Genomic DNA, 70,394 nt, shown 5'->3' with positions numbered 1-70,394 from the left:
ACAATTCTCTGTGTCAAGTGCCAATTATCAGGAGTGTAGATAAAAATTGAGTGAACTGTTGGAATTTTTTAATGAATACGAATTTTTTTTGACACGCATCCATCTGTTCAGTTCTTTTGTGGTGGTTGTTGTTTTGTTTTTTTCAGAGCAAAAATGGCAGAAAACAGTTTAACTTTTTATTTCTCAAGGCATACTGATCAAATGGATTAAAAGTTTCATCCAAAGTTGTACAACTCTTGGTTTATTTCAGTATCAAGTGTGCTTTAGTAACGATCTCCCACCAGAACACACTCCCAAAATTTGTCTTCAGTGATCTTATTAATCTGTCACTAAATACTAAGCTGAGCAAGTCCAAACGCTTCCTTTTGCTGTTCATCGTATCTGTGATATGGCTGAGCGAGACTGATTCTTATGGTGTCTAATTTACGTTCAGCCTGGACTAACGTTATTACAGTCGTAGTCTATGTGTGAATTTATGTGCAAAAGTTGTTCTCCATTTACAAAATAAAATATATTGACTCTTTCAGTATGTTGCAGCAATTTCTTTATTTGTCACCTGCTTACTCATATTCTCTGGCCCTTTAATTTGCCTCAGATTCATGAAGCGGCCCCAAGTCCAAATGAATTGAATAGGCCTGCCCAAGAGTGTATTTGAGACCCTCATTCGATTTCGTTTGGTTTCTCAAATAGTTTGGTTACTCTGTAGTGCCGCTCCTTTAAGAGTTCCATTAGGTTGACGGCACCGCTCTTTTGGCCAAGTGGACTTACCGTAGTTTTCCTGTAGCAAAGGAAGAAAAGCGCGAAGAAAGATCTGTGGCAAGCTGTGTTTTCTCTTCATCGTTCACCTTTGTTCTGTTGGATCCCTAAAAAAAACACATGTCTGTAAGTATTGCTTGCTTTTTAAAAAATTGATAACTCAACTATGGTGGATTTTTGGAACTGCGTTTAGTGTGCCAACTGAAGAACGCAAGCCGTGCTAACTGGTTAGCAGGTTAATGGGATTCTCAATGTTATGTTAGCATTACGCTAATCAATCAATCAATTTTTATTTATATAGCGTCTGTTACAATCAAAATTGTTTCTAGGCGCTTTACACAATCCCAGGGCCTAACCCCAAACAAGCAACAGTAGCAAGGGAAAACGGACCAGGCTCATGTAGGGCTGGCTAGAGGAGAGGACTTGACTTGACTTGGGTTGGGTTTCTGGAGGCCTATAGCAGCATAACTAAGATGTTAACCTAATTTGTCTGTCTATGATAGTAAGTGCAACTCCAGAATTAGTGATAATAAGCTTTTTTAAAGAGGTAGGTTTTAAGCCTAATCTTGAAAGTAGAGATGGAGTCAGCCTCCTGTACCTGGACAGGAAGCTGGTTCCACAGCAGGGGGCCCTGGTAGCTAAATGCTCGCCCCCCCATTCTACCTCTAGAGACTCTGAGGACCGCAAGTCGAGCAGCATTCTGAGAGCGGAGCGGTCTATTGGGCTGGTAAGGTGTCACTAGCTCCTCCAGGTAGGATGGAGCTAGGCCTCAGCTTCATCCTACCAGTGCCCCCTGGAGTGAAGCCATCCAAGGAGATCCCAGGTAGAGAGGGTTAGATTAAGGTTAGGTTAGGACTAGGGCTAAAATTGGGTTAGGATAAAAGTTAAATCATGGATAAAAGTTAAAATGAAAACAGAGAGAGTGGGGGAGAGAAAAAAGTAGGAATGAGGGTTGTTGTTTTTTTTAAAAGGTAAGTAAGGCCATTGGATGTGTAGTACCTCATTTATAAATGCAGCCTCTCTCCACTCTCCTTCTCTAAGCCGTGGACCAGTGTGGACTGTACTCTAAAACCAAGGCTTGCAATGCATCCCAGCCAGGGGAGATGACGTGCTGGACAACATGCCGGTCAGTGTTTTCTCATTTCATGATATTATGGCAAGTAAACCGTACATGTATTGTCAGTCTTGTTTCTCCCACATCTTTTTTATCAAAGTGTATGCAACACATTAACTATACACAGGTTTTTTTGGGGGGGGGGGGAAGTTTCCTTGTGTTGCAGTTCTGAATACTTTTTGCTTTTGGGAATCAAATACCTATTCTTGTTGTTTAAAATAATGGTTCTGTGGGCCGTGTTTCCAATCAATCTGTGAAATGACCTTTGATCTGACCAGGTAATCTTTGAGACTTTTATTATTTCTGAATGCAGAGATTATTCTCTCTGAGGATGAGTTGTGTTTGTAGTGAGTATTGATATGGAATAAGTACATTTCCCAGCAGGTTTATGACATGTTTGTGTGTTAAGTTCAGTTTGCAGAGGAACATATTAAAAGACACAGACAGTTTTGTTTGACACAGAAGCATTGTGGTAAATTTCATCAGCGCCACCTTTCGGTCTGGTTATGGTACTGCACCAACACCAGCCGCCAGTTCTTCGCACGGAGCCTAAAAAGGTGTCCATTTTCTCCCCGTGGCGCCGCCAACGCTGACTACAGGACTACACGGGTACGTCGGAGTGGATTACTTTGGACCAATAGAAGTGAGAAGAGGGCGTGGCATGGCAAAGCGGTATGGTGTGCTATTTACTTGCTTGACTACTAGAGCAGTCCATTTGGAAGTAGCACAATCGATGGATACTGACTCCTGTGTGAATGCGTTCAGGCGCTTCATATCCAGAAGAGGCCAAGTCAGTGAGTTGAGGTCAGACAATGGAACTAATTTGATCTCCACTGAAAACGAGCTACGTGAGGCGCTGAAACGTTGGAACATGGACCAAATTTAGAGCAGTCTCATTCAGAAAGGTGTGAAGTGGACGTTCAATCCTCCAGCTGGTGCCCACCATGCAGGCATCTGGGAGCGCATAAGAATGGTAAAAAGGGTCTTGTCCTCAATCACAAACCAGCAGTCTTTGGATGATGAAGGTTTAGTCACAGTGATGTGCGAGGTGGAATCCATCCTAAACAGCCGTCCCTTGACAACCGTTTCTAGTGACCCCAATGACTTGGAACCACTGACACCTAATCACCTACTGCAGCTGAAGGTCCAACCCTTGCTTCCACCAGGAATATTCAAACAGGAAGATGTGTACGCCAGAAGGCGATGGCGACAAATACAGTATATCACAAATCTTTTCTGGACACGATGGATACAGGAATATGTTCCACTCATGCAAGAACGATCCAAATAGTCCCACATCCGGCCGAACCAGCCAATAAGCAATATCTACTTGTTGGTAAAAGCCAACAGTGAATGCTGAACAAAGACTCGTGACATGTGCACGTGCTTCCATTTGTACTTGATCCATACACTGATACTTGCACACATTTATAGTAAAACTGGAATTTAACTTAGAACAGGGGTGGGGAACCCCGGCCTCCGGGCCGTATACGGCCTACGAGACCGTTTCTACTGGCCCGCAACGCAATAAGATTTTTATATTTTATATGTGCACTTATACAGTGGGACCGTTCGCTAAACTCCGCGAGCTGCGAGTAGCAGCGGGGTAGCGTATTTTAGCCTTTCGTATCCTGAAATTTCTTTCGTAACAAGAGGAAATATTTTCCCGTTTTCTGAGATAAAACGGATGGTTATGTTACGTCCGAGTCAATGTCAGGGTCAGTGAACAGCATGTGATGTACGTAGTGGGCTGGACTGATTGACACGGACGAAAAATGCATAGCGAAACACGCTAAACTCGACGAGTTGAAAGGACAGATGAGTTTGGATAAAAATGAGCTCTTCGTCGGAGTTTGGAGGCTCAACAAGCAGCTTACACACACCATGTACCGACAGAGAGAATATTACGCGTGCAAGTTTTGTGGTGAGTGAATTAATAGCCACGAAGCTGAAACTTCACGCCGAAGGAGAGTTCGTGAATGTGCCTCGTAGCCGCTCGCGCCGGACAAAGTAAAATTGTTTCAAAGCGTGAATTTTTTTTCTATTGAACTAAGACATATATTGTTATGATTCCAGTGGCTAACGGTATGTTTTTATGGTCAAGGAATCTACATATGTAGTCAAAGTATATGTGGGACTAATATTTATGGTGGAAATCACAATATGCCAGGAATTGTTGCGCTTGGCGGAGGTCTGCGCTCTCCGAGTGCTTTCTAGTTGTTATTATTATTGTCTTTATCTTTCTTTCTTTTCATTTATTTTCTTGATTATCTTGTTGTATTGCAGTTTTTGTGAGTAGAGGCCTCGAACAGGCCCTTACGGGTCTCTTGCCTCAACTCTGCACCTCTTTTTTATTGTTTTGTATGATCATGAAAACATATTTTACTTGTTTGTCATTTTATTCTATTTTTTTTGGTGATTTTATATGCATGTGTGTTAAATAAATAATTCAAATTCAAATGCAGCAATCATGAGACTTAGTAACACAGTGGTTATAGACTTTTTTTTGTCTTTTTTTTTTGCATCCCTAGGTATGTGTTCATAATAGTATGGCCCTCGGAGGACTTTATAAAAATTGAAATGGCCCTCGATATGAAAAAGGTTCCCCACCCCTGACTTAGAATTTAGAGATTGAACATTTATTGTTTTTTAGTTTTTGAAAATTGGCCCCATTGTAAATGTGTTTTGTTATAGCCACACGTGGTAGCTATAAGGGGCCGGATATGTTAGAGCCAATTTAGTTTCTTGGTTTAGATGTTTACTTGGGATAAGATTTGTGGGCCTCAGGCCACGTGCTTTTATTTTGACACAGGCTTTGGTCACGTGACCAATTAAAGATGGCTGCCCCTCCCTTGGCAGTCAGTTCTCAGTTTAACAAAGGAATGGTTAGTGGTGATATAGTTTTTTACCACTTAGAGTTGGTATCTCTGGAAAGTAAAGGCTTTTGAACTTAGAAACGAACACTTTAGTTTACTTATTAAAACCCTTTATGTTGAGCCATTTTATTTGGATTATTTAGCCTTAATTTGGAATACAAACATTTGGATTTATGCCACTGTGTGCCACCTGCTTGCCTGCCTGCCATTTCCCCCCTCTGCTTGCTTGCCTGCCTGCCATTGCCTTTCCCTCTGCCCACCTGCTACTTACGGCCTACTCACCAGCTTCCTCCATGTTGAACTCCTTCAACCATCAAAACCAAGGTATGAACAACAGCTGTGCACAGTGTTTAAGATAGGCGCGTAACAATAACTATACAGCATCTTTCCTTTGAAGTTGAACAGAATTGAAACTGACACTCACACAATCAATCAATCAATCTTTATTTATATAGCGTCTTTTACAATCAAAATTGTTTCAAGGCGCTTTCCAGAATCCCAGGGCCTAACCCCAGACAAGCAACAGTGGAAAGGAAAGACTCCCCTTCAACAGGAAGAAACCTTGAGCAGGACCATGCTCATGTAGGGGGGATCCCTACATGAGCATTACAAAATACTTTAATTCACAAATTTACACAGGGCCACAAACCGCCCTGTTTAGAAAACCCACAGAACAACAATAATAGTAATAATAATCATAACAATAATAATAGTAATCATAGTAACAATAACAATAGTTATAATAGTAATGATACCACCAACCACAAAATAGATAAATAAATAAATAAATATTAAGAAATCAACAATACAATACATTTAACCCACCAGGGGGTGTGCAAAGTGCAAAAGATCCTCTGTCACAGTGCATAAAACATTTTTGTGACACCATATGTCCTGGAATTTGCCGAGGTCGTTCATCATTTTATAAAACCCAAACTCCAACGTCAGCCTGCACCGGACATTACAGCGCCATACAGAGGCAGCCTCACTGTCCCCAGTTTTTGAAATTTTGTTCTTCCTGGAGATGTAAATTGCCATTTTTGCCTCACCACAGATAAAATTCAGGAGTTGCCACTTGTTGCGAGCGGCTTTTGAGTTGTAACCTGCGCCAAAAATAAAAGTTCTAATAGAAAAGGTTTCCTTAAAACCATTAAAAATACCCTTCATGACATTAAAAAGGACAGTGAGCCTCTCACACTCACTGTACGCGTGGAACACAGTCTCTCGCCCGGAACAAAACGGGCACTGGTCCGACACAGCAGCGTTCATTCTGGAGAGGAGAGCGTTCAAGGCGACAGCCCCATGTAGGATCCTCCACTGGAGGTCCCCGGTCCTTTTCTTCAGGGGTGGCTTGTAAAGGACCCTCCAGCAGGGGCGGGCGCCATCCCCTCCCAGTCGATCAGGCCCACACGCTGGTGCTCTTGTTCGACAGTCCTCTCCTGTTTAATACCCTCACACAGTCGTTGTATAGGGTCTTCTTATCGACTGCTACCAGGGAGAAGGTCTTTGCTGGTCTGAGGAGAGGACCGTCTAGATTCCCGAGGTGGGCAACCAGCCTGATCTCCGGGAAGGGGTCCTCGCTGTCGGGTTCGGTCCCCTGGCCGTAGTCCTCAAGAATACGCCTCTCTCTCGTGCTGAGTCTGTTCCTCCATAACCGAAGCACCCCCTCAGCTGCCTGGGTAGAGCGGATGCCTAACAGGGAACCCACTGCCTCCGCACCCGTTAGGTCTGGCCACTACGTGCTGGAGGAGTAGGGTCCGGGACCGCCACAGTGCAGCCGTCAGCCTCGGCGGGGCTTCGGCCGAGACATCCAGCCTGGCTCCGTGCACCGTGGGTTCCCTTAGCAGCCAATACAGAGATTCAGAGCTGGTTCTTCTCTCAACTTTAAAAAGGGCCCATGCCTTAACAACACTCTGATAAAATGGAGGTAGCCCATTTAACTTTGCAAATTTAAAGTCAGTTTAAAACAGAGCATCATCCAGCCCCAAGTTACTCACCCGTCTGAAGACACATCTGGCCACATCTCTCCACATTAGGTCCGCCGGCCCTGTTAAAAACCTCTGTACAAACTGTATTCTAAAAGCGGCGGTCCTGCTGGCCAGGTGGATGAGGCCCTGTCCTCCCTCCTCTGGGGGCAAGTACAACACCCCCTGCTGGACCCAATGCATGCCGTCCCAAAAGAAGGCCAGAACTCTTGTCTGCAGTTGTGCTAGTAGCCCCGAGGGTGGCTCCATGCAGCTGAGCCGGTGCCAGAGCACAGAGGCCACCAGGTTATTGAGGACAAGAGTTCTGCCTCTGTACGACATGCGGGGGAGGAGCCATTTCCATTTTTGAATTTTTCCGTCTACCTTTTCCAACGTGTCGATCCAATTTTTCTTTTCAGTTTCTTCTTCTCCAATAAAAACACCGAGGTACTTTAGGCCGTCCCTCCGCCAGGCAAGGTCCTGGGGAAGGACCGGCAGACCATTTGTCCACCTGCCAACGGCCAGGGCCTCACTCTTCTGCCAGTTGACCCTGGCCGCGGACAGGCGGTTGAATAAAACTGTTAAATTAGATAAAATATCTACGTCCCTCTGGCTGCGCACCATTACTATTAGATCATCTGCGTAGGCAGATAAAACAATTTTTCTGTAAAAGGACGGTAAAAACAGGCCATCCACATTTGCACGGACCCTAGAGAGAAGGGGTTCGAGGGAGAGAGCGTAGAGCATTCCAGAGAGGGCACAGCCCTGCCGGACGCCTCTACGCACTCTGAAGGGAGCACACAGACTGCCATTAAACTTCAGCATACTCTCAATGTCACAGTACAGGACACGGATCATCGCTATAAAGCCAGGGCTGAACCCAAACCTCTCCATCACCTTCCAGAGGAACTGGTGTTCAACCTGGTCAAAAGCCCTTTCCTGGTCTTGGACAGAATCCTATAATCCACACACAGTAGAGACACAGGGCGCCAGTTCTTGATCTCCTGCAGGTTGCCCTTTTTTGGCAGGAGGGTGACCACCGCTCTCCTGCAGGACAATGGCAGGGAACCCGAGGCCAGGCTTTCATTAAAGACCTCCAGCATGTCGTGGGCCACAATGTCCCAGTAGGCTTTAAAGAACTCTACTGTGAGCCCATCGACACCTGGAGACTTCCTTCCCTTCATGCCGAGCAGGGCGGCGTGGAGCTCATCGAGTTGCAATGGCCTGTCCAGCTGCGAGTTTGCCTCCTCAGAGACCCGAGGAAGGTCCCCGCAGAACTCATGGAACAGGCCGTCATCCCTGCGATACTCACTCTCATACAGGGAGGAAAAGAACTCCACCGCCCGCTGCCTTATCTGGCCCGGCTCCACGAGTTCCTGCCCTGTGCTCGAAAGCAGTGAATGGATTATTAGGTTCTGTCCACGCTTTTTCTCCAGCCCAAAGAAGAAACTAGAGGGAGCATCCATCTCAGTGAGGTCTTGAATCCGGGACCTGACCAGTGCACCCTGTACCTGACTGTCCAGCAGGCTGGCCAAGGCCATTTTTTTAGATTGGAGGGTTTCAATACACCCTCGATCTCCTGTGGAGCTGCCAATCGCCTCTAGCTCCACTATCTCCATCTCCAGGTCTTTGATCGACCTGCGTGTGTCCTGCGTGGCATTGAGAGTATACTGCTGGCACAGGAGCTGCATCTCTACTTTTCCACGGTCCCACCACTGTCTTAGGCACGTAAAATCGGACTTTCTCTCTCGAAACCCCAACCAGAAGTGCCGTAAAACATCCCTAAAACTGTTGTCTTGCGCTAAGCTGGAATTAAAATGCCAATATGCACTCTTGGGTAAAATGTTCTTCCGGCGACTTCGCCTAAAACCAACGAGTGATCTGTAAAGCCGACAGGCATGATTCTACAGCTCCTAAAAACACTAAAATGATGTTTAAAACAATAAAATCGGTCAAGTCTGGCCGAGGAGATCCTACCCTCACTCATGCGGGACCAAGTGTATTGCCTGTTGTCTGCGTGCATCCTCCTCCACGCATCCACCAGGCCATGAGAATAGGCCAGCTGTCTCAGACAATGTTGCGAAGCTGGATGAGGCTCTGCATGGTTGCGGTCTAAAAAAGACTCGGTGCAATTAAAATCTCCACCCAGGAATAAAAAATCATCCCCACAACCATTTAAAACAGTGCCAACTTTTTCTAAAAAGCTCTTCCTCTCTGTACCGTTGGTGGGAGCATAAATATTAATAAAAACCAAGGAGTGGTTTTGGAGGCGCGCTTTCACCATCAAACACCGTCCCCTCACCACATGCTCCACCTCCAGGGACGATGGAGTGAAGCCCCTTGAAAAAAGGAGGCCCACTCCACCACTGAGGGTGGTGTTGTGGCTCAGCAGCACCTGTCCTTCCCACTCCTTCTCCCAGTCCGCTTCTATGCCGCAGTCGCTGTGGGTCTCCTGGAGGAACAGGACATCAATGCGTTTTCTTTTTGCTGTGTCGAACACTAGTGCCCGTTTTTTGCGTCCCTGGCTCCGTTGACATTCAACGTTCCCATTTTGAATATGTTCATGCCAAGGGGAAAGATAAAAATCACAGACAGTGAAAAATAGGTACAAGAAACCATGGCAAAATATTTTTCAATTTAGCTGTTTTCTTGCTTTGCCCATGTGCTTCCTGAGCCTATATATTTCGGGGTCGGTGAGGCCTGACGTTGCCTTATTCCTAATTAAAAAAACTCGCTGACCGGATAAAGCAGAGCCGGTCAGGAAAATATGTTCCCAGATCAAGGCCTTTCATGCCCTTGGTCTGGGTGAGGAACTTTTTAAACAAGCCTGGGGGGTACAGGTCAAAATCCTGCCCGTCTGGCGTTGTGCCGGACAGTTCGCTGCCGTCCGACATCGACTCGCAGTCGCTGGTGTCTGTGTCTGCTACTGTCTCCTCCAGCCTTCCTGTCTTGCCCCCCTTGTCCTTCATGGCGCTTTTCCGCTTGTTCCGCCTCCTTGCGGGAACAAGCCACCACTCGGATGCGCCACTCGTGCCCTCACCTGCACTCACTCCTTCCTCACCACGCTCACCTGTGCTCACACCTCCCTCACCCCGCTCACCTGTGCTCACTCCTCCCTCACCCCGCTCACCTGTGCTCACTGCTCCCTCACCTTGCTCCCCTGTGCTCACTGCTCCCTCACCCCGCTCACCTGTGCTAACTTCTCCTTCACCCCGTTCACCTGTGCTAACTTCTCCTTCGCCCCGTTCACCAGCCACTATCCCTGGCCCATCGAGTCCACCCATCACCTGACCCACTGTACCCTGCTCACCCGTCTGGATCCTGTCTCCAGTCTCTCCTGTCTCCAGTCTCTCCTGTCTCACCCAGTTCGACTGTTTCACCCATCACCTCACCTTTTCTCCCCAGTTCATTTGAATCACACACCACCTCACTCATCACACCACTCAGATCACACACCTCCCCAGTTAAATCCACCTTCCCCCCTGATTCACCACTCTCACCATTCATTTCTACCACCATCTCCACAATCTCGCTCTCTCCACTCACCTCACTCTCACGCACACACTCGTCCCGCTTCTCCTCCATCTGCGACTCTGCTGTCGCTCCGTCCGGGGCAGCGGAGCTTCCCTCCGCACTGAGCCGCCGGAACGGGCCGCGGGGCCGGAGGCGCCACGGGCGCGGTAGCGGCGGGCTCCGCCGCCTGCGCGTCCGAGGCCACGCGGCTCGGACAAGCCCTGGCGAGATGACCATCCTCATTACAGTTAAAGGACTTGAGGGCGGAGGAAGTTGCAAAAAGGGTATAATCAAAATCGTCTACCCGAACGATGAAACGATAATTAAATTCCTCCGCCCTATTGTTGAGGATCATGTGCACCTGCCTGCGGTGAGACAATTTTTTGGCCCACAGCCAGCGCCACCTCCTCCACACTAAGCACGGAGCCCGCACCCACCTTGACTCCGTGCTTCCGACTCAAGCCGGTTAAACCGGCGTTGGCCGCCATGACGGCCGCACGCGGTCGGCCGCCTCACACACCCACACAAACACTCGATAAACTAATATAAACTTGCAAACACCACAATAAATTAAACTATATTATCTTCACTCGCACACAAGAAAAGAATAGGAAAAATAGCGCTTTCGCACGGTTTTCCACTCGCTCGCTCGCTCCTCCGCTCTCACACGTCTCACTCAGAGAAGAGAAGAGAAGAGGAGAGGAGAGGAGAGGAGAGGAGAGGAGAGGCAGAGGAGAGGGAGAGGGAGAGGAAAGGAGATGGAGAGGAAAGGACGGGCACAGAGCACAGAAACACATACAAAAATACACTATTTATACAGCGGGTCAGCAAGGCCGGAGGTCGTCATGCAGCTCTGAAGGCGGTGATACCTGTAAATGAATACAGAAGGAATGGGGGGGGGGGGGGGGGGGCAGAAAAACTACACAAGAATCAACATAACTAGTTTGCTTGATGAGAAGGAGGAGAGAGGAAGGAGAGAAGAGGAGAGGAAACCATGACCCAGTGGGGTGACAGAGGCCTGTCAGGTGATCATGTTTCCGGACCCCGGCAGCCTTGGCCTATAACAGCATAACTAAGATGTTAACCTAATGATTAGACGACCCCCTAAGTATGATAATTTGTCTGTCTATAATAGTAACTGGAACTACAGAATTAGTAACAATAAGCTTTTTCAAAGAGGTAGGTTTTAACCCTAATCTTAAAAGTAGCGATGGAGTCAGCCTCCTGTACCTGGACAGGGAGCTGGTTCCATAGCAGGGGGGCCTGGTAGCTAAATGCTCAGCCCCCCATCCCACTCCTAGAAACTCTGGGAACCACAAGTAGACCAGCATTCTGAGAGCGGAGCGGTCTATTGGGCTGGTAAGGTGTCACTAGCTCCTCCAGGTAGGATGGAGCGAGGCCTCTGAGGACCTTGTAGGTCAAAAGAAGGGTTTTAAAAATTATTCTAGATTTAACAGCCAATGAAGAGACACCATTACAGGAGTTATGTGATCTCTTTTGTCAATACCTGTCAGAACTCTGGCTGCAGCATTTTGGATCACCTGGAGGCTTCTTAAAGAGTTGTTTGGACACCCTGATAATAAAGAATTACAATAGTCCAGCCGAGAGGTAACAAATGCATGGACTAACTTTTTAGCATCATGTTTCTCAAGTGAAAAAAGGCACTTCTGGAGACTGTTTTAATGTGTGAGTTGAAGGAGAGATTCTGGCCAAAAGTTACTCCTAGATTCCTCACAGAGAGATGATTTGAATTTAGATATGTCCTCACACTAGCACACATCAAGTTTGTGAAATATATAAGTAGCTGTAGTGGTGCACTCAGCAATACAGCTTTCACACTGAAATTAGTGCGCCAATGAGGGATTCTCTAATGCTGCTTTTATAGTGAAAGTGATGTCAAGCTCTGAATGGGAGAACAGCGGAAGTAAACCAACAGAACTCGGGAACCAATCAGGCAAACATGAGTCTTCAAGGAAAAAAATGAGTGAGCTGAGAGGTTACCACGATAAAGTTCTCAATGAAGTAGGAAAGACTGTCTTAAGAAACCAGTCTAAATAGTAGGCATATGTTGGCATTGATTGCTGGTGATGTGCTGGAGGTTTGGATGCAGATGATGGCATTGATTGCCAGTGAAGAGCTGTGAATAAACCTGCAGCAATGAACCCCCCCACCCCCCCCACAAAGTAGAACTGTTCACTGAATTTGAGACAAAAACTTTAAAAATATGTATAAGGCAGGGTGCTGAATTTTTTTTTTTTTTTAAATGCTGCTTTTACTACCCAAATATAAATTCTACTTAATGCTATCAGCAGCGGAACTTTAAAAAGATGTCATCCTTCTGTGCCGCAATCTAACCAGACCGGATTTTTCATGGCTTAAACCCCAGCAAGACAAACAGAACTCCTCCTGCAGATTCTATCCAGTGGTGGCCGGCCCATAGAGGGCGCTGGGACGCTAATAAGGAAAAACATTGTAAAATATATATTTTTTACAAATTAATTGCTAAATGTCATTTTACCCACTAGTATGGGTATGTGCCTACATGTATTGTGAAAAAAAAAAATCAGACTCATGTCATTACTGTCCTGGGGCGCGGTCCAGTGAATAGCCCATCGTTCAGGGTTACCAGGGAAAATTAAGAAATATATGGCCAAACCCTGTTGCAAAACTGGTCTGAGGTTCTGAAAATATCATTCTCGCTATAGAAACTTTAATTATTTTATTTACACTGTTATGATTACAAAACCCACACGTCCACACAGACCAGAAGTCACAGGCAGATTTGTAAATGTTGAAAAACACCTGTGTTTTTTTTAAAGTCTTCTATCAAGAGCTAGGTAAAGGAAGCATTGGCACATTCCACTGTTCCATTTTGATGGATCTTTCAACTACCGTATTTTCATGACCATAAGGCGCACTGTATTAAAAGGCGCAGTCTCAGTTATGGGTGCTATTTCTGTATTTAAAACATACATAAGGCGCACCATATTATTAGGCGCATGCTGAAACATACAGTAAAAAATGACAACGGAAGTAAAACAGTGCGTTTTCATCTTCTGAATCTGAATTAAACAGCTGCTCTATTTCAATGTCCAACATCCCGAATTCCTCTTCTTAATCATCTGAATTGAGAGCGTTGATTTTGTGAAAGATTTTACAATACATGAAGACGGTATCATAGGCCGTGCATCTACAATCCACCCGTATATGGTGGCATAACTTGCCCGCCGCTGCCTCATAGTCTTTGTGAAGGAGTGTTCGCCTTCCGTCATCCAGCGCTCGGTCTGTTTCCGTGGCAGCCGAGAACCACAGTGAACGACGACTTCTCGTGCTCCGTTGTGCATATCGCCACCGCGCTGGTCCTCTTTTCTCCACTTTGTGGGTCAAAGGGATGTTAAAAGTCAGAGGGATCTTATCCATGTTGGTAATGTGGCTGGGCGCGGTTATCTTGTCACGGCAGTAGGTGCGGAAGATGGCCAACCTCTCCTGGTAATCCGCGGGCAGCCGCTGCGCAATAGTTGTCCTCGTGCGTATGGAGAGATGCCGCCTCCTCATAAAGCGAAAACGATTGCTTGATTGCCATTTTCAGCCGCGTATTCGATGGCCTGCAGTTTAAAGTAAGCCTCATTCGTACGCGTCTCGCTTGACCGGCGCCATTTCAGGGGATCCTTACACGTAGGTGTGCCGCTAATCGATTGGCGGAGCGTTTACCGTAGTGCACCCACCAAAGGCGCACAGCAGATTTTGGAACTCAGTCCACACACAAGGTGCACCATATTATAAGGCGCACCGTCGATTTTTGAGAAAATCTCAGTGTTTTAGGTGCGCGTTATAGTCGTAAAAATATGGTAGTTTCTGTCACAGTGAAAATGTAATTGAAATACCAACTCAGCCTCAGGACAAACTAACTCAACTGTACTTTTGTTATATCATATTTTAAAAATGACCAATAAACTTACTGTATATATTGATCAAAACCGACCTCCTTGTAGGTATTTTGCAGCAAAAATGTTTGTATCAGTATTTTAATACCAATTAAACGAACAAGAAAATTGCTTTTAAGGACTGACAAGCTTGGAGTTCAAATATACATCTTAGTGAAATATGACGCAGTAATGTTCCTGAAAAAACATAGTCGTAGCTTTAATTTTTGTAAAAATAAAAGTAGACCTGTGTTTTGACAGAAATTAACACAAAATCCACGTATACATATATGTATATACATGAATCATCAATGCACTGTTGTATAACCATAAAACATGTTGAGTAGAAAAAAAAAAAATCAACATTTATATCTTAAACACTGAAAAGACAAAAAATAAAAAAAATAAAAAGGGTGGTGACATCTAAAATGTGCAGTCTGTCACTGATAACATGTTTCACTACCACTTTGAGAACACGTGTGAGCCCGCCATGTTAACTGCATGTACAACTGACGAGATGAAGAAAATATTTTCTGCCTCATATTGTAGTTGATATCTTGACAAAAGACGTCAAGGAAATGACATACTCCATTACTACAAGATCACGATTGTGGGCGTATCAGCAGGTGACCGAAAAGACTTCATGTCTATGACATTGGTCAGATGAGTAGTGATGGGGTGGGTTTTTTGCCTGGCCAAGCTTCTTTGGCATACTTCTTTTTACGTGGCTCATTGTGGGTCTCTGGTAAGTATGGCGCTGTGACAGGAGTGGGATTGAGAATGACTGGAGGATGAGGGGCCTCTGGTGCCAGATCGACCTCTGGAGCTGGATTTGGGAAAGGCAAAGGAAGCCCCCCCTGAGTAGCAGCACTTCCCGAAGCTCCGGGTGGTTGGTTCTCGTGACTGGCAGGGGGCAAGTCCCCGTAGAGCCCACCAGTCATGCTGTAACTGTGGATGCGCTTCGAAGTCACATCATCAAGACCCAGGGTATTTTGGCCATCCATACGACGTTTCTTAAGAGATGACAAATTTTATTTACCGATATGTTAAGTTTTACTTATAGAAATGTTAAACAAGCGATTATACTTTTGCAGGACATGTGACAATTAAAAAAAAAAAAAAACTCTTATGTTCAGGGAATAAACTCTGATGCTTTACATCCAAAAAAAGTTAAAAAAAGTAAAAAAAAAAAAAAAAAAAAAAAAAAAGCCAAAAAAGTACCATGACCCAGTTGCTCTGTGCTCATTAATATTGCAAAAAATCTGTAAACTTGCCACCCCATGTACCCAAGAACCTGCTGGAAACAGCATTGTTTTAACCCTTTTTTGTTTCCAAAAAGGAATATGTTGCGAAAGACAAATATTGGAAACAAGTGCCATTTTCATGCGGAAGCACAAAATGTTAAAATCACTCTAGCTTCCCTGTCAGGCCACCAACTGGTGGTGCAGTTTGTATAGTGCAACAACAGGACCATTGAACAGATACTTTGAACTTATGGCGAGCAAGAACAGGGTAAACAGATATAAAATGCATCTCGAGTTATACAGGTAACGGTGTATAAATGTCTACTTTGTAGAAAAAAATTGTCTCAAGCCAACTATAACTAGACTGAAGGGCATGTACACGCATTAGTCAGACTAACGTCAGTGTTCTCTGTATCTGACTAAGACTTGTAGCTAATGAGATCCAAAATCATTTTGCCCTGGCATGTATACGTTTTAATCGGAATTAAAGTAGACAGAACGTGTGTGCACGCTCCACTATCTCTGTTCCGGTCTGCCACCTGATTCCAGTTTCCTTCCAAGTTTGAGCTTAGCTCTTTTAAGGTGTGCATGTAAACATATAGACTGTTCATTCAAAACAGTCTGCATTAGTGTAGAACCTGCCACTGTTTATTATTGTTGTTGATCCAATGTATTTGAGAATGAAGCATGCATGAGTAGGTACCTCCCGCTTCAGATAACTATCATTTTTCCCTTTTCTCACAAAATAGAGTTTGGAATGTACAACCCAATAGGTATTGGAAATGTTGTTTCCATGTAAACAGATAACTAATACAAGATAGAAATGTACTGTTTTCAGCTAAAATCTTAAAAATAAGCTTACCTTGATAGGGATGACAGCAGTCTGCACCATATTTCTAAATCGTCCAACGGATGGATCTACATCCTCTGTAAGTTATAGAAAAATGCAGGTCTTTTCACAGAGAACCGTGACAGACTTCAATAAGCAAGGTTAAATTAACAGAAGCTCATTACATAAAATGCAAACAAGATTCTGGAATGAAAGGTTCAGATTTGCTTTATTTGTCCCAAAACGGGGAAATTTACAAATAAAGGAAATCTGAATCAGAATCTTTCATTCCAGAATCTGAAAGATTCAGATTCCTTTTATTTGTAAATTTGCCCTGAAAGACAAGACTTACCTGGGTTAATAATGGAGTCCTCCGCACTAAAGGTGACCCTGGAACACCTTCGTTTCCTTTTAGGCCTCTGGATTTCTAGATTGCCCTCCTCAATTGTCAGAAGGGAGATGCGCTTGTTGTGAGCCGTGTTAAATTCTGTCAAGTTCTGGAAGTATGTAAGAAATGACAGAGATGTGGCTGTATCAATTAAGATTTTATATTAGAAAAAACCTTACATCAGAATGAAGTAGTATTAAAAAATTAAAGGATGAACTAAGAAAACATTAATTAGCAGGTAGGTACAGCCATCTCTATTTCAAAATGTATTTTTGTTTATCTGTAATGTAATAATCTATACGGGCCGTCCGCTTCCTGAACGATCGGTGTCAGAGTTTGGTCCGCATTGCTGGCAATAAGTCGAACTCGTTTCCAGTGAGGGTTGGTCTCCACCAGGGCTGCCCTTTCTCACCGATTCTGTTCATAACTTTTATGGTGCAGTCATCGTGTTGAGGGGGTCAGGTTTGGTGACCTCAGGATCGGGTCTCTGCTCTTTGCAGATGATGTGGTCCTGTTGGCGTCATCAGCCCGTGACCTCCAACGATCTGCCGCGTGTGAAGCAGCTGGGATGAGAATCAGCACCTCCAAATCTGAGGCCATGGTTCTCAACCAGAAAAAAGTGGAGTGCCTTCTCCGGGTCAAGGAGGAGATCCTGCCCCAAGTGGAGGAGTTCAAGTACCTCGGGGTCTTGTTCACGAGTGAGGGAAGAATGGAGCAGGAGGTCGACAGGCGGATCGGTGCGGCATCAGCAGTAATGCGGACTCTGCACTGGTCCGTTGTGATGAAGAGAAAACTGAGCCAAAAGGCGAAGCTCTCAATTTACCAGTCGATCTTCGTTCCTACCCTCACCTATGGTCATGAGCTTTGGGTAATGACCAAAAGAACAAGATCACGGGTACAAGCGGTCGAAATGAGCTTCCTCCGTAGGGTGGCTGGGCTCTCCCTTAGAGATAGGGTGAGAATCTCTGCCATCCGGGAGGAGCTCGGAGTAGAGCCGCTGCTCCTCCGCGTTAAGAGGAACCAGATGAGGTGGCTTGGGCATCTAGTCAGGATGCTCCCTGGACGCCTCCCCGTGAGGTGTTCAGGGCATATCCCTCCGGTAGGAGGCCCCCAGGAAGACCCAGGACACGCTGGAGAGACTATGTCTCTCATCTGGGAACACCAGGGGATTCCCCCGGACGACCTGGAAGAAGTAGCTGGGGAGAGGAAAGTCTGGGCCTCTCTGCTTAGGCTGCTGCCCCCGCGAACCGACCCCGGATAAGCAGTAGAGGATGGATGGATGGTAATAATCTTAAGAAATTACTGCATAAAAGATGATACATTCAAAAATATTTTTTTTCTCCCTTGTATGTATAAGTGAATGAGGGAATTGCATTAAAAATTACCTCCAACTCTGTTTCTTCTTCTGGAAGTCCAAGCAGTCCTTTTAACTCCTCATCATCTCCAGCCTTACTGTCTCCTGAACCTACAGTTCCTTGGGATTGAGGCTTCTCTCTGATAGTATAAGTCCGTGTTGAGGCTCCAAAAGATATTGTCGAGTCTATGGGTATTTGCTGGGGCTTGTGTGCCTCCAAGCGGATGTGTCCAAGAAAAGTACCATGTGCTAAAACAATGACAAACATTTTTTACACTCGAGAAAAGCTTATTCATACCTTTTCAAGGTATAAGATGTACCGTAAATTCCGTACTATAAGCCACTACTTTTTTCTCACGCTGTGACCCCCGCTGCTTATAGAGCGATACAGCTTACTTACAGATTTTTATAATTTCCTCAATCACCTCACCGGGATAGTTTTCTGAATTTGAATGGATATTTCATGGCTGAGCAGCCACCAGATGGCACTAGATCAGTGCAAGAGTAAGACAGGTTGAACATACTAATGCACTGAGAAATATGCTCGATTAATTGTCTTTTGAACAGTCTTTTAGCCCTTTATGTGCACACCCTCATCATGGATAACACACAAAGAAATGCTGGTGATGCAGCTTTCAAGTTAAATGATGACGCTTAACAGCTGGTGGGACTGTTATTTTTTTAACTGGCATTTTACTGTAATGTTATTTTACAGCTGTGTTTGGGCCATGTTTAGTAATTAAACATTTAAAATAATCATTCGGTGTATCATAAAGATCTCACGTTTCAAAGTGGTCACCTGCAGCTTATAGTCAGGTGTGGCTTATATGTGTATTTTTCCTTAAATTTTATGATATTTGGGTGGTACGGCTTAGAGTCAGGTCTCTCTATAGTGCGGAATCTACGGTAACTGAAAGAAATCCTAGTAGCAGTGGATAAAGGCAAAGAACCAGGAACCAGTTAAGGAAGTCAATCAAAGCATATAGGAAAATAATAAAATAGGTAAATAGGGAAAGGGTAGTGGTAGATTATGGGATACATTTAGGTATAAGTTTGTCATACCACTCAGGCAATGTATCATATAAAATGAATACACATGTGACATTGAATAATTTCTTACTGCTGTTGAGGTCTATGAGAAAGACCCTTTTCAGGTGTTTGTGGTAGACAAGTGCAGCATGGACACGTGAGCATGACTGATGGTCGATGGTGAAATCACACCAATCTGGATTTCGCCCAAACAGGTAGAACTTCTTCTCATCTATGATCAGTTTCTACAGAAAAGGTTTCAGTGAATAATACTTGCTATAACAGTTGAAATGTTTAGTAAACAGTGTGCAGTGACTCTATGCCCCAGAATCATAACTCAAAAGTGTTGCTTTCTACTGAAAAGCTTAAATCTCTGGGATGATGCTAATCTTGCACCTTTAGAAGCCATGCAGCCATAGAGAAGCCCAGTGTGTAACACATCTGGGCAGTTGGCTACAGACTCGTATCTGGTGCTTTCATGTAACCATTTACTATCAATGTGACCCATGCCTTAATATCAATAGCATTTTTTGTCAGTGTATTACCTCTATCAGTTTGTCTCCCTTCATCACGTCTAGATGGAGCCCTGGTGGTGGTTTCCCTGCCCTGAAACAGAATAATTTGGCAAACGTACGTATAAGTATGGCAAGTATTTAAAATTCAGATCTTTTAGAATGACCCAGAAATATCACATGTCAAATGAATGACCTGAACATATGTTTGCTATTTGATGAAAATCTTAATGCAAAACTCAAGCAATTTTTCCCATCTTTGAATTATGGTAAAACTGACATGACAACATTAAAAAAAACACGTATAAGCAAAACAATATCTATACTTTACAGCTACGTGATAACACCGACTGTTTAAAAAAAGGCACATTCCCTAAAGGAGACAAAAGCAACTATAAAACTTCCCATGCTACCCTAAGGCAAGACCATTAGCAAGTTAGCTGGACAATATTAGCTGCTAACATTAGCCACAATAATTATAAGTCTACTTAGTAAATTTTAGTTTATGAAGATACACCGTTGCCGTTTTCTCTTTTGCCCATGATAATACAACCCATGCAATTTCATCATACGGATATGCTCACCATGACGGACAATCAAAAGGCGGCAGACCTTCTTTGCTTATTTTAGTCGCCATTGTCAGAGCATACTGTGAGGCAGACTCCGCCTTTTCCTCGAAACGTCACTTCCTAGCGTCTACGGAGGCTTCAGAATAAGTTATCTTTAAATATATATTTTTAACGTTTTTATCCTTTATATATTATTTTTTTTGGATTCCATCAGCAGTTACGTTGATTGATTTTTAAATTATGTAGTTTTATATTGGACCCACGCATAGATTTATGCAACTGATACTCACGTTAGATGACCGAAAGAAGGCAGTGTTGTACCATACCCAAAAAGGTCCGGGCAATCATGGGGATGTAATTTAATTAGAGAGTATGTTTTTGCTTATGTTCTGACATTATCGAAAAAAGCTTAGCTGAAAATGGAAATGAAAACAACCTCTTGTGGGGTTTATATTTTTTTTACTCAGCGTTTTTATTCAACAAGTCAAAGATTATAATAAAATACTGAAAAGATGTTTATCCTAATAACAAGCAATATAAACAACACATTTTAGTAGTATTTATACTTGACAAGCGTTACATCACATTAATTAATTAATGTCGCACTGATTCATTTTCTCATAAAATGAAATAAGAGAAACAAATAATAAACAAGATATGTGGAAAGGACTCAACAAATTTACAAAGGAAGAAAAAATGTATATAACTATTGGTGTTTATTTGATCGATACTCAAGATTTATGTCATCCAGGCCAGTTTACACAAAACAAGCAGACTACATTCAGTACTGATACTAGTTTGAACACCAGCCTGTTTAGTACATGAGCAGTATTACTCTCTTTGTGTTGCGCATATGCATTTTACCCGAGATGCATGCAAATAATGTTTCTCTAGCCATTCCATGTCCACAAACATCACAGCAGTGGATAGAATCTGAGCTAAAAAACCTGAAAGTAGACTTGATGATTTGCACATGAGTACCGTATTTTCACGACCATAGGGCGCACTGTATTAAAAGGCGCAGTCTCAGTTATGGGTGCTATTTCTCTGTATTTAAAACATACATAAGGCGCACCGTATTATCAGGCGCATGTTGAAACATACAGTAAAAAATGACAACAGAAGTAAAACGGTGAGTTTTGACACATTTATTGAACAAAATATTCATTCTTCCACCTCAAAACCATCCAAATTTTCATCTTCTGTATCTGAATTAAACAGCTGCACTATTTCAATGTCCAACATCCCGAATTCCTCTTCTTAATCATCTGAATCGGACTCACTGACCGGTTCCGGTTCAGCGTTAATTTTCTGAAAGATCTTACAATACATGAAGACACTTGTGGCTGGGCGTGGTTATCTTGTCGTGGCAGTAGGTGCTGGCCACCCTCTCCTGGTAATCCGCGGGCAGCCGCTGCGCAACAGTTGTCCTCGCGCGTATGGAGAGATGCCGCCTCCTCATAAAGCGAAAACACTAAGATTGCTCGATTGCCATTTTCAGCCGCATATTCGATGGCCTGCAATTTAAAGTAAGCCTCATTCGTACGCGTCTCGCTTGACCGGCGCCATTTTAGGGGATCCTTACACGTAGGTGTGCTGCTAATCGTTTGGCGGAGCGTTTACTGTAGTGCACCCACCAAAGGCGCACAGCAGATTTTGGAACTCAGTCCACACACAAGGCGCACAATATTATAAGGCGCACCGTCGATTTTTGAGAAAATCTCAGTGTTTTAGGTGCACCTTATAGTCGTGAAAATACAGTAACTGCCATCCACGCCATTGGAAGCTCTTGTTCCCATCTCATGATGGCAACCATTCTGGATGGGTCATTTATTGGACATCTTCACTTGCTAGCTGCTAACAGGCTAGTTCTTGAACTGGTTGATGGCCGGCTGGTTCCAGTGGCTCCTTGTTTTTTCGAATTATGGGATGCTCAATCTGTTCTTCAAAGTCAGTCATACTAAATTAAGAAATGTGAGTATCATGTTCTGAAACTTCTACGTCATCAAAAGAATTTTTATCTAACAAAATCAATTGTAAGTTCCTCTCAAAACCTAATCTATTTTACATTACGGTCAACAGTGATGATGAACTACAGGAGCAATGCTATATTTTAATTATCCCTATATTTGTGTGGTTATTAAAAATGTTTAATATGAAATGGATGTTTGTGGAAAATAACCTATTTCATCTTTTCCTTTGCTACAAACATGCTGACCTTCCCATGTTTAAGCTCAATGTATACAGAACTGTTTATTATATATTTGCTGACAGTACAGCTGTAAAGGTTCTTGAGAAGAAAGACCCACAAGCTGGCAACACAGCAAAGCTCAAATATTTAATGGCTTTAGCAAGCCTTCAACAACATCCATCAACAAGCAAAAAATGAGGTGTAACAGTAAAACACGAGTGCAGACAAATCGTTATGATTATAATTTACAAAAATAGAACTCAAAAAGATTTAAAAAAAAGATAAAAACAAAGGTTGTATGCTTACAAAAACTTTGGTGAAACATGTGAAACTTACTTGCAACTTACTGGCAAGATTTGGCACAGGCAGAAAGGCAGATTGACTTAAATACCAAAGTAATTAATACCAAAGATCAGGTGTGTCAACAAAATGGAGGTTAAATAAAGGAAAGACACAAAGTAGACAGGTGGAGTTCCTATACATGAATAACAAACAAACAAAATCACTTCCTATTTATCATGAAATTACAGATCAGAATCAGTAAGGGAGGGAGGTGCTTAGAGGGAGGGAAGAGGTGATTACTAATAAAGGGTTTAATATTGGAGACATGGAAAGTGGGGTGGACACGATGGAAGGTGGGGGGAAGCTTCAGTGGAACTGCGCTCAGACCAATAATTTTCACAATGGGGTAGTGTCCGATGAATCGGGCACGGGCAGCCAGTGTCCAAGAGTCCACCTTGAGTGGAACGTCTCACGTGGAAAGCTAGACCAGCTGTTCCTCAGGGCAGAGATGCGATGCTGGTCACTTCAACTTGGCTGAGGCCTGCAGTAACGCAGTCTGTGACCTCTTCCAAGTCTGGTGACACCGGCGGACAAAAGCATGGACTGAAGGCATTCCAACCTCCACCTCTTGGACAGGTAGCAGGGGGGCTGGTAGCCGAGACAGCAGTCAAAAGGAGAGACCCGAGGAAGCAAACGGGAGGGAGTTAGTGGAGTACTCCACCCAGGGTAAATGGCAGCTCCAGGATGATGGTTTCTCCGATGCCATGCACTGCAAGGTGGTCTCCAGTTGCAGGTTAGCTCCCTCAGCTTGACCATTCCTTTGAGGGTGGAAGCCTGAGGATAGACTGACAGAACCACCAATCAGATTACAGAACACTTTCTAAAAGTGAGGGATGAACTGTGGGGTTCTGTCAGAAACAGCAACTGGAAGGCAATGATATTTAAAGGCATGTGTGATCATCCTGCATTCTCTTTAGTTGAAGGAAGTTTAACGAAAGGAATCAGGTGCACAGATTTGGAGAAACAATCGATGACTCTGAGAATGGTGGTTTTGCCATCAGAACACGGGAGGCCGGTAACAAACTCCATGACAATATGGGACCAAGGTCTTATGGGTACCAACAGGGGTTGAAGTAGACCATATGTAGGCTGTGTGGAGGCCTTACACTGAGCACAGACTGAGCAGGCACAGACAAAGGCACGGACATCCTCTCCCAGTTGGCCATCAAAATCTATGACAAATGAAGGCTAGGGTGTGTCTCCTTCCAGGATGGCAAGAAAGCTGAGAAGAATGACCCGACTTAAGGACCTGGGAACGAATGTGTACAGGTGGCCAATAGGACACTCAATGGAGGCTGCAGTATCAGGTTCAGCGGAGCGTACCCCATTGAACTGTAGTCTGGCAGAATGTTACTGGGTTTCGAACCCTCCAGGTTGTCAAGGGCAGGGTAGATGCGGGAGAAGCCATCAGGTTTGCCGTTCTTTGACCCAGGACACCAAACCAAATTGAAGTTCAACCTGGAAAAGAAAAGAGACCGGCGGGCTTAGCGAGAATTCTGATGTTTGGCAATGCGAATGTATTGATTGATGATTCTTGTGAATGTATTGATGATTCTTTTGATCTGTCCAAAGCACAAAAGGAAGCTTTGACCCTTCAAGCCAATGCAGCCATTTAATCAAGGAAAGCTTGATGGCGAGCAACTGTCTATTTCCAATATCATAGTCAAAATCTAAATGTAACATTAATTTTCATATGATCCTGATGTGATCACTTGTGTTTTGGGAAAAAAAGGTAAATTCATGCCCAAACTGACGTGTCCTCGACCAGCAATCGTCAAAAAAAGTCCAAATGTGAGTGCAACACTAGTTTTTCGGGACTGGATGCAATCCTCCAGGACTGTAGAGAACTCGGGACCAGAGGCAAACCCACCACACTCTGGCAAAGGAAACCAAACAAAAACACAACAAGGGAAAACCAACCAAGCCAACACTCTCCAAGGGAAAACAAACCAACACTCTACAAGGGAAACCAAACCAACACTCTGGCACTGATAGGCAGACGCACGCACCTTAAGTAGGCAGCAGGATGTAAATTGCCTAGAGGTGCGCCTGCCGGCAGTGCCAGCTGCTGCCAATCGAGCTCAGCAACGCCCCCTTCAGGACAAAGCAGGCACAACCCTGGACCCCAACACTGACCTTGACCAGCAAACATCAATAAGGTCTAAATGTGAGTGCAACATTAGTTTTCATATAAACCTGATGCGATCACTTGTGTTTTGGAAAAAGTGCAATAATGCCCAAACTGACGTTTCCTCGACCAGCAAATGTCAATAAAGTCAAAATGTGATTTCAATATTAGTTTTCATTTTGTAGCGTGTTGGGGAGGGTCAGTGTGGGAATTTCCCAGCATGCTTTGTGGCAGCATGTCTGTGGGTTCAGGTTGGTGTTAACCCTGTGTTTTTGTTCATTATAAATGTTATCTTTTGCAACTTTCAATGTTACTATTCTGTTTATTAACTTCTAATAATTGATGTTTTTAATTACTGTTTTAATTACTGTTTGCACCTGGACACCATAAACGAGGTTACAGTATGTGTGTGATTGGAGACCTTCCTTTGTTCATGTGTATTCTGTTCAGAGTTTAATAAAGTGGCACTTCCTGGAGTCGAGTGGTGAATGGGACACAGGAACCATAGAAAAAGATAACAGAAGTCTGCGTCTGAGTTCTTCCACAACCTAGAACCCTAGCTCACTACAATATGATCCTGAAGCTAGCAAATCTGTTTTGGAAAAAAAGTGAATCCGTTTGGAATATAACATCCCCATTTAAAATGACTGTTGGGATTTGAGATTGTTTAAATATAACATTTAGACATAGATTTAGCATTTAGATTTAAGATGTCCTACTAATTAATATTTAAACTTATCATTTAGATTTGAGATTTAGTTCTTATATCTAACATTTATAGTTGGCGTCTGCATTTGAGATTCATTTAGATTTAGCATCTATGTTTGAGATTTAGATTCAAGATTTATATTTAGCATTTAGATTTGAGCTGTATACTCAACATTTCAACTTATTTAGAGTAGATATTTAGTGTTGTTTAGATTTTGCATCTATATTTGAAATTCAGATTCAACATTTAGATTTTGCATTTAGAACCAGTTTAAAAATTTACATTTAAGATTTAGCATTTACAGTTAGGCTAAACATTTCAACTCATCATTTAGATTTGATATTTTGTGTTTAGATTTAAGATTTATTTTTAGCATCTAAAAATAATCTGAATCTATCCAAGGTAGACTAAATTTGAAATATAACATCACCATTTAAAATGATTGTTGGGATTGTCCCCTCCCTGGGCTACCACCTTATCGTGGTGGAGGGGTTTCCATGTCCCAATAATCCCAGGAGCTCCGTTGTCTGGGGCTTTATGCCCTTGGTAGGGCCACCCATGGCAAACAGGTCCTAGGTGAGGGATCAGGCGAAGCATAGCCCAGACCTCCTTATGATGAAGAACAGCATTGGTCCTACGTTTCCCTTGCCCGGATGCGGGTCACCAGGGCCCCCTCCTGGAGCCAGGCCTGGGGGTGGGGCACGTTGGCGAGCGCCTAGTGGCCGGACCTCTGCCCATGGAGTCCGGCTGGGCACAGCCCGAAGAGGCAACATGGGACCCCCTTCCTGTGGGCTCACCACCTGTAGGAGGGGCCAAGGGGGTCGGATGCATTGTGTTGGGGTTAGGGTAGCAGCCGGAGGCAGGGACCTTGGTGGTCTGATCCCCGGCTGCATAAACTGGCTCTAGGGACATGGAATGTCACCTCTCTGGTGGGAAAGGAGCCTGAGTTGGTGCGCGAGGTTGAGAAGTTCCGACTAGATATAGTTGGCCTCACCTCGACGCGCAGCAAGGGCTCTGGAACCAGTCTTCTCGAGAGGGGTTGGACTCTCTACCACTCTGGAGTTGCCGATGGTGAGAGGCGACAGGGAGGGGTGGCAATTCTCGTTGCTCCCCAGCTCAGTGCCTGTATATTGGAGTTTACCCTGGTGGATGAGAGGGTAGCCTCCCTTCGCCTTCGGGTGGGGGGACGGATCCTGACTATTGTTTGTGCCTATGGTGCAAACAGCAGTTCAGCGTATCCACCCTTTTTGGAGTCCTTAGAGGGAGTGCTGGAGAGTGCTCCTTCTGGGGGCTCCCTCGTCCTCCTAGGTGACTTCAATGCTCACGTTTGCAATGACAGTGTGACCTGGAGAGGTGTGATTGGGAAGAACGGCCCCCCTGATCTGAATCCGAGTGGTGTTTTGTTACTGGACTTCTGTGCTCGTCTCAGATTGTCCATAACGAACACCTTGTTCAGACATAAAGGCCGCAGATCGATGATCGACTTTGTGGTTGTGTCATCGGATTTGCGGCCGCATGTTCTGGACACTCGGGTGAAGAGAGGGGTGGAGCTGTCAACTGATCACCACCTGGTGGTGATTTGGCTCCGATGGTGGGGAAGGATGCCGGACAGACCTGGCAGGCCCAAACATGTTGTGAGGGTCTGCTGGGAACGCCTGGCAGAGTCCCCTGTCAGAAGGAGCTTCAACTCACACCTCCGGGAGAGCTTTGACCATGTCCCGGGGGAGGCGGGGGACATTGAGTCCGAGTGGACCATGTTCCGCGCCTCCATTGTTGAGGCGGCTGACCGGTGCTGTGGCCACAAGGTGGTTGGTGCCTGTCGTGGCAGCAATACCGATGCCGTCAAGCTGAAGAAGGAGTCGTATCGGGCCTTACTGGCCTGTGGGACTCCTGAGGCAGCAGATGGGTACCGGCGTGCCAAGCGGAGTGCAGCTACGGCCGTTGCCGAGGCAAAGACCCGGGCATGGGAAGAGTTCGGTGAGGCCATGGAGAACGACTTTCGGACGGCCTCGAAAAGGTTCTGGACCACCATCCGGCGTCTGAGGAAGGGGAAGCAGTGCACTGTCAACACTGTGTATAGTGGTGATGGTGTGCTGCTGACCTCAACTCGAGATGTTGTGGATCGGTGGAAGGAATACTTCGAGGACCTCCTCAATCCCACCAACACGCCTTCCAGTGAGGAAGTAGGGCCTGGGGACCTCATATCTTCGGGGCTGAAGTTGCCGAGGTAGTCAAAAAAACTCCTCGGTGGCAAGGCCCCGGGGTGGATGAGATCCGCCCGGAGTTCCTTAAAGCTCTGGATGTTGTAGAGCTGTCGTGGTTGACTCGACTCTGCAACATCGCGTGGACATCGGGGGCAGTGCCGCTGGATTTGCAGACAGGGGTGGTAGTCCCTCTTTTTAAGAAGGGGGACCGGAGGGTGTGTTCCAACTATAGGGGGATCACACTCCTCAGCCTCCCTGGTAAGGTCTATTCGGGGGTACTGGAGAGGAGGGTCCGCCGGATAGTCGAACCTCGGATTCAGGAGGAGCAATGTGGTTTTTGTTCTGGGCATGGAACAGTGGACCAGCTCTACACCCTCAGCATGGTCTTCGAGGGTGCATGGGAGTTTGCCCAACCAGTCCACATGTGTTTTGTGGACTTGGAGAAGGCATTCGACCGTGTCCCTCGGGGGGTCCTGTGGGGGGTTCTCCGAGAGTATGGGGTGTTGGGCCCGCTGATACGGGCCGTCCGCTCCCTGTACGATTGGTGCCAGAGTTTGGTCCGAATTGCTGGCAGTAAGTCGAATTCATTTCCGGTGAGGGTTGGTCTCCGCCAGGGCTGGCCTTTGTCACCGATTCTGTTCATAATTTTTATGGACAGAATTTCTAGGTGCAGTCATGGTGTTGAGGGGATCCGGTTTGGTGACCTCAGGATCGGGTCTCTGCTTTTTGCAGATGATGTGGTCCTGTTGGCGTCATCGGCCCGTGACCTCCAACTATCACTGTATCGGTTCACCGCCGCATGTGAAGCAGCTGGGATGAAAATCAGCACCTCCAAATCCGAGGCCATGGTTCTCAACCGGAAAAAGGTGGAGTGCCTTCTCTGGGTCAAGGAGGAGATCCTGCCCCAAGTGGAGGAGTTCAAGGTCTAGGTCGGGGTCTTGTTCACGAGTGAGGGAAGAATGGAGCGGGAGATCGACAGGCGGATCGGTTTCACATTACTGCGGTGTCCGCGTTGAGAGGAGCCAGATGAGGTGGCTTGGGCATCTAGTTAGGATGCCCCCTGGACGCCTCCCTGGTGAGGTGTTCAGGGCATGTCCCTCCGGTAGGAGACCCCCGGGAAGACCCAGGACACGTTGGAGAGACTATGTCTCTCGACTGGTCTGGGAACGCCTGGGGATCCCTCCGGATGAGCTAGAAGAAGTAGCTGGGGAGAGGGAAGTCTGGGCTTCTCTCCTTAGGCTGCTGCCCCCATGACCCGACCCCAGATAAGCGGTAGAGAATGGAGAATGTTGGGATTGTTGGGTCCAGGTACGGGAGGCTGACTCCATCTCTACTTTTAAAATTAGGCTTAAAACCTACCTCTTTGAAAAAGCTTATTGTTACTAATTCTGTAGTTCCAGTTACTATCATAGACAGACAAATTATCATACTTAGGGGGTTGTCTAATCATTAGGTTAGGTCCTCTCCTCTCCTCTCCTCTTCTCTTCTTCCAGTGAGACGGGTGTGAGCGGAGGAGCAAGCGAGCGATTGAGCGAGCGAAAACTGCGTGAAAGCACTTTTTTTCCTATATTTTTTTGTGTGTGTGTGAATGCTGAACAATATAGTTTAATTTATTGTGGTGTTTGTGAGTTTGTATTAGTTTATCGAGTGTTTGTGTGAGTGTGTGGGGCGGCCGACCGTGTGCGGCCGTCATGGCGGCCAACTCCGGTTTAACCGGCTTGAGTCGGAAGCACGGAGTCAAGGTGGGTGCGGGCTCCGTGCTTAGTGTGGAGGAGGTGGCGCTGGCTGTGGGCCAAAAAATTGGCCACAGCTCAATCAAATCCACCGCCTGCATGAATAGGGCGGTGTTGTTGTTCCTGGCCAAGGTGGAACAGGTTAATATGTTGGTGGAGACGGGGATCACTGTGGGCGGACAGTTCGTCCAGGTGACTCCGCTGACACAACCTGATTACCCTGTCCAATGTGCCGCCGTTCATCAGTGACGAGTTCCTGGTACGGGAGCTGTCCTGGCATGGGAAAGTGGTCTCTCCCATCAGGAAAATGCTTTCAGTTTGTAAGTCACCTAGTGTCTCACCGCAGGCAGGTGCACATGATCCTCAACAATAGGGCGGAGGAATTTAATTATCGTTTCATCGTCCGGGTGGACAATTTCGATTACACACTTTTTGCAAGCTCCTCCGCCCTCAAATGTATCAACCGTAATGAGGAGGGGCACCTGGCAAGGGCTTGTCCGAGCCGCGTCCGTGGTGCCCGCGGCCCCGCAGCCCGTTCCAGCGGCGAGGCGTCGGCGGCTCAGTGCAGAGGGAGGCTCCGCTGCCCCAGACGGAGCGACAGCGGAATTGCAGATGGAGGAGAAGCGGGACGAGTGTGTGCGTGAGAGTGAGGTGAGTGGAGGGAGCGAGATTGTGGAGATGGTGGTAGAAATGAATGGTGAGAGTGGTGAATCAGGGGGGAAGGTGGATTTAACTGGGGAGGTGCGTGATCTGAGTGGTGTGATGAGTGAAGTGGTGTGTGATTCGAATGAACTGGGGGAAAATGGTGAGGTGTTGGGTGAAACAGTTGAACTGGGTGAGACAGGAGAGACTGGAGACAGGATCCAAACTCGATGGGCCAAGGATAGCGGCTGGTGAACAAGGTGAAGAAGAAGTGAGCACAGGTGAGCGGGGTGAGGGAGGAGTGAGCATAGGGGAGCAAGGTGAGGGAGGAGTGAGCACAGGGGAGCGTGGTGAGGAAGCTGTGTGCGCAGGTGAGGGCACGAGTGGCGCGTCCGAGTGGTGGCTTGTTCCCGCAAAGCGGCGGAACAAGCGGAAAAGCGTCATGAAGGACAAGGGGGGCAAGACCGGAAGGCTGGAGGATACAGCAGCAGACACAGAAACCAGCGACTGCGAGTCTATATCGGACGGCAGCGAACTGTCCGGCACAATGCCAAAGGGGCAGGAAATTGACCTGTACCCCTCAAGCTTGTTTAAAAAGTTCCTTACCCAGACCAAGGGCATGAAAGGTCTTGATCTGGGAACATATTTCCCTGACAGGCCCCGTTTTATCCGGTCAGCAAGCTTTTTAATTAGAAATAAGGCAATGTCAGGCCTCACCGACCCTGAAATTTACAGGCTCAGGACACACATGGGCAAAGCAAGAACAGCTAAATTGAAAAAATTATCTTGCCATGGTTTCTTGTACTTATTTTTTACTGTCTTTGATTTTAATCTGTTCCCTTGGCATGAACATATTCAAAATGGGAATGCTGAATGTCAACGGAGCCAGGGACACAAGAAAACGGGCACTAGTGTTCGACACAGCAAAAAGAAAACGCATTGATGTCCTGTTCCTCCAGGAGACCCACAGCGACTGCAGCATAGAAGCGGACTGGGAGAAGGAGTGGGAAGGACAGGTGCTGCTGAGCCACAACACCACCCTCAGTGGTGGAGTGGGCCTCCTTTTTTCAAGGGGCTTCACTCCATCGTCCCTGGAGGTGGAGCATGTGGTGAGGGGACGGTGTCTGATGGTGAAAGCGCGCCTCCAAAACCACTCCTTGGTTTTTATTAATATTTATGCTCCCACCAACGGTACAGAGTGGAAGAACTTTTTAGAAAAAGTCGGCATTGTTGTAAATGGTTGTGGGGTGAAGAGTTTTTATTCCTGGGTGGGGAGTCTTTTTTAGACCGCAACCATGCAGAGCCTCATCCAGCCTCGCAACATTGTGTGAGACAGCTGGCCTATTCTCATGGCCTGGTGGATGTGTGGAGGAGGATGCATGCAGACAGCAGGCAATACATTTGGTCCTGCCTAGGTGATGGTAGGATCTCCCTGGCCAGACTTGACCATTTTTATTGTTTTAGGCATCACTTCAGTGTTTTTAGGCAGTGTAACATCATGCCAGTTGGTTTTACGGATCACTCGCTGGTTTTAGGTGAAGTCACGAGAAAGAGCATTATGCCCAGGAGTGCATACTGGCATTTTAACTGCAGCCTAGCCCAGGACAATAGTTTTAGAGAGGCTTTATGTCATTTCTGGTCAGAGTTTAGAAAGAAAAGATCCGATTTTAGAGCGGTGGTCACCCTCCTGCCAAAAAAGGGCAACCTGCAAGATTCAAGATTCAAGATAACTTTATTGATCCCTTTAGGGGGTGTCCACCAGGGAAATTAGCATCTCAAAGATCTACAGCATCTACAAATTTCCCACCACCATTCCCCCCATCAAACCTATTAAAGATAATAGAATATAAGAAAATAAGAAATAAAATAAAATAGAATAAATTAAAAATAGAATATGAATATAAATAATATAAAATAACTATAAAAATGTTCCGGTTCTCTGTTGGCCCTCCTCCCCCCCAGTGATGAGTTGAACAGCCTGATGGCTCGGGGGATGAATGAGTTCCCCAGTCTGTTGGTCCTGAACTTGGGGAGGCGTAGCCTCTGGCTGATCAGGCTTCTCTGGCTGTGGATGACAGTGTGCAGAGGGTGGCGGACATTGTCCATGATGCTCCGCAGTTTGTCGATAGTTCTCCTCTCTGCCACTGTCGCCAGAGGTTCCAGCTTCATCCCCACCACCGAGCCGGCCCGCCTGATCAGCTTCTCCAAGAGATTAAGAACTGGCGCCCTGTGTCTCTACTGTGTATGGATTATAGGATTCTGTCCAAGACCTTGGCCTCCAGGCTCAGGGAAGCTATAGAGCAGGTCATCCACCGGGACCAGACTTACTGTGTGCCCGGCAGGTCCATAGTAGATAATGTCCACCTAATTCGGGATGTTTTGGAAGTCTCCAGATCATTGGACATTGATACTGGTCTCATTTCGTTAGACCAGGAAAAGGCTTTTGACCGGGTTGAACACGAGTTCCTCTGGAAGGTGATGGAGAGGTTCGGGTTCAGCCCTGGCTTCATAGCGATGATCCGCATCCTGTACTGTGAGATTGCAAGTATGCTAAAGTTCAATGGCAGTCTGTTTGCTCCCTTCAGGGTGCGTGGAGGCGTCCAGCAGGGCTGCGCCCTCTCTGGAATGCTCTACACTCTCTCCCTCAAACCCCTTCTCTCTAGGATCCATGCAACCGTGGATGGCCTGTATTTACCGTCTTTTCACAGAAAAATAGTTTTATCTGCCTACGCAGATAATATATTAATAATGGTGCGCATCCAGAGGGATGTAGATGTTTTATCTAATTTAACGGTTTTATTAAACCGCCTGTACGCGGCCAGGGTCAACTGGCACAAGAGTGAAACCCTGGCCATTGGCAGGTGGGAAAATGGTCTTCCGGTCCTTCCCCGGGATCTTGCCTGACGGAGGGACGGCCTAAAATACCTAGGTGTTTTTATTGGAGACGAAGAAACTGAAAAGAAGAATGGGTAGACACATTGGAAAAGATCAAAAAAAAATTCAAAAATGGAAATGGCTCCTTCCCCGTATGTCGTACAGACGCAGAACCCTTGTCCTCAATTACCTGGTGGCCGCTGTGCTTTGGCTCAGTTGCATGGAGCCACCCTCAGGGTTACTAGCACAACTTCAGACAAGGGTTCTGGCTTTCTTCTGGGACGATATGCATTGGGTCCAGCAGGGGGTGTTGTACTTGCCTAGAGAGGAGGGAGGACAGGGCCTCATCCACCTGGCCAGCAGGACCGCCGCTTTTAGAAGACAGTTCGTGCAGAGGTTTTTAACAGGGCCGGCAAACCTAATGTGGAGAGATGTGGCCAGATGTGTCTTCAGACGGGTGAGTAACTTGGGGCTGGATGATGCTCTGTTTTTAACTGGCTTTAAATTTGCAAAATTATATGGGCCAAGGCTGCCAGGATACAGAAACATGGCTCAGTTGCATGGAGCCACCCTCAGGGTTACAAGCACAACTTCAGACAAGGGTTCTGGCTTTCTTCTGGGACGACATGCATTGGGTCCAGCAGGGGGTTTTGTACTTGCCTAGAGAGGAGGGAGGACAGGGCCTCATCCACCTGGCCAGCAGGACCACCGCTTTTAGAATACAGTTCGTGCAGAGGTTTTTAACAGGGCCGGCAAACCTAATGTGGAGAGATGTGGCCAGATGTGTCGTAACTTGATGGGTGAGTAACTTGGGGCTGGATGATGCTCTGTTTTTAACTGGCTTTAAATTTGCAAAATTATATGGGCCAAGGCTGCCGGGATACAGAAACATGATCACCTGACAGGCCTCTTTCACCCCACTGGGTCATGGTTTCCTCTCCTCTCCTCTCCTCTCCTCTCCTCTCCTCTCCTCTCCTCATCAAGTCGACTCGTGATGCTATTGCCTATGTAGTTTTTCTGGCGTCCCCCCTTCTGTGTTCATCTCCAGGTATCACTGCCTGCATACTGACCTCCGACCCCGCTGACCCACTCAACCTGACCCTACCGGCAACCTACTTTACTAAATATAATGTATTTCTGTTTTTACTCTGGACTATGTGTGCCTCTTCTCTCCTCTTCCTCTGCTCTCGTCGCCCCTCCTCTCTCTCTCTCTCTCTCTCTCTCTCTCTACCCAGCCGGCCATCAGCAGGAAGGTCCCCCCTTGCTTGTTTGGGGTTAGGCCCTGGGATTCTGTAAAGCGCCTAGATACAATTTTGATTGTAAAAGACTCTATATAAATAAAAATTGATTGATTGATTGATTGATTGATTGATTGATTGATTGATTGATTGATTGATTGATTGATTGATCCGAGCTTTGTGTGTACGCTTTATTACTGCCACGGTAGAAAAAGGATCTACCAATCCCAAGATGATAATGCCTCTCCTGTCGGCCTCTAAGGAAGGAGAAGAAGAGGGCGGATAATGAGAGGAATGGATGTGATCTCTACTTAGAGATGAACAGGGAGAATGTTGTGAAATATCACAAATTGCATTTTATGTTATTGCTATTTTAATAAAAGTAGAGTACTTTCATAGATAATACGAGAAGGATTAAAATGTGGTAAAGTGGAGTGTGGGAACGGATCTGTATGTGAGCATGTTAGTAAGAAGGAGTATAAAACATGATGTGGGAGATCAGCTTAGGGTAGGGTCCTCAGGCCTGTGCACCCGTCCTAGGCTGAGAACCACTCCAATATATTCAAAACATGTGCAATGTGGCTCGGCGAGCATGAACTTTCCCCTGCCTGTGTGAGAAATCTAACTGATGCAGTCTATGTAACTAGGATACACCTCCTGCTGTGTAATCATGCCTATTTTAATAAAAGAGACATTTAATGGGGAGGGGAGAGGAGTCTCCGGGACAGCGCGGCAGAGTACGTGTCTGATTGGAGCGCGACTCCCCCTGGCCAGGTGAAAAGTTTTCGAAGTCTGGTCTCAAGTTGTGGTGCACTTTGTTCGTGCGCCTGTCTGAGTACACTTCTGAGGATTTCAACGGCAGGAGTCGGGCACTCTGATACGGGCCGTCCGCTCCCTGTACGATCGGTGTCAGAGTTTGGTCCACATTGCTGGCAGTAAGTTGAACTTGTTTCCAGTGAGGGTCTCTGACGACTCGGCTGCTGTTGGCCTCATCACTGATGGGGACGATACGGAGTACAGGGAACTTATTCAGGAATTTGTGGACTGGAGCCTGCGGAACAACCTCCAGATCAACGCTGGCAAAACCAAGGAGCTGGTGGTGGACTTCCGCAGGCGTAACAACCCCCCGCCTGCACCAGTGAACATCCTGGGAACGGATGTTGACATGGAGGAGTCCTTCAAGTACCTGGGTGTTCACCTAAACAATAACCTGGACTGGACACACAACACAGACGCCCTTGTCAAGAAGTGCAATAGCAGATTGTTCCTGCTCAGGAGGCTGAGGTCTTTTAGAGTGCAGGGACCCCTCCTGAGGATCAGCCATCTTCTACGGGATTGTCTGCTGGTCCAGTAGCATCACGGACAGGGACAGGAAGAGGATGGCGAGACTGGTGAGGAGGGCCAGCTCTGTCCTGGGATGTCCCCTGTACTCGGTGGAGGTGGTGGGAAACGGGAGGATGATGGCTAAGCTGTCATCTATGTTGAACAACACGTCCCACCCCCTACAGGACACCCTGACAGCACTGGGCAGCTCCTTCAGTGAACGGCTGCTCCACCCTCGCTGTGTGAAGGAGAGGTATCGCAGATCTTTCCTGCCAGCTGCTGTCAGATTGCACAATACACATAACACCCGCTAGCACAATCTGAATATTCTATATTCTGATATGTATATTGTATTCACCCTCTGTACTATGTACAGGTATACAGAGGCCGAGTATCCATTTATCTGGATTATTGTAAATATACATCCTCTTTGTATATTCCAAATCCTATTCTATTCGATTTTATCTTATTTTTCTCTGCGTGCTCTTGCTGTTGTTGCACTGTAAATTTCCCCGTGTGGGAATCTGAATCTGAATCTGATCTCCGCCAGGGCTGCCCTTTGTCACTGATTCTGTTCATAACTTTTATGGCCGGCTGGGTAAAGAGAGAGGAGAAGGGGGAGGACAGGTAGACGATAGAATAGGTAGGAGAGGAGAGGAGAGGAGGAGAGGAGAGGAGAGGAGAGGAGAGGAGAGGAGAGAGAGAGGAGAGGAGAGGAGAGGAGAGGAGAAGTAGAGTGAAGGGGAGATAGAGGAGAGGAGAGGAGAGAAGGAGGAGAAGGGGAAAGAGGAGAGGAAGGGAGAGGAGAGCAGAGGAGAGGAGAGGAGAGGAGAGGAGAGGCACAGAGCACAGAAACACACACAAAAAGACGATATACAATCACTTCAGCGGGGCCGGAGGTCATTATGCAGCTCCGAAGGCGGCGATACCTGTAAATAAATAGAGAGGGGGGGGGGGGGGGGAGCAGAAAAACTACACAAGAATCAGCATAACAAGTCTGCTTGATGAGGAGGAGGAAAGGAGAGGAGAGGAGGAGAGGAGAGGAGAGGAAACCATGACCCAGTGGGGTGACAGAGGCCTGTCAGGTGATCATGTTTCTGGACCCCGGCAGCCTTGGCCTATAACAGCATATAATCAGCCTCCCGTACCTGGACAGGGAGCTGGTTCCATAGCAGGGGGGCCTGGTAGCTAAATGCTCGGCCCACCATTCTACTCCTAAAGACTCTGGGAACCACAAGTAGACCAGCATTGTGAGAGCGGAGCGGTCTATTGGGCTGATAAGGTATCACTAGCTCCTCCAGGTAGGATGGAGCGAGGCCTCTGAGGACTTGTAGGTCAAAAGAAGGGTTTTAAAAATTATGCTAAATTTAACGGGCAGCCAATAAAGCGACGCCATTATAGGAGTTATGTGATCTCTTTTGTCAATACCTGTCAGAACTCTGGCTGCAGCATTTTGGATCAACTTGAGGCTTCTTAAAGAGTTGTTTGGACACCCTGATAATAAAAAATTACAGTACAGTACAGAAGTGTCGGATAATTCAAATTTCTTTATGTTAATGAAAGAGTGAAACACTCCCACTGTAATATTTATTTCTAATTTTGTATTTCAGTTTTAGAGGACAATTTAATTTCTGGAAGTAAATCTCTCAAACTCACCTGCTATTTTATCAAAGAATCTGTTAGCTATCTGCCAAGCTAGAAATCAGCTCAGCTACGTCATAGTAAGGGCAGAATAATACCTATTCTTTTCTCCCCCTTTGTGATATATCGTCACAAAAACGAGTACAATGTCACAGTATTGATTCTCTAGAAATACAGGGTGTAAATAACCAACCGCACGAATTCAACACATTAAATACATACAATTTTTCACAACTATAAAAAAATTAAAAACATTTAAGAACACAAAGCTACGATTGCCCAAACACCGGTCCTAGTTGCACATGCTTAGAATTAAAAAACAAACAAACAAACAAACAAACAGCCTTTTAAATCTATTAAGTAAATATGGTTCTGTCTCAGCACTCACTGAGAACAGAAGGTACAGATAGAAAACACATCAGCAGGAAATAGTTCTGTTTGAAGTCTCTTGGGGCTTTGCACTGAGTACTGTCATTTGTCCCGTTTTCATTACTGGTGCACATAGGCCTTCCCAGTTGTCAGGTAGGACAACCTTTATTGGCTTTTCATCATCACATAGTGAAAATATATCTGCCAGTGGTCACATGGGCTTCATGTAAAGAGAGTAGAAGAACCTAACATACATGTTATTTCACCATTTGTGCCATATTTCCTGTTGACATTTAATTTTTGCTTTTGGCTTATTGGAGTAGATAAAGGCAGCTCCTGTAGTTCCTGTTTTTCCAGTATGTGATTGTGTCTTTTGCACATTGATGATTTTCACTTGGATTTGTTCATTATATGTGACATTTATCTTGCTGGCATATGTTAAATCATATCCTCCTGTTAGACAAAATGGATGTTCTATTCCTTCTGGGACCAGTATAACTGTTTGTGTGCATGTCTGAGGGCAGCGGCCTGGACAGTCATGCTCCACATTTGACCACACGCCTTGACGCCCTGATGCCAATTGTAACGTGCACTCAGCCAGGCAGGTGATTTCTCTGTCACATTTTCCGCCAATCACACCTGGAAAGGGCTGTAGGCTTGTGTAACATATTCTACAAGTCTGATCGTGTACTTCTCTGGCAAAGTATTTCATCCACTGGTAAAACACATTGTTGTCCCCTGCCTAGCACTTTCCCTATGCTGGCTAAACATTGACCTATTATGGTGGCCCATTATGGTTTGCGTTGTCTTTTCATCACCGTCAGTAATTTTGACACTGACTTTTTTGTCATTTGTCTGTGTTTTGGTTTACATACAACAATTACCTGAGCATTTCATTGTGATTACAACCACCCTTTCTGATTTTTTTTATTGTTCAGAATTTGGAAAGACATCTGTTTTTTTCATGATCTAGTCCTGAAATCAATGTTTGGTTGTGTATGATTGAGTTCACATATATGTGAGTTTAGTGACCTTGCTATCTGCCTATTTCTCATTTAGCTCTGCCGTTGGTCCAGCTGCTACTGCCCACTTGTTAAGCTGCTCATTCTGACTTTGCAACTGCCGATTTCCTGGGTTAAAGAATGTTGGTTTTAAATGTTTTGGTTGAAAAGAAACCAAATCAAAGTGATTACAGCCACTGCCCCCAGATCCACTATCAGCCTTCTAATCCGTGCCTTGATCTGACCAGGTAATCTTTGAGATTTTTATTATTTCTGAGTGCGGCAATTATTCTAAGATCATTATTGGGTTCAGGAGGTCAAAGCCATTCCTCGAGGGTTGAATTCAAGCCGGGATTTGCATCCTACCAGGCAGTAAATGCTTTCACCAAGGTAAATGAAACCCCAGGTGAAAGTGTTTACCTGTAGGACAAAAAGTCTGGCTTGGATCCAACCCTCGAACCCACCCCTGATCTAAGGTGTGGTTGAAGCTATGAGTTGGTTGGTTTATCTGCTGGAGGAAACCAACTGACTCAAGTAATGAAATAAAGCCATTTCTGAAGCTGTCATTTATAACGTCTATATGTATATTAAAGTCTCTAATAATAATGACTTTGTCCGTTTTAAGGACCAAGTCAGATAAGAAATCAGAGAACTTAGAAAGGAACTCTGAGATTTACAACTACAAACAAAAGTGGCTTTTCTGCCTTCCGGTTCAGATGGGTGATGCCAAGAGTCAGGCTTTCAAATGAACTGGAACTATGTTTTGGTCTAGGATTAATTAATAACTTGGAGTGATGACCAGTAACACAAGGAATATTATAATTAAGATGGGTAGGAGGTTTAAGCTAACATACTCCTCCTCCTGAAGCCAGGTTTTAGTTAGACGAAATAAATCAATGTGATGATCCACTATCAGGTCGTGCACTAACAGGGATTTGCACAAAAGAGATCTAATATTTAATAGTCCACATTTAATTGTGATGTCTCCAATCTGTGCTTAGGTATTATTTTTAATAAGATTATGGTGATTGACTGCTCCCCAGCTCTGTGCTTGGTGAACTTTTAACTGTGGAACAGAGACTAGCTCTATAGTGTTAAATATATTATTGTTGGTGGATGAGGGTTCTATGGAAGCAGCAGAGAGGTGTGTAAGACTACAACTCTGCATCCTGGTCTGGACCCTGGTTGTCAACAGATGTTCAACACAACCTGGACCAAGTCTAAACCAAAGTTCAGCTGGTGTAGTGATATTTTTTTCATTTACCGGTAATAGGAATAATTGTATTAATTTCCAAAGGCAAATTCAATTGCCTGTTAAATCATCAACTACTTGTAAAAAGCTAATTAGCCTAAAGGCTAAAGGTATGTAGGACCTATAACTGGATGGAGATCCAGCATCAAGAGAGACCAACATGGCTTGATTAATACTTTTTTGTCAAGCTATTGTGTAATGGTAGTAAACAAGCACTCCTAACCAAGTCCCACAAGCAAATTGTTGTGTAACATGAGCAAAAAAAACGTTTAATGCATTCTTCTACTTTACTTAAATAATACAATACATAATAAGCCAGTTCTTATAGTGAAAAGAGAATCAGATGTTCAAGATGTAGAATCAAAATCAGATCTGATAGGTACACCTTGACAAAGTGCCTCAAATTAGACAATAATGAGCCTCACCCTTATGCTTTAGTAAATAAAATTTAATAGCAAAGACTTGTAATTTTCCCCTTGTTGATTTCAATGTGAATTTAGTTAGGTAAAAGACAGCACACCATACTTGAGATACCACATATTCTAGATTTTTTAAATGAACACAATTTTGATGTTAGATCTGGAAATATAAAGAAAAGTTCATTATTGTGTGATAAATAGGGTGATTCTAACACATTTAGTCTTTAAGTCAAATGTATGCGCCCAAAGAATGATCCAACTGAATAATCAGGGTTTTTTTTTTTTTAAAAAGGACAAATAAGACAATTCCCTCACAAATGCATTAATCTTCACATGGTGGCAATAATTGTCGTTAATCATTAAGCCCCGAAGTTGGGTAAAAGGCAGAATATGGCCATCCAACCATGTTTGATTGTTTTTCCATACGAAGTCATGGTGGGAACCTCTTCCAGACCAAATAATTTAAAAAGTAATTCAACCAAATTTATACCTTGAACTATTTATTACAAACAAACCTGCTGCAATACTACAGTGCATGTTAAACATGAAAAGGATTGTAATCATTTTAAGTAAAAAAGACCTAAATCAGAAGAATCTTGTTACATTTTTATATTAATCTTTCTGTTTACATGTAAAACACTCAAAATACAATCAACTATGAGGAAACATCTAATCTGAACATTTTCACCAGTTTATACTGTTCTCTTAAGAAGTTGTTCTTCAATTTTGGTTGGCATTTTTGATTTTGATGTGGATGCCATTGAGTGAGCGAAGCACCAATCTAGGAATGATTTTGGGCTTCAGAGTGGGTTCTTCCAGCAGCTCATATTTCATTAATGTCATGGCTATCACCACCTTCATTTCATTCATGGCAAAGTTCTGACCAATGCAGTTCCTGTGGAAATTAAAAAAATAACTTTGTAAGTAGTATCATGGCTTCTTTACACTCATGAAAGCAAAGAAAATTGCAAAAAGCATATAAACAACAAACAATGACAGAGAAGACACAGTGTAAATGATGGCCTAATTACTGACATGAAATATGCAATTTAGTTCACAGGCCAATTTAATACAAGTGTTAATATTCTGACAGGTTTCAAAGAGATCAGACTTGAATCAAATCTTGATTGAATATATCATTGTCAGCCTGTTTTCCAATTTGACTCTGAGTGTCCACTAGGACTTATCTAGTTTCCTGCATTTATTTTACTTTCTCTGTTTAAAAACCTTCCAGGATCTGGACAACAAAAACATTGTCTCCTCAGACCAAAAGACACGGTGGCATCAGAAATTTGAATCTAGAAGAGATTATTGTTTTCCTCTTTCTCACTCAACAAAGATTTGACTGGAGTTTGTGGAATATTAACCATCTCAGTTGCTGTACAAACTGACTTCAAACATTAGCGATGTTTAGAGGGACTCCCTCACTTCTTGATCTTGAGTCACTGTGAAGACCACCTGCTTTGGCAGATTTTCACAAACCACCTCCCTGTTCCATTTCATAACAATACACTGCATTTAACTCAATAGCCTTGTTTTGATTCCCTGACTTAAGCTTTGGCTCCCTTTTTGGAATAGTTAAGATCATTTCCATATTTAATTAATTACATGATTTTAAATACGTTTTGTAAAAATGTAAAATTCTAAGAAATAAAACAGTTAAATAAAAAACATTGGAGCAAACAAGAATCTTTAGGTGTGTAACTGTTTTCACCAAAATACTAGACATTTATAATAAAACGGTAGGTGTAGGTGTAATAGTATAGGTGACAAACCGTGGTCCAGCAGAAAAAGGCACAAATGCATGAGGTGGCCTCTTGGAAATGTTTTCTGGTAGGAAACGCAGTGGATCGAAAACCTAATCAAAGAAATATAGCTTTGTAAATCACAATGCATATGAACCCATTTGTGCCTAAAAAATTTCAGAGTTGTAAGGCTTATCATTTTATCAGTTGGGTCCCTCTGGATCATATTTTGCATTTATTTTTATCAATTTTGTATTTTGTTTTGCAGAAAATAGCATTTTTATGACTGGCAATACTCCTATACCTCGGAATGAGCGGAACCATAAATGATAGTCATACCTGCTCGAACATCACCTGGGACAACAAGGTTTGCGGAAGCAGGGCTTTCTGATGTCAAATCGGTTACTGGAACAAGGCATTCATGGAGCAGGGCAGAGTACCCGATACTGATAGAGTGTTACTATGGGAGTAACCCCAGCGAGAAAGGGTACATGCAGAGGATGTGGGAGAATAGTAAATCAGAAGAGGTGTGCCCCCTGGTATAATTCACATATCAGGACCCTCAAGCAGAAAGCGCGCAGACTAGAAAGGAAGTGGCATTCTTGTAAAATAGACAACTATCATGTAGCCTGGAAAGACTGTCTATTAGTTTACAAAAAGGCCCTCCGTAAGGCTAGGGCAGCTTATTTTTCTTCTTTAATTGAGGAAAATAAGAACAACGCCAGGTTTCTTTTCAGCACTGTGGCCAAATTAACTAAGAGTCACAGTGCTTTAGATCCATGTATCCCTTCCCTTAGTGGTGAAGACTTCATGAGCTTCTTCACTGATAAAGTTCTAGCTATCAGAGAAAAAGCTAACCAGGCCATCCCAACAACTGGACCATCACCAGATGTGCTGACTGTGGGAACATACAGGTTCTCCAACGAGCCCTTAAACTCCTTCAGCCCTAGATATTTTTCTGAGGCATCATCGCTAATTCAGAAATCCAAATCCACCACGTGTCTTTTAGATCCCATCCCAACACACCTGTTGAAGGGTGTTTTACCACTGATAGGCAGCTCTATCCTGGACCAGATCAATTGTTCTTTAGTGACAGGTTATGTCACTACAAGGTGGCAGTGATTAACACGTTGCTTAAAAAACCATCACTGAATCCTGATGCCTAAGCAAATTACAGGCCGATACCCAACCTTCCTTTTATCTCTAAAATTCTTGAGAAGGTGGTGGTGACTCAGTTGCTGGAGCACCTGCAGAGAAACACCCTGTTTGATATGTTTCAATCAGGCTTTAGAGCTCATCACAGTACAGAAACAGCACTTTTTAAAGTTACTAATGATCTTCTTATAGCTTCAGATCATGGACTGGTCTCTATGCTGATTCTGCTGAACCAAACTCAGTCCTCGAGGGCCATGATCCTGACGGGTTTTCTATCCCACTGAATGCATTTTCAGCCTGGTAGGACAGAAAACCCGGCAGGATCGTGGCCCTCGAGGACTGAGTTTGACACATGTGCATTAGAGCTCACCACAGCACAGAAATGGCACTTCTTAAAGTTACTAATGATCTTCTCATACCTTCAGATCATGGACTGGTCTCTATGCTGGTTCTGCTGGACCTCAGTGCTGCTTTTGATACAGTTGATCACAGCATCCTGCTACATAGACTGGAACATGTGATTGGGATTAAAGGAACAGCACTAGACTGGTTTAGATCATATTTATCTGATAGATAGCAGTTTGCTCATGTCCATGGTGTTCCCTCCTCATACAGTAGGGTTAGCCATGGAGTTCCTCAAGGTTCTGTACTTGGACCAATCCTCTTTACCTTGTACATGCTTCCCTTAGGGAACATTATTCGGCAGCATGGGATAAATTTTTGTTGTTAGGCTGATGACACTCAGCTTTATTTATCCATGAAACCAGAGGAGACAGAGAAGTTAGTGAAGCTCCAGACCTGTCTTAAAGACATAAAGTCCTGGATGTCTTCAAATTTCCTCCTTCTTAACCCAAGAAAAAACTGAGGTCGTGGTGTTTGGTCCTGAACCTCTCAGGGATAGATTAGATCATATGATCACTCTAGATGATATCTCATTAACATCTAGTCTCTCTGTGAGGAATCTAGGAGTAACTTTTGATGAAAATCTCTCCTTCAACTCACACATTAAATTAGTCTCTCGAAGTGCCTTTTTTCACCTGAGGAACATCACAAAAATTAGGAAGCTACTGACGCGGCATGATGCTGAAAAGTTAATTCAGGCTTTTGTTACTTCCAAGCTGGACTATTGTAATTCTTTATTATCAGGGTGTCCAAACAACTCTTTAAGAAGCCTCCAGTTGATCCAAAATGCTGCAGCCAGAGTTCTGACAGGTATTGACAAAAGAGATCACATAACTCCAGTAATGGCGTCTCTTCATTGGCTGCCTGTTAAATTTAGAATAATTTTTAAAACCCTTCTTTTGACCTACAAGGTCCTCAGAGGCCTCGCTCCATCCTACCTGGAGGGGCTAGTGACACCTTACCAGCCCAATAGACCGCTCCGCTCTCAGAATGCTGGTCTACTTGTGGTTCCCAGAGTTTCTAGGAGTAGAATGGGGGGCCGAGCATTTAGCTACCAGGCCCCCCTGCTATGGAACCAGCTCCCTGTCCAGGTACGGGAGGCTGATTCCATCGCTACTTTTAAGATCAGACTTAAAACTTACCTCTTTGAAAAAGCTTATTGTTACTAATTCTGTAGTTCCAGTTACTATTATAGACAGACAAATAATCATACTTAGGGGGTCGTCTAATCATTAGGTTAACATCTTAGCTATGCTGTTAAAGGGCAAGGCTGCCAGGGTCCAGAAACATGATCACCTGACAGGCCTCTGTCACCCCACTGGGTCATGGTTTCCTCTCCTCTCCTCTCCTCTCCTGACCTTGTCCCCACTTACCCACTCGGCCCGCGGCTTGCATAAATAGTGTATTTTTGTATGTGTTTCTGTGCTCTGTGCCTCTCCTCGCCTCTGCTCTACATTCTATCATCTACCTGTCCTCCCCCCTCTCCTCTCTGTCTACCCAGCCAGCCATCAGCAGGAGGGTCCCCCTACATGAGCCCGGTCATGCTCAAGGTTTCTTCCTGTTAAGGGGAGTTTTTCCTTGCCACTGTTGCTAGTTGGGGGTTAGGCCCTGAGATTCTGGAAAGCGCCTTGAAACAATTTTGATTGTAAAAGACGCTATATAAATAAAGATTGATTTGATTTTAATTTGGTTACTTCAAAACCCCACATCCTCACTGACTAACAAGCAACTCTTAGCTCAGTGTTCCAATATTTGTAATACGAAGTTGCTATGACAGCTAGAGATTGATGAGGTACAGTGTTGTACCTCATCCACGGTATAAATGTGCTACAGCAAAGGGGAGCCAGGATGCCAGGTCAACTTGGAGGTGGTTTCACCATCACCCCCAAAAATCGAGATTGGGTACAAAGCCAACAACAGTCATACTACAGACGTTTGGCTACAAGATGAAAAGCCAGCCATGGAGGAGAAATCTAGAGGCAAAAATTGTGCTGTCACAGAAAGAAGTTGATTGCAACTGATGGGGTTGAACTACCTGAAGGCAACATCACAGATGTGCAGAATAGTTACAAATACCTGCGGATCCCACAGGAAAAAGGTAACCACGAGGAGGCAGCTAGGAGGTCAGCCAAAGCTTAATACCTACAGGGCAGGTCCTGAAAAGTCAGCTGAGTGATAAGAATAAGATCCAGGCCATAAACCCCTGCCAGTAATCAGATACCCTGCTGGCATAATACCCTGGCAACTGGAAGAGATACAAGCCACTGACATCAAGACAAGAAAGCTCCTTACCATGCAAGTCCAGCGTCCTGAGCCTGTACATTAAGTGAAAGGAAGGGGGCCAAAGACTAGTAAGTGTTCAAACTACTGTCCAGGAGGATACAACAAGCCTCTGAGGCCCCTGCATGGTATGCACCACTGACAAATTGAGGAAGTGGCTGATATTGAGAAAACCTACCATTGGCTGGAAAAGGCCGGACTGAAAGACAGCACAGAGGCACGTCTCATGGCTGCACAAGAACAGGCCCTATACACCGGAGCAATAGAGGCTATCATACCAGACAAGACCCCAGGTGTAGGCTGTGTGGAGACGCCCCTGAAACCGTCCAGCATATCACAGCAGGGGCAGTGTTTGAAACTATCAGAATTTATTTAGCTAGAATGAGTATTCTAAGAGGACTTGAATGAACCATTGTTCATCAGTCTACAATTTTAAATAAGTACATTAGGAGAAGTCCTGTAGACAGTGTTTTCCTTTAGTTAGCAACAAGCTATGTGCCTACTTGCAAGTTTTGTTGCCACCTACAGAAATAGGTCCATAAGCAAAAAAAACATGAGAAATTTATGAAAATTACTTTTTTCCAGGAACATCTGCCATTTTTTGAGCCAGAAGGAGCAGGAAGCAAATGATGTCAAGCAATAGAAATCACTTGGGAACGATTTGTTTAAAAAATTAAAAACTTTGTTTAAGTTGTCTACTAGTATATAATTGTAAAAAGTTGCATTAGTACCTTTAACATTTTGTGATGTGAGTCAAAAATGACAGTGATACACTTTGGCAACAAAGTGTAAATAAAATGGGTTAACATCCTTAAGATATAATAATCAATGTCATAAGTCTAATTTTCCTAAATGTCATTGGCTGAAAATGTACCATCTCCTTTTATTGAGCAGACTCACATTAGGATTTTCCCATATACTTGCATTCCTGTGAATTCCAAACACACTTGTTCCAATTCGACTTTCTAGGACAAATAAAGACAACATAATTAGTGTTGACGTTGTTGCATTGACATGTAAAGTGTAATGTATGTAATACTAATATGATCAGTATTATTTAAGTCATTTAAAGCAGCAGTCAGTTATAACAGGTAACAATTAACCATTTAAGACAACCTCTATCTGTATAATCTTAAAGCTTCTAATAGGACAAATATATAAATATGTTAAAACATCCATCCATCTTCCACCGTTTATCCGGGTCGGGTTGCGGGGGCAGCAGCCTGAGCAGAGAGGCCCAGACTTCCCTCTCCCCAGCTACTTCTTCCAGCTCATCCGGGGGGATCCCCAGGCATTCCCAGATGAGAGACGTAGTCTCTCCAGCGTGTCCTGGGTCTTCCCGGGGGCCTCCTACCGGAGGGATATGCCCTGAACACCTCACCGGGGAGGCGTCCAGGGGGCATCCTGACTAGATGCCCAAGCCACCTCATCTGGTTCCTCTCAACGCGGAGGAGCAGCGGCTATACTCCGAGCTCCTCCTGGATGGTGGAGCTTCTCACCCTATCTCTAAGGGAGAGCCCAGCCACCTTACGGAGGAAGCTCATTTCGGTCGCTTGTACCTGTGATCTTGTTCTTTCAGTCATTACCCAAAGCTCATGACCATAGGTGAGGGTAGAAATGAAGATCGACCGGTAATAGAGAGCTTCGCCTTTTGGCTCAGCTCTCTCTTCACCACAACGGACCAGTGCAGAGTCCGCATTACTGCTGATGCCGCGTCTCGTGAACAAGACCCCGAGGTACTTGAACTCCTCCACTTGGGGCAGGATCTCCTCCTCGGAGAAGGCACTCCACCTTTTTCCAACTGAGGACCATGGCTTCGGATTTGGAGGTGCTGATTTTCATCCCAGCTGCTTCACACTCGGCGGTGAACCGAGCCAGTGATAGTTGGAGGTCATGGGCCGATGACGCCAACAGGACCACATCATCTGCAAAGAGCAGAGAACTGATTCTGAGGTCACCAAACTGGACCCCCTCAACACCATGACTGCGCCTAGAAATTCTGTCCACAAAAGTTATGAACAGAATTGGTGACAAAGGGCAGCCCTGGTGGAGACCAATCCTCACTAAAAACGAGTTCGTCACTGCCAGCAATGCAGACCAAACTCTGACACCGATCGTACAGGGATAGGACGGCCCGTATCAGGGGGCCCGACACCCCATACTCTCGGAGGACTCCCCACAGGGGACACGGTCGAATGCCTTCTCCAAGTCCACAAAACACATGTGGACTAGTTGGGCACACTCCCATGCACCCTCAAAGACCCTGCTGAGGGTGTAGAGCTGGTCCACCATTCCACGCCCAGGATGAAAACCACATTACTCCTGAATCCGAGGTTCGACTATCCGGCCGACCTTCCTCTCCAGTATCCCTGAATAGACCTTACCAGGGAGGCTGAGGAGTGTGATCCCCCTATAGTTGGAGCACACCCTCCAGTCCCCCTTCTTGCCACAATCTCCATGCAATTTTACAGAGTCGTGTGAACCACGACAGCCCTACAACATCCAGAGCCTTAAGGAACTCCGGGCGGATCTCATCCACCCCTGGGGCCCTGTGTGAGGGTGAAGTTTTGTCACCATTGGCAACTCCAGAGTGGTAGAGAGTCAAACCCCTCTCGAGAAGACTGGTTCCAGATCCCTTGCTATGCGTCGAGGTGAGGCCGACTATAGCTAGTCGGAACTTCTCAACCTCGCACACCAGCTCAGGCTCCTTTCCCATCAGAGAGGTGACATTCCATGTTTCTGCAGCCGGGGATCAGACCACCGAGGTCCCTGCCTTCAGCCGCCACCCAACACACAATACACCCGACCCCCTTGGCCCCTCCTGCAGGTGGTGAACCCCCGGGAAGGAGGTCCCATGTTGCCTCTTCGGGCTGTGCCAGGCCGGACTCCATGGGCAGAGATCCGGCCACCAGGAATCAATAATTTTGCTCATCATTAGGGGGTCCTGGGCTGCGCTTTGTCCGTTATGTTATGTCTTTCTGTTTGTATGTTACATTTGTCTGTTTGTCTTTTGCTGTTGAAAATGAATATTTGTTACTATTCTGAAGTGGTTAGACAAGAAGACCAATCAGGCAATGCATAACAAAAGAAACCTTAAAGATAACCAATGCAAGAATTATTTTCTTCACGACAACTCGGCTCAAGTTAATATTTAATCTTGAAAGGTGCAGTAGGTTTACAATTATGAGCAGTCTACTGTACATTAGTAAAAAAATTTAAATTAAATTAAAATGTAACAAACCAGCTGGCAACGTCCTTCCATCAAAAAAAGTAATGGGTTTGGTGGTTTTTCTGGATATTCCTGGTACTGGAGGGTGCATGCGGAGAGACTCTTTAATGCACATTGTAGTGTATGGAATTTTGTTGAGATCCTCCCTTAGAATGAGACAGAAACAGGGTGTTGTCAGAATTCTGCACTTGGAAAATTGTGGCAGTGTCAATTTGTTATATTTTCAAAGTAAAAGCTGACCAGTCCATAGTGTCCTTGCCATGCAAGACTTGCATGATCTCCTTCCTACACAGTTTCTGGTGCTTTGGATGGCAGGCCAAATTATACAGGAGAAAAGAGATACCACTGGCAGTAGTGTCATGGCCTTCAAACATGAATGTGTCCACTTCTGCTCGAATATCTTCATCCAAGAGACCCTGTTGATTTTCATCCTGCAAAAATCAAATATTTGTTGACAATACTGATTAAACTGCCACTGGTGTTTTTAATACCAACACAAACACCCCAAATTTATATTTCAGACAGAAAAAAAGAAAAATTGTAATATTCTGACTGGTTTTATTTAAATATGAGTTTAAAAGCTGTTGCTGTGTTTCTTAAGAACAATCTTCATATCATATTCACCCAGTTTGACAATTGACCACTCAACTAATGGAAGATTTTTTAGGTTTACAGTCAACATCATTGTTTGAGTTAAATTAATAACATTACAGCTAAATTAACAGCCAGAGTAACTTCTTGTCATGGTAGACACTAATATTCTCAGATTTAAGCATGTTAACAGTAATATTTTGTCTTATATCATCACTGTATTGATTTTGGAATGCACTCTGCTTGTTTTTTCAGCAGCACTTTTTTTAAATCTTGGCTCTACAAAATTCTGGAGCAGTCTTCATCTTAATTTGGACATTTTTTACACTAATTTTGGAGAACAGTGTGGTTTTCTAGGGAAAAAAGACTCACTTTTGCAAACAGGAGAATGTCCAGAAAATCCAAGTTTCTCTTGGCCTGTATGCGCTCCAGCTCCTTTTCTTTCTTTAGTGCTTCTCTTCTCTTTTTGATTACTTCTTCTTCAAAAGGCAAGATTATGAATATTGAATAGCACACCAATGTGTAAAACATAAACCAAAATATATGCACACCTATTATTGTTCAGATTACTAAATCCTGTTTTTGGTTCTTACCTGTATGACTGTGAGCAACCATACAAGCTTTTCTGTATCTGAAACCATGGGGGCTGAGGTAGAAGATAAGGTCATTGTGGTATGGAAATATCCTGAATCGCAGATTGATCAAATTGCTGAGTTCATACACTGCTTTAATGTAGGTGTTTTTTCTGAAATAAGGACACATGTTAAAATATACAATTTTTTGCAAGACAGCTTTGTGAGCAAAGAAATAAATAGCAAGAAATCACAATTAATATTTAAAAGAAATATAATCTTGCATTATCAGAAATGTCCTGTGGTGTCTTACATAATGCTAAGAATCATGCTGCTATTTGTGTAGAAATTGTAGTGTATGTTATTTATTTAATAACAAGTACCAAATTTTGTATTTTAGAGCTAGTTTGTTTAATTTGAACTGCCATATATTTTCACAATACCCTTAATCTTTACATTTACAATTAACATATTGTGGTAGCATTGCAAACACCCCAAATTGGTCATATGTGAGCAACCATTAAAGTAAAAATTAAATATACTAAACTGACTTTTGACAATTCAATCTTCAGTCAAACTGAGAGTCTGCTGTTCATGTGTTTTTTTTAATAGATACACTAATGACAATAACTTAATAAACAGGTGCACTCACCTCTCAGTTTGACAGTTACTGTCATAACTAAATGCACAATTTAAGATGGTATCCAGTGTCATGAGGCTCACATATTCAAATACTTCAAGGGGTTTGTTGGTCTTTGCATAACTTTCCCATTTGTCCTACAGGCCAAAGAATGAACAATTATGGCAAAATAAATATCTGCAGGAGCAGACACACTGAGCAGTGTTATTATTAAGACACTAAGCAGTTGAACTATTTTATTTTCTTATTTTAGTTTAGCACACGCTTTTCTCCAAAGTGACTTACAGTGTACTATCAAGCTACCATGCCAGAGTTGTGTGCATAAAATAGTACCTTACAGTCCTAAATGGAACTCCATTAATTAATGGACAGAATAATGATTTACATACCAGCATAGTTTTAGTAGAATGTGCCATCAATTTTACATAAGGTTTTAAAACATCATAATGAAACCCTGGGGTCAAGAGTCGTCTGTGTCGAAACCACTTCTGACCCTGTGACACTAGTAATCCATTCCCTGATGAGAATGATTAACAGTGTGTCATTGAATAAGCCAACAACAAAAGGACAAAAGGAAAAATTCTGTAACGATATGGTGTAATAGACAGAAAACAGTCTTACCGATCCAGTTCTGAATAAAACTATATGCAAGATCATCTTTCGGCTCTGTGGGAATTAAATGAAAGATTGTTAGAATTACATGTACAATTATCCAATCATTTTTTGTCTTATATTTAATGTGCTGAAATTAACTTTACGCACCTGTTGATGCTAGGATAGTTTTCACATATTCTGGATGGTGAATGTTTAGGAAACAAACAAAGGGTCCAAACCATAAAGGAAAACAGTAAGGGTACTTTTGTCCAAATTTCACCAACTTGTCCAAGTCATTCCCATCTTGTTTAAACTGAAATAAACTTGGAAGCTGTTAGTACTGCAGCTGCAAATACAGTTATATACAGTATGTATTTACTTGACAAGTGCATTCACTAAAGTCTGTGTCTCTGATTAAGTAATGACAAAAAAGAGTGTTATAATTAAACCCAAAGATTTTCTGCAATGTGATGTTTACAGTGACAGCTTTAATGTATATTTATTTTACAATCAGCAGTCAACTTACCTCTAATATGTTTCCAAAAAGCCAATGTCCCGGTGGTCCTGGAAACGATTCAAAGTTTCGGATCAGAGCCCTCTTTTGCATGAGCAAGACAGTTAATTTATAGAGAACAATGGCGAGACAAAACAATGCCAACAGTTGATACAAATGAGACCAGCCCAGCACCACCAGTGCTCTTGTTATTTCCATTCCGACCTTAGTAGAATTCTCCGACTACAAGGAAACCCAAGGGGCAAATCTAATCAACGTCAGATTTGTTTTTGTCAGTGGAGCAGGACAACTTTCAACAAGTATTACATAATCAGGAAGCTGTGGGCGGAGCGTGCCGGTTGCCCAATGAAAGTGAATGTACGCTGCTGCCAGGAAGTTATTTATTCTATTTTTTTTTAAGCAAGTTAAATATTAGATGTTTTGAAAGAGTAACATTCAAGTCAAACTAAGGAAAATTTGCCTCATAACCTAAATCTATTGCCTAGTAAAACCATATGAGACTGAAACCTGTGATACTTCAAGTGCTCAAAGTGATATAGAATTGAGAATGGATTTATTGCATTTTCCGTTGTTGGATTTTGATGCAAATTGAGTTAATGACGTCACCCAGCATATCTTGCGATTTAAGATGATCTAGTATCATATTTACCACACAAAATTGAAAATCATTTTTATATTGCAACTTTTTTTCTAGATACAGGAATACAACAGTTGTATTACTCAGAAATATAAATATAAAAAAATACACACCATGATTACAAACCACAAAAAAATGGTTTAAAAGTTAGTTTTATAGATACAGCATATTTTTAACAGAGCAAAGAGCAAAAAAAAACCTTGAAATGAGAAAAAAATTACAAATAAAATAAAGCAAGACTATATAAGGAGGAAAATTTTGTCATATGACATATTATGCATACTGTATACGAATAAATAAGCACGCTTAGGGGCGAATGTATTAAGATTAAGATGTACTTTATTCATCCCCGTAGGGAAATTGAATTGTAGTAGCAACCTATACAAAGTATAGATAAGATTAGAACGTTATAAGCATATATACAGCATATATATATATATATATATGCTGTATATATGCTTATAACGTTATATATGCTTATAACGTTATATATATATATATATATATATATATATACATATATATATATATATATATATATATATATATACACATAATATATATATACATATAAGCATTATAAGCATATATAGATAAATATAGAATAAAATAGAATAAAAATAATTAAACATAAACATTACACAATTATTGTTATTGGCTGGGTTAGGATGAGTTATACAGTTTGATGGCAGACGGCAGGAAAGACTTCCTGTACCGTTCCTTAGAGCAGCGAGGCTGCGGGAGTTTGTTGCTGAAGCTGCTTCTCAGTTTGTCCACAGTGTTATGGAAGGGGTCTGAGGGATTGTCCATGATTGTCCGCAGTTTCAACACCATCCTGTCCTTCACCACCTCATCCAAGTTTGCAAGTCTACAGCCAACAACAGACCCTGCCTTTTTGATGAGTTTGTTGAGTCTGTTGGCATCCTTTGCTTTAATGCCTGCACCCCAGCACACTACAGCAAAGAAGATGGTGCTAGCCATGACAGACTGGTAGAACATGTGGAGCATCCTGCTGCAAACACTGAAGGACCTGAGTCTCCTGAGGAAATAGAGTCTGCTCATGGCCTTCTTGTAGACAGCTTCGGTGTTTGTGGACTACTCCAGTTTATTGTCCAGCTGAACACCCAGGAACCTGTAAGATGAGACTATTTCCACATCTTTCCCACTAATGCAAACTGGGGAGGGTGGGGACTATCCACAAGGTCCCTGTATTCATCCTCTTGTCCATTCTCCACACACCCGACTATGACTGTGTCATCCGAGCACTTCTGGAGATGGCATGTCTCAGAGTGGTACTGGGAGTCAGCTGTGTAGGTGGTGAACAGAAAGGGGGAGAGCACAGTTCCTTGTGGAGCTCCTGTGTTGCTCATCAGGGGGTCGGACACACAACTCCGCAGTCTCACAAACTGTGGTCGACCTGTCAGGTAGTCCTCGATCCAAGAAACAGGAGGAGCATCATCTGCATGTTCTCCAACTTAGCCCTCAGCAGTCTTGGCTGGATGGTGTAGAAGGCAGAAGAGAAGTCAAAGAACATGACCCGCACTGTGGTGTTTAGTCTGTCCAAGGAGGAGTAAGCCCTCTGTAGCAAGTATATTACCGCGTCATCAACCCCCACCTTGGGCTGATAGGCAAACTGCAGAGGGTCTTGAAAGGGGCTCACCAGAGGTCTGAGGTGTGTCAGCACCAGCCGCTCCATGACCTTCATAATGTGGGAGGTCAGTGCTATTGGCCTATAGTCACTCGGTGCCACTGGATGGGTCTTCTTCGGCACCGGGACCAGGCAGAATGTCTTCCAAAGCACTGGGATCCTCTGAAGATGAAGGCTCTGGTTGAACAGGTGCTGCAGTATTCCACTTAGCTGCCTGGAGCAGTTCTTCAGCACTTGTGGGCTGATGCTGTCCGGTCCGACAGCCTTTCTCTGGTTGAGCCTCTCCAGCTCTCTCCTCACCTGGCTAGGCGATAGTCCTGTCGGGGGGATGGGTGACATGTTGGAATCTATGAAGGGTGTCAGCAGGGGGGAGGGGGAAGAAGTTGGCAGAGGTGTTAGGGGCTCTGGGAGGTGTGAAGGGGACCCATTGTTATCCAGAGGAATATTGGGACAGCTGGGGGAGGGGGAGCTAGAATCAAACCTGTTGAAAAACTGGTTCAACTCATTAGCTTGGTCCACGTTCCCATCAGCTGAGCATATTCCTTTCTTCCGGAAGCCAGTAATTGTTCTCATCCCGCTCCAAACATCCCTGGTCTGGTTCCTCTCCAGTCTCTCCTCCAGCTTCTTCCTATAGACGTCCTTGCTCTCCTTCAGACTGCGTTTCAGTTCCTTCTGTACTCTCCTGAGCTAAGCCGGGTCCCCAGCAGTGAAGGCCCTCTTCTTCTTGTTCAAAAAGGCCTTCAGGTCACTTGTCACCCATGGTTTGTTGTTTGGGTAACAGCGTACCTTCTTGGTGGGGACGGAGTTCTCAGTGCAGAACTTGATGTAATCAGAAACACAGTCCATCCAGGTCCTCACCATGTGGTTCACAGAGAGCAGACCAGTTGGTGGTCTCCAGGGCATCCCGCAGACAGTCCATGGCATCATCTGACCATTTCCTAATAGTCCTCACAGTGACTGATTGCTGCTAAACAACAGGTGTGTATGATGGGGAAAGCAGCACGAGATTATGATCAGACTTGCCTAGGGGAGGCAGTGCAGTGGAGGTGTATGCACTGGTGACATTAGCATACAGTAAATCCAAAGTCGTACTGTCTCTCGTGCTGCACTGGACATACTGATGGAATGTAGGGAGAGTGGATTTAAGAGAGGCATAGGCCATGTCCGCTTTACCAGTCGGAGGAATATAAACAGTGATGGCAATGACATTAGTAAACTCCCATGGCAATTAGTATGGACGGAGTCCGATAGCAATAAGTTCCACGTGGGGACTGCACACGCGCTCCTTGACGTGAATATGCTCCGGGTTGCACCACCTGTTGCTAACGAACACGGCAAGTCCCCCTCCTTTCTTCTTACCGGCCGCGGTGGTGTCTCGGTCCACTCGCACAGTGCTGAAGCCAGCGATCATCACATTAGAGTCCGGTATCAGTCCATGGAGCCATGTCTCCACGATAGTGGCCTCTCTGTACTCCCACTGGGTCCGTGTGAGCGCCTCCAGCTCGTCCATCTTATTTGCCAGAGACCTGACATTCCCCGTTATGACCGCGGGGAAGCAGGGTTTAAAACGTCGCCTCTTCATCCTCTGTTTAACTCCAGCCTTGCTCCCTCGTCGTTTCCTCCTCTGCTCCTTCGGGATTTGGGGCTTCTCTCCAACCACGAAGGATGGTGGACTTAGAGCCATCAGCTGGTCTCCCGTGTAAACAATACCGGTCCGCTTCTCAGCACAGCTGATGGGGGCCGCAAATAACCCAAGCACCGCAAAACAGAGAAAAAAGTATTCGAGCCTCCAGAACATGGTGTCTGAATACTCCAGTTGTAAATGTAAAGAAAGAAAGTAAATCCAAATAGAAAAGAATGTAAACAAGTATAGAAAGCACTACGAAAATTTAAACAAGAACAATTAAGTTTAGGGAGCTGCTACTGCTGGCTGCCGCCTGGGACAGCGCCATTTTATCGTATACTCAAACACACAATTATTTAGGAGTAAAATACACAACTATCATTGGTTGGATCAGTGCGTTCAATAAAGTTTTATTTATCACTGTCAGCTAGCCAAAGGAAGCTTTTGTGAAGTCCTGAACCACTCCTTTTCAAAATAGGTTCATTTCTAATAGCTTCACTTAAAGGGACCTCTGGCACTTTATGGTTGTAGTTAAAGCTTGGCACTTTATGGTTGTAGTTAAATTGATATTAGACAGGCTAGCAGGTGAACGGGAGGCACACAGACATCATTTTAGCTTGATTGTTTTTTTGTATTTTTTTAAAAAATACACACAAGACTGAATTTCATGTTCTGTGGTCAAATGAACATTCAAGAATGCATTTTTACCATAACACAATGCTGAAATTGCTTGATGATAGTGACTCAACTTAGCAAGTTAATGTTGTTATAGATCTGTACGCCGCACTATTGGCTGTCTTCAAATAAATCAATGGAGGCCACTGGAGAGGGGTAGAGATAATCTCAATTGTCCCTTGTAAGGCAGCAACAGTATTAGATCCAAATTCAGGTCCTTTATTGTCCCACACGGGGAAATTTACAGTGCAACAACAGCAAGAGCATAGAGAGACAATTAAGATAAAAATTAAATAGAAAAGAATAGAATTCGGAATATACAAAGAGGATGTTTATTTACAGTAATCCAGATAAATGGATACTCGGCCCCTGTATACCTGTACATAGTACAGAGGGTGAATACAATATACATATCAGAATATATAATATTCAGTCTGTGCTAGCGGGCATTATGTTTGTTGTGCAGCCTGACAGCAGCCGGCACTAAAGATCTGCGATACCTCTCCTTCACACAGTGAGGGTGGAGCAGCCGCTCACTGAATGAGCTGCCCAGTGCTGTCAGGGTGTCCTGTAGGGGGTGGGACGTGTTGTTCAACATGGATGACAGCTTAGCCATCATCCTCCCATTTCCCACCACCTCCACCGAGTACAGGGGACATCCCAGGACAGAGCTGGCCCTCCTTACCAGTCTGTCCATCCTCCTCCTGTCCCTGTCCGTGATGCTACTGGACCAGCAGACAATCCCGTAGAAGATGGCTGATCCCACCACAGAGTCATAGAAAGTCCTCAGGAGTGGCCCCTGCACTCCAAAAGATCTCAGCCTCCTGCGTAGGAACAGTCTGCTATTGCCCTTCTTGACAAGGGCGTCTGTGTTGTGTGTCCAGTCCAGGTTATTGTTTAGGTGAACACCCAGGTACTTGTAGGACTCCACCACGTCAACATCCGTTCCCAGGATGTTCACTGGTGCAGGCAGGGGGTTGTTACGCCTGCAGAAATCCACCACCAGCTCCTTGGTTTTGCCAGCGTTGATCTGGAGGTTGTTCCGCAGGCTCCAGTCCACAAAGTCCTGAATAAGTCCTCTGTACTCCGTATCATCCCCATCAGTGATGAGGCCGACAGCAGCAGAGTCGTCAGAGAACTTCTGGAGTTGACATGAAGACGTACTTTGTGAAAAGTCCGCGGTGTAGAGGGTGAACAGGAAAGGAGCCAGAACTGTTCCCTGCAGGACACCAGTGCTGCAGAGAAGCCGATCTGACTTGGAGCCCTTCACCCTCACAAACTGTGGTCTTTGTGTGAGGTAGTCCAAAATACATGTTGTGAGGTGGTGATCCACCCCAGCTACCTGCAGCTTGTCCCCCAGCAGTCTGGGCTGGATGGTGTTGAATGCACTGGAAGAAATCAAAAAACATGATCCTCACAGTGCTTCCAGCCTTCTCCAGGTGAGTGAGGGAGGTGTGGAGGAGGTAGATGACGGCATCGTCCACCCCGATGCTCGGCTGGTAGGCAAACTGCAATGGGTCCATGAAGGAACTCACCAGTGGGCGCAGGTGGGCGAGGATGAGTCTCTCCAGCGTCTTCATCAGATGAGACGTCAGAGCTACCGGCTTGTAGCTGTTGAGCTCCTTAGGATGCGGTGTCTTCAGCACTGGGACGATGCAGGACGTCTTGCACAGCTGTGGCACTCTCCGCAGCTTCAGGCTCAGGTTGAACATGTGACTGAAGATCCCACACAGCTGGTCTGTGCAGGACTTCAGGAGCCTGGAGCTGATGCCATCCGGACCCATCGCTTTCCTGGCCCTGTTCTTCTTCAGGGCCATCCTCACCTGGTGTGGTGTGAGGGACAGGCTGGAGCAGGGAGGTGTTGGTGGGGGGGAAGAGTATGGGCCAGAGTGTGAAGTGTCAGGTATGTGCGAGCTGAATGTCATGAGAGAGTGGGAGGGGGGACAGGAGGAACAGTCGATTGCAGGCACAGACAGTAGCAGGTAGCAGCAGAGGAGACTGGGTTGGGGGAGGGGTGGGTACCTGATCAGATCTATTGAAAAACAAGTTCAGGTCGTTAGCCCACCCCCAGTCACCCACAGGTTGGGACTTCTGCTCCTTGAAGCCCGAGATGGTCTTCAGTCCCTTCCATACCCCACAGATATTGTTCTGTTGCAGCTGGTTTTCCATCTTCCTCCTGTAGCTGTCCTTCTCATGTCTGATCTTCCTCCTCAGTTCCCTCTGCACAGTCTTCAGCTCCTCCTAGTCTCCAGACACAAAAGCCCTCTTCTTCTCCTTCAGGAGGGCCTTTATGTCTGGGGTGATCCAGGGCTTGCCGTTAGGGAAGCTCCATACAGTCCTGGTGGGTACGGTGTTCTCCACACAAAAATTAATATAGTCCGTGATGCAGTGGGTGAGGTTGTCAATGTCCTCCCCATGGGCGTCACTGAATACATCCCATAGGGTTGTGTTGAAACAGTCTTTTAGGGCCTCCTCGGCTTCCTCGGACGATTTCTTCACTGTGTGGGTGACAGCAGGCTGCCTCTGCACAAGAGGTTTGTACACAGGCTGGAGGTGTACAAGGTTGTGGTCGGCACAGCCCAGGGGAGAGAGTGGTACGCCTCCTTGGTGTTGGCATAGAAGAGGTCCAGTGTTTTATTGTCCCTGGTGTGGCAAGTGACCTACTGGGTGAATTTGGGCAGAGAAGATGATGGAGAGGCATGATTGAAGTCTCCAGAGATGAGGAGAAGGGCGTCAGGGTGTTGTGTCTGCAGCCTGCTCACTGCTGAGAGCAGGACATCACAGGCTGCATCAGCGTTAGCAGAGGGGGGGTGTACACAACCACAGCGAGGGCATGTGTGAACTCCCTCAGCAGGTAGTGAGGCCTCATGCCAACAGCTAACAGTTCAATGTCCTTACAGCAGTGCTGCTCCTTGATAGTGATGTGCCAAGAGTTACACCATCTATCGTTCACAAACACTGCCAGTCCTCCTCCTTTCCTCTTACCACTCTCCCTGCTTCTGTCTGCCCGTAGAAGATTAAATCCATCAAGTTGTGCGGCCGTGTCCGGAGTTAGCGCGGTTAGCCAGGTCTCCGTGAACAGCAGCAGGCTGCACTCCCGGTACTCCCGCTGATGCCGGGTCAGCGCCGCCAGCTCGTCCATCTTGTTGGGGAGAGATCTGACGTTCCCCATGATGATGGAGGGCAGGACGGACTGATAGCGTCTCCTTCTGGCACGGCGCTCGACCCTGGCGCGGCGTCCCCGTTTCCTCCTCCTCAGCTTGGGGGTGTCACAGCTGCGGGCAATCATGCCCGTGAACCGCCTCGCACACCTGTTGTGCATCAGGACACTAATGAGCACTCTTCTTAATCCCCGGAGGCACACCTGCTCCCTGCCAGATCGTTATTCGTTCCCGATGACTTTCCAGCGTTTTACTGTTTGCCTGTCTGCCCGGTTCCGACCTTGCCTGTTCCTGACCATTCTGTTTAGCCTGCTCCCCTGTAAACTCTGTCTGCCTTCTGCCCAATCTCGACCTTCCCTGACTATTCCGACAATAAAGCGGTGTTCAGCCACACTCGTGTGTCGCATTTGGGTTCTCATCTGGTTCCTGACAGGGGGGCACATTGGGTCGCTCCTTGGGCAGCGCCGCAGAGCTCCGCAGGGCGAACAGCTGGTCCCTGCTGTAAACAAGCGAGCCGCGGCTCTACGATGGGTCTCTGGACGCGGTATCGAAAAGTGAAAAAACAAGTAGAGCCACCAGTGCAAACTCCACAAGTCTTACGTACATGATGAAGATAAGTGAAAACAAACCAAACACACAAAAACAAAAGTAGTAGGTGCGGAGAAAATAAGTAAAAAGTGCGGCGCCTCGACTTCACTATTGAGGTAGAATCCTGACAAGTACCAACAAAGGATTTAAAAGGAAGTATAGAAGTCTGAGATTATAAATCCTGTAGGAACTCACATTACTCAGAATGGGACAAGGACAGGCAAGAGACCAGTTTGAAATCCCTCCATGTTGTAGATACATGGAACAAAGGTATCCAGGGTCATTAAATTTGGTCAATATATGGCATGATATATTTGGATTTGATGGACAATGGGATAAACCAGACAAATTCAGGGTCCTGATGAAAGAACTAAAAGAAAAGGCAGAATCTGAGCCCAAAATAGAGGATAAATATGGTCTCTATTGTGCCAAAGTCTGGTAGAATGAGTCTGTTAAAAGACGAGAAGGTCACAATAAAGGCAAGAAATTAAAAGAAAAAGTGAAGGAAGGACCACCACCTTATTTTAGACCTTCTATATATACCCGTCGTTAACTGCCTATGTAAGACCTGAAGATGACGAGATGGGTGTCTCTGGGCAAACACACAGAATGGTAAATGTACCTGCGCAGGAATCACCTGCACCCACACCACATAGTTCTATGACTAACACCCTTCAAGGTGCAGAAGGAGGAATCAGTCATAATCCATTCCTCCAAGAAGGACATAACACACCTCAATTAGGACCCAATACACGTTCACAATGACAGGAGTAATATGAATTAGACGTGAAGTAGACATATTCCTGGGGCGTTCAGTCCAGGACCCCCAATCGGCTATGGTGATTAATTCATCGCAGTAGCAGAACCAAAACCTGGTCAACAATAACCAACTCCGATGTCCAATGAGGCCATTCATCACAGCTCTGTGATGGTGGGAAAACCAGGAGAAAACCGAGCCATTCATCACAGCTCTGTGATGAATGGCTCGGTTTTCTCCTGTACCCCAAAGCAGGCAAAAACGCAGTGAAATAATGTCCAAAAAGTAAGTCTTTATTAAAAGATTAATTTGGCAGTCCTCCTGGACCGCAGGGGAAGCACTCGTCCAGTCTTCCAGGGCGCACAGAGAGCTCCAGCACGGGGCCAACATGGGAGTCAGGTCCTGCGCGTTCTTCACACCAGCAGGGCAGCATGGAGAGCATGATAGGCATGATAACTCGCCAACAAGTGCTCCATACTTAAATAGGCGGCTTGATATAGATTACCGACATATGTGCAGCGCCAGCTATAGCAAATTATCGGCTCCTCCATGCCCCCTGTAGGAAGAAACAAACAGCACAAGACCCGGAATCCTAGACCCCAACAAGCTCAGCTGTCAACCAAGCCTTGTCCGGACACTCTGTTTAATCCAGCAATGATTCTGGTCGCCTTCAATATCCCAGAACACTAAATCCCAAGACGTCTCTGGTCACACATCACCATGGGTTTTCTTACCGGGCTTCCCCCATCTGCTGGACAAACCACCATCCTGATTTTGATCGACTGGTTCTCGGAAGTAGTTCATTTCATCCCTCCCTCCCCCTAAGCTCCCACTCTGCTGCTCCCTCGCTGCTCCCCTCTGTCAAGCATGCCTTTTGCCTCCATGGACTCCCAAGGCACGATGTGTCTGATCAAGGTCCCCAGTTCACATCCCAGGTCTGGAAGTTTTTCTGTAATGTGTTAGGCATACCATCCTCATTCCCGTCATGGGTCGAATATGCCCAAAATTTTCTTGTGTCAGCCTTTTATCTTCTTTTCTGAGGTCATCATGTCTCTCTCTCCTCCTTAATAACCGCACCAATCTACTATGTTTAATAACATAGTAGGTTGTTTTGTGATCAAAGCTTTAATGAGCTCTTTCTTAGCCCGTTATAAACATTTTATGGAAATTCCTTTGGTAGTACTAAAAATCTATTCAGAGCTTTTTGAGGGATTTTGCCAACAGAAAGACAAAGACGTATTAGAGACGTGTCAGATTACCTCCTTGGAAGAGGTAAAAATAAAAAAGAGTTTGCAAGGAATGATTTTAGAGTGCCAGAAATGTGACTTCACTCTAATATACAGACCAGGCAGACATGCTGTCACAGATGTACCATTACGAAAAACATTCAGTAACATTAATGCCAGAGGTCTTTATGCCTAAAAAACAAATGCATTTATGCAAATTTTACAATTGCTTAGTGAAAGACTCGAAACCTGTGTATTCCTGTTTGTTTATTGTGTTGGTTTTTTTCTCATGTCAATGCAAAGCAAGGAAGGAATCATGGATATTTAAATATTTTGTATATTCTACAGGATTTACTCATGGGACATTTACCCCATATGGGACCATAGTGTCACAGTGTAAGAGATTGCGATAGACGAAGTGAGTTTGTCATTTACACATGTATGTGTGTGTCTGAAGAAAGGTTGAGTTCATACAAATCATTAGCACAGTCATATATTCCTGGTTCTGAGGTTTGTGGTATGAACAAGACAGTTGGACTAGAAGTGGTGGCTAATGTTAAATGCTGGTTCAACAGCAGGCACCATTTAAGCTGAAGGTTTTTTTTATAGAAAAATCAAACTACTTAAATAATAAATATTTGCCAAATCAAAACACTGGCACTGTAAAATAAATTGAGTTTAAAAGCAAGCAGGGCATTTTATGGAAACATGAGAACACATCTGCCTTACAATACAAACATTAATCATATGTGCTGCTTTTGTCTACTGTCTGGCCCAGGGCATATTCCACATATGCAGTGCTTTAAGAAAAATAACGATAGGAGAAAAAAGTACATTTATAGTTTTAGACAAACAATGATGTGCAAGTTATATAAGCATCTCAGCAGCAAACATTTGACTATTAAGTCTTGGTATCGTGGCAATGTTTGTAGCCTATTGTACTATGCAATATTATTCACATGGATGGAAATAAGTTATGTAGGGGTTTTTCTAATTTCTAAATATGCAAAAAGACAGCACAGTTTTTGAGATCTCTAAAGCAATACAGTGTGTTAACATGTGTACATCTATTTTCTGCCCTTCATACTGTGTACCCCCTTGTACAGATGCAAATCAAGTCAAGGCAATTTCACAGATGAATAATTTGAGCTGTCATGATTTAGGACAAAAAACAAGCAACGATAACATTGTGAAGGAATATTCCATACAAAGTAATATACGAATAACCTCTTTTTTGGTTCATTTATTGATTGTGAAATATTATTTTGAAATGACGTCAGTCTCCAGTCCCTTTAAACAAATCATGCACGAATGACAATACCTCTGTGTGTTTTTTGCAGGTGCACTGAATAAAATGAGGAAGAGCCTTTGTTCTGTGTCCAAAAATTCTACCTTCTTTTGACAACAAAGAGCTAATTGTAGTCTACAGGGTCTTTATGGCCTCGACAGGAGTCTGATTTCATATTGTGTTCAACTGAAACTAGAAAGTTCCCTATACAATCACCATTCAGAAGACTGAAATTTCACCTGTACTCTTACAGGCTTAACAAAAGCTTAATCCACTGAGTTATTTTCCTGAATCTTTAATTGCTGTAACTTGGATATAATCTAATATTGTTTTTTTTTAAACAAGACTCACAGTAAACCACTGAAAAATTATATTTTGAAACACTGACTAAACTGAAGTTTTGCAAACACTGAAAAGTTCTTTTGCACTATTCAGATTAACCTGTTTGGATTAAGAAGACATAACCAGTCAAATAGTGGGATAGTATTGACATTATCTACAGTACGGACATGATATTAAATTTAGTATAAAATGGTTTTTTTTCCTCAAATCAACACATTCGTTCTGAAGCATCTTTAGACCCACCCAGCAACAGGAAGCTGGTATTCTCTTCTTGATTTGGTAAAGCGGTAGAGGTGAGAGTCTGTTACGTCTGCCGCTACTGCTACTGTTGTCAAGAGGCAACAGCAGGGGGAGGTGACACAGTGACAAAGAGAAAGCCACATTGCGAGGGAGACCATTCACTTCATCTGCAGCTGACAGAAAAAGAGTAGCAAAGGTGAGTAGACACAAAATTGATTCTATGAGGTTTGTAATCTTGGAAGATCAATTATTATGATTAACATTGATTAATTTATTGAAAAGGATGTTGGTAGAAAATGTGCTTTTACTGATTAGCTATTGTAAAAATCCCTGTTTATGTTCCAGCCACATTTATCTGTAAGTTAATCATTCTGGTTACAAGAACAAAAGTTATTAAAACCTTACAATGGCTAAAGTTGTGTACCTAACTATATATTACATAGCTGTCAATTTTTCAAAGTATTTGTCAAAATGTACAAACATGTTAATAGTAGCTTTACATGGTCATCTTATGAGCAAAATTGCCCAATTTATCTCTTGGAATTAAACATTTGGGAAATGCCTGACATCTGCATGCTAATTCTGAAGAAAGGTTGATGTGTTCATCGCAGAGAGTTTTAGGTTTTGACGCTTTATTCATGAGTCATTCATACAATATGATGAAATAATTGAATGACAGCAAATATGATATCCTGTCTGAGGATTTAGCCCCCAAACACACTCTACATATAAAACAAGTAATTTTTTCATTGTTTTCTCTAAATCAATCGTGCCTTTTCAAGAAAAAACTCAAAATGGCCACTGTTGTCACTCAGTTTCCAGGGTGCAGTGCCCAAAGGAGTAAGAGATCCAAGGGAGAGGGTAGGAAAACAAGCCATTCCACACTTAAGTTGTCCCAATGGGGTTTTGAGAAGGAACAAACACTTTAATTATGCTTGGTGAATATAACCACTACAAGAGATGCACTTGTGATACTTTTAGAAGCACTGCTTTCACTGTGTGTTGACCATGAACAATGATTTAAATAATGGCTGTGATTCTAAGTAGTTGCTATTAATGTGTGGAAGTGAAGCCTTAACTACAGCTTTTGCAGAACAGTTATTTGGTTGTAAAAAGGAGAAAAAATGAGCTCTCACAGCTCTAAAAAAAAAAAAAAAGAAAAGAAAACTTCCTAAGTTGGTTATGATGAATGAGCACAGCTCTAATTTAGGCACATTGTAGTGTGACTAAACAATTGTGTACATCCCTATCTTTTCTGAGGCCATTTGTTCTTTTCTTCATCAGACCATCACGGACAAAACAAAGATCATCCCTTGTACCTGTATGAAAATGGCCTCTCTGACTTCAATAAAAAATACAGGTAAAATGAAAATTTATTTTCACCATGTTTGCACCTCTAAAAATACTGCAAATGGTCAAATGTTTACAATCATGAGAGTACAAATTCATAAAAACCCTTCTAAATGTTATGGAGTCACACACCCACAGTAAATCTGGCATCTATAGGCATATTTAATATAACTTTATTGATATAAAATCCAGTGTGATGGTACACACAAAGCTTAGTGATCAGTACTATACAGTGTGAAGTATTTAGAAACTTCTGCAACAATGGTAGGGTTGGTAATAGTTATTGCTGAAGATGTTGCTTGTGTCTGGAACCCTCAAACTGGGAGTTAAAGTGTGTCTTGGTTATAGTAACAACTTTTATTAAAGCTTTAGTTGCTTACAAACCAGGATGTAATGTTGTTTATTAAAAACCCTTTACTTTATTAAGTAATTTGCATTAATGCTACAAAAAGTACCACTAGTTAAGAGATAACAGCTTCTTTGAGAACATTTGATGGCAAGCCAACCTAATTTAGCATGTCTGTTAAAATCTTGTTTTTTGGGTTTGTTTGTTTTTTTACAATTATTCCAGGCAACATTGGTATCTTGAACCTACTCCTACTGGGAATACTCCTGACATCAATATTAGTGTCGGGCCAGACTGTATCCACATCCAATTCGTACACAATGGGTAATGAATCAATGGCTGGCGTCACCCCCACAGCAGGTACGGCCAATGTCACCCTGGTTTCAACCACCTCTGGAATAACAGCGTCAATCACTGACCCGTCTCCTACAACAACTGGCAACATAGTATCCCTCACAGACACAACAGCCACCAGCAGCTCAAACCAGTCACTCACAACCACACCCAGGACTGGAGGTGCTGCATCCATCATCACTACCCAATCTTTAACGTCCATAAAATCCTCTGGAGGATCATCATCCACTGCTACCACCTTGCCCCTCACAACCACTTTGACTCCTACAGGCACAGCACCTACCCCCAACTCTACTACTGCCATGACTAATTCATCCAGTGTGGCAGCTCTACAGACCCCCACAACCACTACTGCCTCTGGAGGCCCATCATCAGCCACCACCCAGTTCTTTGCAGCTTCTACCAACTTCGCAAGCACAGCAACCACTCAGTCCACTACAACCAATCCAGCACGCACATCATCAGCTATTAAATCCCAGTCCACCTCAGGCACTACCATCTCTGTAGGTACAGAAATTATGTCCACCCACCCTCCTGCAAGATTTAGAAGTTCAGCACCATTGCACTGTCCACTACTACATCCTCAGTACTAGTACTACCAAGCATTAAATAACTTCATTAAATCACTAATTTATAATACATCTTGTCTCCTTCAACAGTTAGTTTCACCACCACATCTATGTCCAATGGCTCAGTTGGAAATAGTTCATCTTCCTCAGTTCCAACATTAATGATGTCCACCAATTCTCAGAACTCCACTAGTATGAAGTTTTTATATTTTTTTGAAGATTTATTTCCTCATAATTTTTTCCCATTTATGGATTATGAGATTTTTTTCTGCAGGTGTCTTGCCTGTGACAAATTCGGCCACAGCATCAAATGGGTCAACGAGCATGAAAAATGTAACTAATTACAGAGATGTATGTGGTGGTGTTTCCTTATTTCTCTTAGCTCACCTGTTCTAGCTTGACCTCTTCATTTTGCATCATTTCTGTCTCTTAAACACAGATATCCTGTCCTGCATTCACCTGTAATTACTCAGATTGCTACAAAATGTACACCAATGAGAATGCCACTACATGTACAGCTGCTGCTTATTGTGAGGTAGGAGGAAAATGACCATCATATATGACAATCAATAATAGAGGTGCATGCACCGATATGTAAGTTTTTGCATTCCATTTAGCTTATAAATTATTAAGAGTCATGTATGTTCCAATTTCTTCATAATTGCATTGCCTCTATGACACAGTATAATTTAATGTGTCATTCTGCAACACATCAGCTGATAAGACTGGACATGGGCTACACAGTTAACTGCAGTGCTGCCTGTGCTAACAACTGCGTCAACACCTCTCAGGCCAATTGTTCTGTAAGCTGCTGCAATTCTACTGGCTGTCTCAATGACACATTTGTATCTATGATGCTGGGACCAAGCACAGGTGAACAAATGCTCGAGTTATTTCTTGGATCTCACTTTAGTCTTGAACTTGTCACAATACCTTCAGGTGTTTTTATTTGTTTTTATAATCTTTTTTTTCTATTAAATTATTATAGTGATGGTAACAACAAAAACTCCAGACACTACACCCGCTAGCCCCGGTACAACACCCATCATAGATAATGTAAGTAAAGATTTCACACAATATGTGAGATCCACCCAGAGAGTGGAGTTGTTATTTGACTTTATTAATTTCATTACTTTGATCCTTTTTTTAATTCCTCTTATTCTCTTATAACTATAAGATCTATTAACTAATAGATTGTATGAAAATTTGATCACTTATTCTGTATGGATTTTTTTTACAGTTAAATAAATGCCATACTGGTACATGTAGTGGGGCCACCTGCTATGCAGATTTTGTGCTACTACAGAGTTGCTCTGCCTCACAGCCACACTGCCAGGTAAGAACTGAAAAAGACAAAGAGTGGTTGGACACAATTGAAAATATTCCCAACAGAATACAGCCCCCAGTGAAATCTAGTTGTTACATTGTCATCAGATGATTCTTGTCACGCTTGCACATAGCAAGCAAAACATTTTCTTACTGCAACATTCATGTACATATGCTAACATTGCGGCATAACTGGGGTACAGTGTTTAGTAGTGTTTCCTCAGGAGAGAAGGTTCCTGGTTTGACTCCAAGTTTGCATGTTCTGCCGTTATATTCAGCATTAGTTCTGTCTAGGTGACGTGGTTTCCTCTCACATTCCCAAAACATTCATATTTGATTGACTACAAATTATGAGTGATCTTCAATAGCCTCTACCCTTTCTGTAGGTAAAGCGATTATAACAAATACTACCAGTTTTCAAACAAAATAATCCCCTGAGTAAATACACAAGATTATTCAGAATTTTTGAAGGGTTTGTCTGATTGCTTTAGATAGATGGGCATGTATTTGCCCATTTCAATCTCAATATGTACAAAGTTTAAAGAAAGGTTTGTTTATCACACAGCTGAAGAAGGAAACCGTAAATTCCTGGACTGCAGGGTGCACCGCCAACTGTTCGGGGAAAACCACCTGCAAGGCAACCACCCCACCACCATGTTATCTAGAGTGCTGCAACAGCACTTTGACCTCTTGCCTATGGTTAAATGGCACACTCAATGTCCCCTCATCTGCTGTGAGAATTTTGCACTTTAATGCTGAATTGATAGCCTCTTTACTGTGTATACTTGTCATCTCCTTTATGATATAAATGACTGTTTCAGTATGCTCCTCTGCTGCACAGGTCGATAGATTGAAGCTTTGCATGACTTCCAAACATTATAAAAGACCAGCCTATTAACACCCTTTCACTTTAAGGAATATTCAATATCTCATTGTTTTGTATCCATATGTGGAATTTTGCATGACTCCTTTACTTTTGATTTTATTTGGGTTAAAACGGCCATAGTTTTATCTGTTTTGAGAAAATAGCTTTCAATAGTATAACAAAAGATCAAAGTAGCAACTCCTCATCCCCTCATTTTTACCTGGAAACGCCCATAATTTGCTTCATCCATGACTTGTAATTTGTTGCCTCAAAAAAGGACATTTAAAATATTGATCAACTGTTAAATTAATTGATGAGAAAGAAATAAGAGCATGCTTTAAAATGCAACAATTGCTCTACCATTGGTTTAGTTACTGATGGGCTATTTTTTTTAAAAAAAATACCTGTATAAGCCATTACAAATAACATGGCCTATAACTCATATATGCACTAAAAGTACAATCGTTCAGTTCTAGGATCTTGTGAACAGTTGTTAAAGAATTTCTGTAGTTTACTCATCATGAAATGTGATATATTTTCCTCTTTAGTTAATTGTTGGAATTGATGTCTGAACTGTGTTGGAAAAGGTTTCTGGTATAATGTGACTTAAAAGTGCATTTAAAAATAAAATAAAATGTTCATCCTAGTGTTATGTAATGGACTTTTTCCACAAATAAAATCAAAGTAACAACATAAATGAGTGGTTAATTATGTAGATTTTCCATCCATCCATTCTCTAACAGTTTTTTCCTAAGCGGCCCACAATAGTGCTTTGAGGCTATCCCGGCTGTTTTTGGGCAAGAGGTGGCGTACACCCTAAACAAGCCCCAGCTTATTCTATGGGGAGCACACAAAGATGGACAACCATTTGTAACAGGATGGTTGTCATATCTATTGCAGATATGGCAACCTAACTGGCTCCTCCTCTACTCTGGGGAGAGCACGCCATGAATGAAGAAAGAAGAACTAGATGATAACTTCAGCCGTAGACATACAGTATTTTCCAGAAGCCACTCACGGTACTGCAGATAAAAATCCTATGCTGTCGAAAAAGGATTTTTTTCCCATAAACTTACATTGAAAAAGATGTCTAAAATTGTTCATAGGACGCCTCAAGCTACAAACGTGATCAATTACAACTCTGGATACTATATTTTCAAGTCATTGCCTTTTTATCTTTGAAAAACTTTTCCAAAGCTCAGCAGGATCAATTTGATTTCACGTGACATCAGTGCTCTATACGATTACATGCAGTACGCATTCAAGGATCGCGTCAAGAGCGAGCATCCTTTTCCATGTAGGGATGCCTCGCACCCATCTCTATCTCTATGTATGTTAGATACATACATACATACATGCATACCAAATATATCAGCCATGGAATGATTGGATTGTCATGACTCTTGGCAAAGTTTGAATTCATAATTAAAGAGTTCCGAAGACGTATTTTATATTCTATGTTTATGTAACACAATGTAGGCGGCACTTTTAAAGGTGGTACACAAATAAAGTTTATGTAGCCCAGTGAAATCAGAATAA

General features: G+C 44.0%; 3 protein-coding genes across 13 annotated transcripts; 1 reads left to right on the top strand and 2 right to left on the bottom strand.

Annotated features, from left to right (window-relative positions):
* Window positions 1-12,927: 12,927 nt before the first annotated feature.
* Window positions 12,928-20,204, bottom strand: ppp1r8b (protein phosphatase 1, regulatory subunit 8b). Of its 2 annotated transcripts, XM_057046347.1 has the most exons (7): window positions 20,087-20,203; window positions 19,536-19,596; window positions 19,082-19,235; window positions 17,993-18,210; window positions 16,572-16,716; window positions 16,253-16,317; window positions 12,928-15,159 (listed from the first exon to the last, which is right to left on the bottom strand). In XM_057046347.1, the coding sequence occupies exons 1-7, from the start codon at window positions 20,137-20,139 to the stop codon at window positions 14,806-14,808; spliced, it is 1,050 nt and encodes a 349-aa protein (XP_056902327.1). In that variant the 5' UTR covers window positions 20,140-20,203; the 3' UTR covers window positions 12,928-14,805. The 2 variants fall into 2 exon arrangements, with proteins under 2 accessions (XP_056902327.1, XP_056902328.1); XM_057046348.1 differs by lacking the exon at window positions 19,082-19,235 and having other exon boundaries at window positions 20,087-20,204.
* Window positions 20,205-22,396: 2,192 nt separating this feature from the next.
* On the bottom strand, window positions 22,397-52,200 carry LOC130533151 (cytochrome P450 4B1). 5 transcript variants are annotated; one of them, XR_008952493.1, is made up of 12 exons: window positions 51,872-52,200; window positions 51,514-51,658; window positions 51,373-51,417; window positions 51,141-51,268; window positions 50,764-50,888; window positions 50,133-50,284; window positions 49,912-50,018; window positions 49,189-49,379; window positions 48,961-49,094; window positions 46,620-46,684; window positions 23,928-24,062; window positions 22,397-23,389 (listed from the first exon to the last, which is right to left on the bottom strand). XR_008952493.1 is itself a non-coding variant. In XM_057046338.1 (12 exons), exons 1-12 carry the CDS (start codon window positions 52,055-52,057, stop codon window positions 40,858-40,860), a joined length of 1,437 nt encoding a protein of 478 aa, XP_056902318.1. In that variant the 5' UTR covers window positions 52,058-52,199; the 3' UTR covers window positions 40,146-40,857. The 5 variants fall into 5 exon arrangements, 3 of the variants coding, with proteins under 3 accessions (XP_056902319.1, XP_056902318.1, XP_056902317.1); XR_008952494.1 differs by having other exon boundaries at window positions 22,397-23,378; XM_057046338.1 differs by lacking the exons at window positions 22,397-23,389; window positions 23,928-24,062 and adding exons at window positions 40,146-41,032; window positions 41,913-41,995 and having other exon boundaries at window positions 50,133-50,185; window positions 51,872-52,199.
* Window positions 29,894-69,501, top strand: LOC130533152 (mucin-5AC). Of its 6 annotated transcripts, none has more exons than XM_057046341.1 (12): window positions 29,894-30,029; window positions 64,091-64,241; window positions 64,861-64,906; window positions 65,330-65,405; window positions 65,967-66,602; window positions 66,755-66,856; window positions 66,939-67,015; window positions 67,104-67,199; window positions 67,381-67,537; window positions 67,653-67,720; window positions 67,905-68,000; window positions 68,556-69,501. In XM_057046341.1, exons 4-12 carry the CDS (start codon window positions 65,369-65,371, stop codon window positions 68,796-68,798), a joined length of 1,512 nt encoding a protein of 503 aa, XP_056902321.1. In that variant the 5' UTR covers window positions 29,894-30,029; window positions 64,091-64,241; window positions 64,861-64,906; window positions 65,330-65,368; the 3' UTR covers window positions 68,799-69,501. The 6 variants fall into 6 exon arrangements, with proteins under 6 accessions (XP_056902321.1, XP_056902323.1, XP_056902325.1 ...); XM_057046343.1 differs by having other exon boundaries at window positions 64,861-64,983; XM_057046345.1 differs by lacking the exons at window positions 29,894-30,029; window positions 64,091-64,241 and having other exon boundaries at window positions 64,272-64,906; window positions 65,967-66,101; window positions 66,366-66,602.
* The last annotated feature ends 893 nt before the right edge of the window (window positions 69,502-70,394 follow it).

This window comes from Takifugu flavidus, chromosome 10 (assembly GCF_003711565.1).
Source record: "Takifugu flavidus isolate HTHZ2018 chromosome 10, ASM371156v2, whole genome shotgun sequence".
Classification (NCBI taxonomy): Eukaryota; Metazoa; Chordata; class Actinopteri; order Tetraodontiformes; family Tetraodontidae; genus Takifugu; species Takifugu flavidus.
Note: the sequence above shows the minus strand (reverse complement) of the source record. Positions and strands in the feature narration are given on the sequence as shown.

Excerpts from the sequence above, each read along its gene's own strand:
- ppp1r8b (XM_057046347.1), bottom strand. The coding sequence starts at position 20,139 with ATGGCGACTAAAATAAGCAAAGAAGGTCTGCCGCCTTTTGATTGTCCG. Across the intron at positions 18,211-19,081 it reads TCTCATAGACCTCAACAGCA|CACATGGTACTTTTCTTGGA; the intron begins GTAAGAAATTAT and ends TCATTGTTTTAG. Across the intron at positions 15,160-16,252 it reads CTGCTGTCATCCCTATCAAG|AAACGTCGTATGGATGGCCA; the intron begins GTAAGCTTATTT and ends TCATCTCTTAAG.
- LOC130533151 (XM_057046337.1), bottom strand. The coding sequence starts at position 52,057 with ATGGAAATAACAAGAGCACTGGTGGTGCTGGGCTGGTCTCATTTGTAT. Across the intron at positions 50,285-50,763 it reads AGTAACTGTCAAACTGAGAG|AAAAAACACCTACATTAAAG; the intron begins GTGAGTGCACCT and ends TCCTTATTTCAG. Across the intron at positions 49,095-49,188 it reads GGCAAGGACACTATGGACTG|GGAGGATCTCAACAAAATTC; the intron begins GTCAGCTTTTAC and ends TCTCATTCTAAG.
- LOC130533152 (XM_057046341.1), top strand. The coding sequence starts at position 65,369 with ATGAAAATGGCCTCTCTGACTTCAATAAAAAATACAG. Across the intron at positions 66,603-66,754 it reads AGGCACTACCATCTCTGTAG|TTAGTTTCACCACCACATCT; the intron begins GTACAGAAATTA and ends CTCCTTCAACAG. Across the intron at positions 67,538-67,652 it reads GATGCTGGGACCAAGCACAG|TGATGGTAACAACAAAAACT; the intron begins GTGAACAAATGC and ends AAATTATTATAG.